This window comes from Rutilus rutilus, assembly GCF_951802725.1.
Source record: "Rutilus rutilus genome assembly, chromosome: 25".
NCBI lineage: Eukaryota > Metazoa > Chordata > Actinopteri > Cypriniformes > Leuciscidae > Rutilus > Rutilus rutilus.
Window position 1 is genome coordinate 6846478 of NC_140229.1, and position 72089 is coordinate 6918566.

General features: G+C 43.3%; 5 protein-coding genes and 1 pseudogene across 6 annotated transcripts in view; 4 read left to right on the forward strand and 2 right to left on the reverse strand.

The window, feature by feature from the left end:
* Positions 1–1475, forward strand: part of LOC311284765 (trace amine-associated receptor 13c-like) — a gene marked incomplete at both ends in the record, with an annotated part of 7909 nt that extends 6434 nt beyond the window's left edge. The window contains one exon of the mRNA XM_084399978.1: positions 597–1475. Coding sequence (XP_084256104.1) covers positions 597–1475 — 879 coding nt within the window. The remainder of the gene's footprint in view (positions 1–596) is intronic.
* A 15173-nt stretch (positions 1476–16648) lies between these two features.
* On the forward strand, positions 16649–17686 carry LOC311285561 (trace amine-associated receptor 13c-like; the record flags this gene model as incomplete). The annotated part of the gene is made up of 1 exon (XM_084401241.1): positions 16649–17686. The coding sequence occupies exon 1, from the start codon at positions 16682–16684 to the stop codon at positions 17684–17686; it is 1005 nt and encodes a 334-aa protein (XP_084257367.1). The 5' UTR covers positions 16649–16681.
* A 13220-nt stretch (positions 17687–30906) lies between these two features.
* On the forward strand, positions 30907–31965 carry LOC311285470 (trace amine-associated receptor 13c-like; annotated as a pseudogene). The gene has a single exon. The product of its transcript is annotated as a trace amine-associated receptor 13c-like (transcript).
* Positions 31966–57131: 25166 nt separating this feature from the next.
* LOC311284766 (trace amine-associated receptor 9-like) lies at positions 57132–61681 on the reverse strand (the record flags this gene model as incomplete). The annotated part of the gene is made up of 3 exons (XM_084399979.1): positions 57132–57745; positions 59009–59050; positions 61366–61681. The coding sequence occupies 3 exons, from the start codon at positions 61679–61681 to the stop codon at positions 57132–57134; spliced, it is 972 nt and encodes a 323-aa protein (XP_084256105.1).
* Positions 61682–62673: 992 nt separating this feature from the next.
* Positions 62674–63741, forward strand: LOC311285287 (trace amine-associated receptor 13c-like; the record flags this gene model as incomplete). Its single annotated transcript, XM_084400881.1, has 1 exon — positions 62674–63741. One exon carries the CDS (start codon positions 62674–62676, stop codon positions 63739–63741), a length of 1068 nt encoding a protein of 355 aa, XP_084257007.1.
* A 4061-nt stretch (positions 63742–67802) lies between these two features.
* On the reverse strand, positions 67803–68870 carry LOC311285288 (trace amine-associated receptor 13c-like; the record flags this gene model as incomplete). The annotated part of the gene is made up of 1 exon (XM_084400882.1): positions 67803–68870. The coding sequence occupies one exon, from the start codon at positions 68868–68870 to the stop codon at positions 67803–67805; it is 1068 nt and encodes a 355-aa protein (XP_084257008.1).
* Positions 68871–72089: the final 3219 nt, after the last annotated feature.

Here is a 72089-nt window from a genome sequence, read left to right on the forward strand (position 1 = left end):
TTTGTACAGTGTCTTTTTTGTGTTGTCTCTGTAAAGCTATGGAATGGACAGAGTCCAAAACAAATTTCCCTTCGGGGACAATAAAGTATATCTCATCTCATCATATTAAACTATCAAAATACAAAAATAAGCAGCTACAGTTTCCCTACAGAATTAGCTGTGAGCATACTATTCCACAGCTACAGGTTGCATAGCGATTATGCTATCGCCAGATACTTTTATAATATTATTTTACTTTATACTGACACCTATTGGTATGGATATAGCATTGTGTAAAAACAATTTCATGTCTCTCATTTGTCTCTTATGAACAGCAATTTTACTGCCAAAGTTAAGATTATATAAAAAAAGAATGATCTCATTATGCAGCATCAGAGTGGGCGGTAGAGGGTTAGTCGGCCTGATCCAGACACTGTATAAAGGAAAGGACAGTAAGGAGAGCAGCAGGAAGAATCTCACTCATGGCCAATGACACAGAAGATCATGAGACTCAATTCTGCTTTCCTGCCATCAACTCATCGTGTATCAAGGGAAAACGCTCTAAATATGAATACAATATCATGTATGTGTTTTTTTCATTCCTGTCAGCATGGACTGTGTTTCTGAACCTGCTGGTGATCATCTCCATCTCTCACTTCAAGAAGCTTCACACTCCAACCAACCTGATTATTCTCTCTCTGGCTGTGACCGACCTACTTATTGGACTTATTGTTATGCCTGTGGATGCCATCAAGCTAATTGAGATGTGTTGGTACTTTGGAGACACTTTTTGTGGACTGTTCACTATGACCCTCAGTGTGATTATCTCAGCATCTCTCAGTAATTTAGTTTTAATTGCTGTTGATCGATATGTGGCTGTGTGTCACCCTTTACTGTACCCACAGAAAATAAACACAACTAAAACTTTATTGAGCATCTGTCTGAGCTGGATTTTCTGCTTGAGTATCAATATGGCCTTTGTAATTAGTAGCAGATATTTTGACACTTCACAAAGAGCAAACTTGTGCTATGGAGAATGCTATTTTATAATTAATTTGACGTGGAGGGTCACTGATCTGTTCATTTCTTTAATTTGTCCTTGCACCATAATCATAACTTTATATTTGAGGATCTTTTTTGTTGTTCATCAGCAAGTGCAAGTTATAAACTCTCTTATGAAGGGTGGTAAATGTGTAATGGAAGGTTCAGTGAGGAGGAAATCTGAGAGTAAAGCTGCTCTGACATTAGGAATTATTGTGACAGTTTATTTGCTTTGTTGGATTCCATACTTTGTCATGTCTTTAACAAAGACTTCAGTGACCTCTTCTGCCACAATGACATTCCTAATATGGACTTTGTATGCCAACTCAGGACTGAATCCTCTTATCTATGCTTTGTTTTACCGCTGGTTTAAAATATCAGTTAAACACATCTTAACTCTTAGAATATTTCAGCCAGCATCCTCTCTTGTAGACATTTTTACAGATAATTCATAATTGTTGTTAGGTTTTCCATTTTTTTTCTTCTTTTTTTTTTTCTTTACTGATAATGGACAATCTGTTTAATCAGTTATAGCATAAACCAAACCTTGACTAGTCCTGTGTTTGTTTCTTTTCAAGGCTTTATTATGTAAACATTACCAAAAAAAACTAACACTTTATTTAAAAAAATATTTAGAAAATGGGACCAAATCCACCTTTGATCACGATGTTCCCTCTTAAGTGACTCTTATAGAACTCTCACCCTCATGTCACTCCATATATGACTTTCTTCAAAGGAACATTATCAGTGTATATGGTTTGTTTGCATACTGTTTATTTTGTATTTTGTGTATTTGTTTATTTTACAATAAAAAATACATTTTGCTCAAAGTCACGTTCAAGTTTGAATAGTTACTGATTCAGTCTCTTCCTCAATAAGCTTTGCTAATGTGGAGTATTTGGGATTCAGAGATGTTACTGTTTTCATAATCAGCTGTATGATCAAAGCCAATAATATCCAGTTGCAGATCTGCAGTGCCAGCAGTTTCAGACCAGCAGCGACAGGACGGAAGTGAGGAGTGGAACTTATACAGTTAATATAGTTGCGCTACCTATACACGTAATGTTCTTTTATTAAATACAAACTATTTTCAAATGGATTTTGATCGGATCGATATCTACAATATTAAACAATACATTTAAATAGTCACTATAGTCACTATCTTTTAATATTTTAAAACAGCCATTTAATTACATTTAATGTTAAAAGATATAAACAGTAGTTTATTGTTAGTTCTAGACCATTTAGTTTTTATTTTGAAAATATATTAATAAATGTTTAACATGTAAAATGTTTTCCATTTGACTGTATGGGCCCTATTTTAACGATCTGAAACGCAAGTATCAAGCGCGAAACGCAAGTAACTTTGTGGGCGGGTCTTGGGTGCTGTTGCTATTATTGTCACGGTTCATGAATTCACTGGTTCCTTCTTGTCTCGTGTACTTGTTGTTATGTGTGTGTGTGGGTGTGTGCGAGTGGGCGTTACCGCTCTGATCAGCGCATCAGCGATCCAGCTGATCTCACTCTCATCACCAGCTGCAGTCAATCCATTCACCTATAAAGTCTCACCGCACTTGTCTCTCTTTGTCAGATCGTTGTTTTGGTGTCTTCCGTGTGTGTGTATCCAGTCCCCGTCGGAGTTTCAGTTCCTGTCTTGATTTCCTGTTTGGTGTTCAACTGGTTTTCGTTCGTCATCTGGATTTCTTCACGATTCGTCATCACATCACTACACCACCGGATTGCTGACCATCTTGTCCCTGCGTCACCCAACCTGAGAGAGACTTGTTCATCTATTCCAGCCTGAGAGAGACTTGTTCATCTATTTTCCTCAATAAAGAGTTTTACTTGCATTATTGCTTCCGTCTCATTGAGCGTGACATAACGATCTGACCGTGTCAATGGAAGCAGCGAGTAATCCCTCAACTTTGGATGAGTTTGTAAACTCCAGCATTCAGCGGATGGACAGTCAGGAGAAGAATCTGAATGATACGGCCCGGGCTGTTCAAGCTTTGGTGACGCAGGTGTCCGAGCTCACCCAGCAAATTCAACATCTGCGAGCTCCCACTGCGCCACCCACACTGGCCGTTCCCCCCACACCATCAGCGAGCGCCTCCCAGTCGGAGCCCCGCCTACCTGTTCCGGAATCATACGCGGGTGAGCCCAACTTTTGTAGAGCTTTTCTGACACGTTGCTCGATGCATTTTGCCCTCCAGCCCAGAACCTTCTGCAACGAGAGTGCCAAAGTGGCATTTGTGCTGACCTTGTTGACTGGGAGGGCAGCTCTATGGGGGACGGCGGTGTGGGAGAATCAAGACCCTTGCTGCGCCTCGTTCCAGACACTCGCCGCCGAAATGAAACGAGTTTTCGACAGAGCGGTTGCCGGGAGAGAGGCGGCTCGGATGCTCGCGGAACTCAAACAAGGAGAGAGGTCAGTTTCAGATTACTCGATTGAATTCAAGACCTTGGCGGCTGAGTGTCAGTGGAACGAGGAGGCGCAGTGGGACATGTTCCTGCATGGGCTGGCTGACCGCGTCCAAAGAGAGATCTACGCCCTGGACCTTCCTACTTCCCTTGATGGACTGGTGGAATTGGCACTTCGAGTGGATGCACGACTGACTAGGGTCGAGCGACGGATGCTACCCAGCCGAGGATTAAGAGGAACTGAGAATCAGCGGTCCAGCGGCAGGGACGCGGTCAGCCTCGTCGACGATCACGAGCCCATGCAGGTCGGTCGAGCTCGGCTTTCCCGGGAGGAGAAGGAAAGGCGGAGATCCCAAGGCCTTTGCCTGTACTGTGGCGCCGCAGGACATTATGCTTACAACTGCCCGGTAAAAGGCCAAGCCCGGCAGTAAGTATGAGGCTACTGTCGGGTGGGATCTCCGCTGAGAAGACCTCATCAACATCTACGCTCCTCCCGGTAAGACTAAGATGGTCAGCCCACAATCACGACTGTCACGCACTGGTGGATTCAGGGGCCGAAGGTAATTTCATGGACCATTCATTTGCACTCAAGTTCCAAGTTCCCATCCAACCACTCACTCACAAGATCGCTGTTCATGCACTCAACGGCCAGGATTTACCCACCATTGCACTCATCACCGGACCCGTCACACTCATCACATCTGGCAATCACACTGAGACCCTTTCATTTTACATACTGGACTCACCTCTCGCACCTGTTGTTCTCGGACATCCTTGGCTCATCAATCACAACCCCAAAATAGACTGGCAGAAGAATTCAGTATTGGAATGGAGCAGTAAATGTCATGAGTCCTGTCTTGTGTCTGCCTGTTCGTCTGTTTCTGTTTCTGTGTTTCAGGAGGTGGCAGTGGATTTGTCTAACGTGCCCGCGGAGTACCAAGACCTGAAGGAGGTGTTCAGTAAGTCTCGTGCTGCTTCTCTTCCTCCGCATCGTCCCTATGACTGTGCCATAGAGTTATTGCCAGGTAAGTCTCCGCCTAAAGGCAAGTTATATTCGCTTTCTGTCCCAGAAAGGGAGGCTATGGAGAAATATATTTCTGATTCTCTAGCAACGGGGTTCATCCGCCATTCCTCTTCTCCAGCGGGGGCGGGGTTCTTTTTTGTGGGGAAGAAGGACGGATCTCTGCGACCTTGTATTGATTACCGGGGGCTGAACAGCATCACGGTAAAGAATACTTATCCTTTGCCGTTGATGTCTTCAGCTTTCGAGAGGTTACAGGGAGCATCCATCTTCACTAAATTGGACTTACGTAATGCTTATCATTTGGTCCGCATCAGGAAGGGGGATGAGTGGAAGACTGCTTTTAACACCCCCAGGGGGCACTTTGAATACTTGGTCATGCCTTTTGGGTTGTCCAACTCCCCAGCAGTCTTCCAGGCACTCGTCAATGACGTGCTGCGAGATATGGTCGATCAGTTCATATATGTCTACCTGGATGACATATTGATAGTTTCCTCTTCTCTCCAGGAACATGTGCAGCACGTTCGACGAGTGCTTCAGAGGTTGCTAGAGAATGGGCTTTTTGTCAAGGCGGAGAAATGCGTTTTTCATGCACAGTCTGTTCCTTTCCTAGGGTACATTGTGTCGTCTGAGGGAATACGTATGGATCCTGACAAGGTTAAGGCTGTGGTGGATTGGCCAAGTCCAGATTCCCGTAAGGCCCTACAGAGGTTTCTGGGGTTCGCTAATTTCTACCGGCGGTTTATTCGCAATTTCAGCCAACTAGCCTCACCTCTGACTGCCTTGACCTCCCCCAGAACTACGTTCAGGTGGTCAGACGCAGCTGAGGCTGCGTTTGCCAAACTGAAGGGCTGCTTTGTTTCAGCCCCCATCCTCATTGCCCCTGATCCAGCACGTCAGTTTGTGGTGGAGGTCGACGCGTCAGAGGTGGGGGTAGGTGCAGTGATTTCCCAACGCTCTCTCACAGACGACAGGATGCATCCGTGCGCGTTTTTTTCTCATCGTTTGTCCCCTGCCGAACGAAATTATGACATTGGTAACAGAGAGTTGTTGGCAGTCAAGTTAGCGTTGGAAGAATGGCGTCACTGGTTAGAAGGGTCGGGGGTGCCTTTTATCGTCTGGACCGACCATAAGAATCTGGAATACATTAAGACTGCCAAAAGATTGAACTCCAGGCAGGCTCGGTGGGCACTTTTTTTCGGACGTTTTGATTTTACTCTCTCGTACCGCCCGGGTTCTAAAAACATCAAACCCGATTCTTTATCGCGCATTTTTGATCGTTCCGAACGCCCGTCCACTCCCGAGTGCATTTTACCGGAGACTCTATTCATCTCCACACTCGTATGGGAGGTCGAATCGAAGGTCAAGAAGGCCTTAGAAGGGGTAACGCCTCCGCCCGATTGTCCACCAAACCGTTTATTTGTACCGGAGGGATTACGGTCTGACGTTATTCAGTGGGGGCATTGTTCCAACGTGGCTTGTCATCCAGGAGTTAGTCGTACCAAGTTTTTGGTCAAGCAACGATTCTGGTGGCCGCTTATGGCTCGTGATGTCCACAGTTTTGTTTTGTTTTGGCTTGCTCTGTTTGTGCCGTTGGTAAGACCTCCAATCGACCCCCAGATGGGTTACTTCAACCGTTGCCTGTCCCTTCGAGACCCTGGTCCCATATTGCGCTAGATTTTATTACCGCCCTCCCGCCCTCCCGAGGCTACACGGTAGTTTTGACCGTGGTGGACCGGTTCTCGAAGGCGGCCCATTTTATTCCCTTGCCCAAATTACCTTCAGCCAAGGAGACAGCGTTGATTGTCGTTGACCACGTCTTTCGCTTACATGGCCTCCCGACAGACGTGGTTTCCGACAGAGGACCCCAATTTGTGTCCAAATTTTGGCAAGAGTTTTGTAAATTATTGGGAGCGACTGTCAGTCTGTCCTCAGGGTTTCATCCCCAGAGCAATGGTCAAACTGAGAGAGCCAACCAAGATTTGGAGAGGTCGTTGCGATGTTTGGTCTCCAAGAATCCTTCCTCATGGAGCCAACAATTGTCAATGGTGGAGTACGCCCACAATACGTTACCAGTGTCGTCTACAGGCCTGTCTCCGTTTGAGTGTAGTGTAGGTTACCAGCCACCAGTTTTTTCTAGTCTGGAATCCGAAGTCGCGGTTCCCTCTGCTCACGCCTTCGTCCAGAGGTGTCACCGCACTTGGACTAGAGCCCGTGAGACTCTACTCCAGGTGGGGGCGCGCACCAAGGCCAAAGCCGACCGCCACCGGTCTAGGCCTCCCGTATACGTCGTTGGTCAAAAAGTGTGGCTTTCTACCAAGAACATTCCTCTCCGCTCCGTCTCTAATAAACTTGCTCCCAAATTTATCGGCCCGTTCACTGTCACCAAGATCATTAGCCCGGTGACAGTCCGCCTCAAACTCCCTCCAGTGTACAGGAGGATTCATCCCGCCTTTCATGTTTCCAAAATAAAGCCCGTGTTTCGTTCTCGTATTAATCCGCCTGTCCCGGTTCCCCCCCCCGCCGCGGCTCGTAGAAGGGGAACCTACATATTCGGTTAACCGTATTCTGGACTCAAGGCGGAGGGGACGCGGTTTCCAGTACTTGGTGGACTGGGAAGGTTACGGTGCGGAGGAGAGAAGTTGGGTACCTGCTAGAGACATCCTGGATCACTCCCTTATTGATGATTACAATCGACAGGTAAGGGAGTCTGGGGACGCCCGGAGGCGTTCCTAGGAGGGGGGGTACTGTCACGGTTCATGAATTCACTGGTTCCTTCTTGTCTCGTGTACTTGTTGTTATGTGTGTGTGTGTGTGTGTGCGAGTGGGCGTTACCGCTCTGATCAGCGCATCAGTGATCCAGCTGATCTCACTCTCATCACCAGCTGCAGTCAATCCATTCACCTATAAAGTCTCACCGCACTTGTCTCTCTTTGTCAGATCGTTGTTTTGGTGTCTTCCGTGTGTGTGTATCCAGTCCCCGTCGGAGTTTCAGTTCCTGTCTTGATTTCCTGTTTGGTGTTCAACTGGTTTTCGTTCGTCATCTGGATTTCTTCACGATTCGTCATCACATCACTACACCACCGGATTGCTGACCATCTTGTCCCTGCGTCACCCAACCTGAGAGAGACTTGTTCATCTATTCCAGCCTGAGAGAGACTTGTTCATCTATTTTCCTCAATAAAGAGTTTTACTTGCATTATTGCTTCCGTCTCATTGAGCGTGACAATTATACCGGCGGGATAAATGACTCTTGTGCCTGACGCAAATCTAAAATGGGTTGGTCTGAAGTAGCTTCATTATTCATAGGTGTGGTTTGGGTGTAACGTGAAATAAACCAATCAGAGCGACATCTCACATTCCCTTTAAGAGCAGGCGCTTTTTCCATGGCGGATGCTATTATAACGTCGGATTTGCCAGGCGCGCGCCAGGAGCGGTTCACAGCCGAGGAGAGCAACGTTCTTGTCACGGCCGTAAAAGACAGAGAAGTTACATTAGGGATTCATAAACCCCCCCAAATAGCTTTGGTTAAACAGGCGTATAATAATTTGGGTAAATGTGTAAGCTAGATTTATGCCTATTTTTTCACATCTTCATGGACACAACAATGATTCCCCTCGTGTGTTAATATTTTTCCTTGTAATATTGTATGGTTTTATAAAAATGAGAACTGCTGCGTCTGTGTGAAGATAAGATAAGCAAAGTGTATGCGCGTTGTGCACACGCAACATTGATTTTGGCCAAGCATGCGCCCTTAAAATAGCATATGAATAACATGCGCAACACAGAATTGTTTTCTAAACCTGCAAAATAGCACCAGGGAACATTTGCGCCGGAACACGCCTCCTCTTTGCGCTGAACCGCCCCCGGAAGCGCAAGTTCATTTCCTAACTCACCGTCGTGCGTCTGTGGAGGGAAAAGTCCGCTGTGCGCGGGTGCAAAATAGGAATGATACATGCGTCGGTGTACAAAGTCAATTGCGCTGGGTGCAAGATAGGGCCCTATATGTGGTTGTATTATTTCCTTCATGTTCATGTATTTACAAATAATATTTAGACACTGAGTATGTCATGCAGTCCTATTTAATGTCGAAAATACGAATTATTTGAAATTCAAAATAAACATTTAACACAAAGCCTTAAACAAGTGAAACGTGCATTTCTCTGTATGGAAACTATAAGACATTTAAACAATATGGCTATAATAATAATAAAAACAAACAAAAATATAAAAGGCTCATCATTTTAAAATAAACAAGCAAACAACTAATAATCAACTTAAAACACAAAAACTATTACGTATGAACAGGAAAGTGATTTTATTTAAAAGGATTGTTGTTTAATATTGTAGTTCCCTTTCAGTCGCTCACGTTCGACGTAACGTTGACGTGACGACGTAATTGGGATCACTTCAGGGAGCCCTATCATCTTCGAGTATCTACAGAATGAGCCAATGACTGTTGGCATGCGTGAATCGCGTCACTGCCCCCACCTGTCCGCCTTCGTCTGCTCGTCGCCGAAGTCGACCTCCTGCGGCGCCCTCTGCTCCCGCTAAGCCCCAGCAGCAGCAACCACCTAAGTCTCAGTGTGGAGCAAGCCGCAGGAAGTCGACCCCGCCCATCCAGGCCACTGCCAAACCAGGAGGCAAGCGCAGGTGCAAACGACCCTTAGACTGACAACCCAGAGGTGGATCAGACTGCTCTTGGCACCGCTCCTTCCCCCGGTGGAGGGCCGGGGAGGATAATCTTTTGTTTCCTTTTCCTTTTGTTTGTTGTGGTACCCAATAAAATTTCAATTAAAGAGCAGTTTCTGAAACCTCTTGGGTCCAAGAGGGCACACTTGGTGATAGACGAAGCTATTCCTTGTCATCCTCAGGCCCCTCTTTTATTGCCAGCGAACAGCAGTGGCTGTGTTCCGGATGCACTGTCGCCTCCGCACACTCACTCTGCCCTTCGACGGAAGCAGGTACGTGTTGCACCACACACTCAGACCCCACTTCGGGACACTATGCCGTCCGAGTCGGGTCCCTGCATTCCGCCACACTGCCCCACCCCGGGTACGTCTGTGGTCCCGTTGGTCCCGCTTGCATGGTGTCTGGGAGCCTGGCTAGTGCTTCCCAGCCCATCTCGCTGGATCATCCGTACCATCAGACTCAGCTATGCGAGCCAGACCCGCCATCACGTATGTTTGTTTAAAAGGCAGTGCCAGAGCACTTAGTGTTGATGCCTCTTCAACCGCAAGATAGTTCGCGAACCTCTCATCAATTGAGGCATCGACACATACCCATGTTCACGCATCCCCCTCAACATCAACATCAGCTGTCTCCCTCCACCCTCAAAGTGTTTGTTGCCTCTATTGCTGCACATCACGATGCAGTGGATGGGAAATCTGTGGGAAGGCACGACCTGGTCGTCAGGTACCTTAGGGGAGCGAGGAGCTTGAATCTGCCTCGCATCCCCTCCATTCCCTCTTGGGACTTATCTCTGGTGCTGACCGCACTTCAGAGGCTTCCTTTGAGCCTCTGCAGTCAGTCGAGTTAAAAATTATGTCGTTAAAGACAGTTCTCCTGCTTGCATTGGCCTCCATCAAGAGGGTAGGGGACCTGCAAGCATTTTCGGTCAACGAATTGTGCCTGGAATTCAGGCCGGCTAACTCTCACATTATTTTGAGACCCCGGCCTGGATATGTGCCCAAGGTTCCTACCACTCCCTTTTGGGACCAGGTGGTGAACCTGCAAGTGCTGCCCCTGGAGGAGGCAGACCCAGCCCTGGCTTTTCTCTGTCCCATCTGCTCCTTGCGGATATATGTGGATAGAACGCAAAGCCTAAGGACCTCAGATCAGCTCTTCATCTGTTACGGAGGCCAGCAGAAGGGAAAGGTTGTCTCCAAGCAGAGGTTGGCCCACTGGATAGTGGATGCCATCATCTTGGCGTATGAATCCCAAGATGAATCCCAAGATGCACCTTGTCCCCCGGGACTGCGAGCTCACTCCACATGAAGTGTTTTCCTGGGCGTTTGCACAAGGTGCTTCGCTGACAGATGTATGTAGAGCTGCGGGCTGGATATATATACATATATGAACAGCATATATAAGCACTTAGATAAACCAAAATCACATGCAAGGCTTCTGTTTGCAGATTTTTCATCAGCTTTTAATACAGTACAACCATATATTTTAATTAACAAGCTGTTAAGTGATTTCAACCTGCCTCATCAACTTGTTTCATGGATTTTAGATTTTTTAACCACCAGAGAACAGAGGGTAGCAGTAAATGGCAATCTATCAGATCCCTTACTGCTCTCTACTGGACTACCTCAAGGGTGTGTCCTTTCACCCCTTTTTTTATTATGTATACAAATGATTGTAGAAGTACCCAGGAGAACAGCTACCTGGTTAAATTTTCCGATGACACTGTGTTGCTGTCATTATTACAAAGTCCAGCATCGGATCATGGAATGCTCTAAATGAATTCATCTCATGGTGTGATAACCATTGTTTAGAACTAAATGTATCTAAAACTAAAGAAATAATTATTGACTTCAGGAGAAATCGAGATAGTGTTTTTGAGAGCACTATACATAATGCAAAGGTTGAAATTGTCTCTTCATATAAATACTTGGGCACTGTCTTTGATGAACATCTTAGATTTGATCTTAACAGCGCTACCATCGCAAAGAAAGGGCAACAGAGAATTCACCTTCTTCGTAAATTAAATACTTTCTCCGTCTCGCCGGTCATTCTGTGCAGATTTTATCAGTCTTTTATTGAGAGTCTTTAAAAAATTTCTTTTATCTGCTGGTTTCATAATTTGAGCATCAAAGACAGGAATAGCCTGAATAACATTGTAAAGATTTGCTCTAAAATCATCGGCGTAAAACAGAGAGACTTAAATGTCCTTTGTAACCAGCAAATACTGCGGAAGGCAAAGAGCATCCTGGCTGCTGCTGGTCATGCTTTGGCAGGTGAATTCTCTCTGCTGCCTTCTGGGCGTCGTTACGCGCTCCCGGTATGTAAGACGAATCGCCATTCTAAATCTTTCATTCCTTATGCGATTAAACTTTTAAATTCCGCATAGAGTTCCTGGAGAAGGGAAAAATTGCACATGCTGACGAATACTGTGTACTGCTGTACGTTATGTGTGTGTGTGTGTGTGTGTGATGGACTGATGGACTTTGTTACTTGTGTGAATAATGCGTGTGATTTGTATTATTTATTGTTATTTACATGCTGCTCTTAATCAATTGCCCCTTGTGGGATCAATAAAGTTGATTGAATTTAATTGGATGACACCTAACACGTTCGCTAGATTTTATAGCCTATGCGTTGAGCCAATTGACACAGTAAGCACGCTCGATGTGTCGGCTTGCTGCGCCATTCCCCTCCTATAGACTGGATACGTGCGCCATTCTTGCTCCAGTTGAGTTCTCCTTATTCGAACCCTTTGAGTTCCTTCACAACCCCTTTGGCATTGGATGTGGCAGAGCGTCCAATGCTAGGCCTACCACTTGTAAGCTTAGTGAACTTGTGCTAGGCTGGGTCCATATGTTGTATCCCTATGGGGATCCATATGTGTGTATCCACGATAGGGCTCCCTAAGTTCGAGCCCATGTATTTCCCTCGGCAGAGTTTGCCCTGCCATCTCTGACGGTTTGGTCTCCCTCCTGTTATGGCTGGAGCCACCTCAGTGACATTCCATATGTTGCACTGCCCGATAATTCGCCCAGTCCATATGTGTATTCTCCACTCCTTACTTGGAAAAAAAGCTAGGATACAATTTTCACTTAAATTATAATTTTATTTGTGCAGTTTTAATACCAATAATAAGTTGAATAAAACGATCTGAATATTACATTACCATACAACATTATACATAAAAATATAGTTTATGTCTGAATTGTTCATCAAAACCAGATATAACTAATAAGTTGAGAATAAAAAATAGAAAAACCTTCTAATTCTCTTGTCAAAAAAAGATACGTTAGATAAGGTAGCATTGCCATTACACGTACAGTACTGTAAAGTGAATTAGTATTGTATAGGGTGGTATTGTGTTTAGGGTTGTATTGGGTTTACTCAATTTACTTTGAATAATCTGTTTCATTTAAATGATGAGTCCTCAATCTGTAGATTACACTACATGTAACTACAACTGACACTACATCTGTAGACATTTTTGATGACAAAAACAAAAGTAAATATTACTTTGGAATATCCATTAATTTTACATATGTATTTGAACAAGTAACACATTCAGTTGAACGTGACATTTAGAAATACAAATACTGAAATAGTAAAATATACTCCAATAATATTTGTTTTATTTACAAGTTCAAACATATTATTTTACAGTTCATAAGAAATTCTTTGTGTAGCTACTTGCTGAATAAAAGTTCTACTTCTAAAATGCATCAAAACAAAACACGATTTAACTGACCCCTGAGTAATGAGCATCAGTGCATTCTCTGTGTGTGTTTACCCATGTTTGTGTTCACACCTTTAATTAATGGTTCATCTCTACATTCAGCACATTTGTTAATAGCACCCTCAGGTGTACATTTACTCAATAACAAACTAAAACAATTATTTGTTTAATGTAAATGATTTCTCAGGAGACTTATTAATTGAAATAAATAAGTAATAATACATTTGTTGTTACAAGACCGACAGAAACAAACATCAACAAACAATCTTAAGGTCAGTGTCACATTGTTCTAATTCTCAGTAGGCTACTGCTTTCCTGCCATCAACTCATCACTCTCTGATCAAAGTACGTATGTGTAATGGAAGGTTCAGTGTGTGAGGAAATCTGAGTGCAAAGCTGCTCTGACATTAGGAATCATTGTGACAGTTTATCTAGCCTATTGTTTATCTACTTCGTTGTGGCAAAGTCAATAATTACTTACTATTGAAATATGAGGTTTCAGTGATGGCCCAAACATTTTTGAGTTCATTCATTTTCGCTGGCACATGGCTCCTCACTGACAGATATCTGTAGAGCTGCGGGCTGGGCGACACCTAACACGTTCGCTAGGTTTTATAGCCTACGTGTTGAGCCGGTTTCTTCCCGTGTGCTCGCTTCAACTAGCCAGTAACACTGAAGTTCCCGCACTAGTGTCGGCTTGCTGCGCCACTCCCCTCCACATGGAGAGGATACGTGCCCTTTTTTCTCCAGTCGAGTTCCCCACTTAGGCGAACCCTGTAGAGTTCCTCCGCATCCCTTCGGCAGTCGGACGTTGCGGAGCGTCCGACGCCAGGCCTAGTGCTCCGCTTGTGTAACTTGTCTTAGGCTGGGTCCCATGTGTGGTGATCCCTGTGTAAGGGTGGATTCCTGCAGTGGTTCAAGCTGCAAGACTGCCGGATGACTAAAGAAACAATATTAGTAAGATGGTAGAAAACTGCACATTTCTTGTCTATTCCACCCACTGCCACTTATACCAACGACGGAAATAAGCGCAGTTACAATAGCTTTATATTTGTGGGAGAGCATTGCTATAGAGAGTGACGATATTGTATTGCAATTTGTAGCACTTCAAAGTCAATACCAAATCAAAACTAGTTAGCACATTAGTTGTAATTGAAAAGGTTTAATGACAAAATATGGTTATGGTTACACTTAAAATAGTTACAAAATAGATGTATGAGATGATGATAACTTATATCATTAATCTTACCCAGCATGTAAAATGTTACCTGAGAGAGAGAGAGAGAGAGAGAGAGAGAGAGAGACAAAGAAAAGAGGAGGCAAAAGGAGAGAGCCCCAAGAATAAGAAGAGAGCCCCAAGAAAGGGACCCAGAGAAGAAGAGAGCCAGAGCATCAAAAGAGACAGAGCAACAGTTTCAATCTTCTTTTATCCTTTCCTGACCATATGTGTATTCTTCCACGATCACCTCCCTGCGGTGAGCCCGTGTCTTTCCCTTGGCAGACTCCACTCTGCCGTCACTGTCCGGTGTAGTCTCCCCCTTCTCAGGCTGGAGCCACCCCAGTGACATTCCATATGTTGTACTGCCCCTAACCGGCCAGTCCATATGTGTATTCTCCACATGTTACCTCCCTTCGGGCAGGACGTGGCTTCCGCAACGTCCCTCTCCCCTAAAAAAGGCACGCTTTCCCAGTGTTATCCAAGAGTCCCACTGTGTGACTTGTAAAGGAACAACAGTTTGAACTCTCTCTACGCAGGCCTTCCGCCTCACTCAGTTGGGGGTCTGAGAGTCTTGCGTAGGGCGCTGGATGTGGCAGCAACCGTGGCGTTTTCCATAGGGATCCTGCTTAAGTCGGCACATCAACGTAACGTTGAACGTGACCGACCGAAAGGGAACGTCCTATCGCAACGGTTGCTGACCATCGCTGTACGGCCGTCACAATCTCAGCTCCTCAGCGAGGGTGCATGCGTCTGTGTCCATGTCCATGTTTATACCCACGCTGCGGAGCGGGGCATGTGACACAATTCACGCATGCCAACGTTCATTGGCTCGTTCTGTAGATACTCAAAGATGATAGAGCTCCCTGAAGTGATCCCAATTACGTCTGGACATCAACGTAACGTCTGCCATTCCGTCCTTCAGGGAACGAGGGTTACATATGTAACCCGAGACGTTTTACCATATGTGACCCGATCTGGCGAAATGAGTCGGAAGTCGCAGCGTTCCATTTTAAGATATGGGCCGATTATGTGGAAAAACAATGAAATAATATTTGTTATTTTATTTATTTTTTTGTGCTAAATTTCAAAGAACAGACATTCAAAAATAATCTCCTAAAGTTTCGTAGTCCAGATAATTGAGTAAAGGTATTTAAATGACTATTAAAGTTTACAAAGTTTTACTAAATTCGCTGGAAATGAATAATTGCTTTTCTCAACCCCACTCATCACCTCTGAGCATTTCCCGGGTATCCCCTGAAACGTCTCTGCTCTCCAAATATGGTGTTACACGTTGTATAGAACCAATCAAAAAGCTTAGAAATGTACACAAACGCTGATCATTTGTCAATGGGAAGCCTCATTTCGACTGACCGGCACGCGATTGGTCCAGCCATCCTCCTGTCAGACTCGTGGCGCTCTGTGTAAACAAGCTAGCAGATCTCGTCAGAAAGATTAAATATTATTAATTTGAGAAATGTCGCTGTCAAAAGAGAGCAAAGTCGCTAAAAAGTCGCCAAAAGCGTTGAACTCACTGGAGGCTTCTAACCTAAGCTCTGCTGCTGGTCATCAAGAGTGGCTAAGGCTAGTGATTGTTTTGAATCTGGAGACGTGTCATCCTCTGACAGCGACAGCCCTGTGGTATTTATCGTGTATGGATGTGAGTGAGTGCAATTATTCTGTGAGTGTATTTATCTACAAGGAGAATCCATTACAATGTGCAATGTGTTTGATTTATTTTAACCCAATATTTAACAGTTGGTATATCCATTATGAATATGTTACACTGTTATTGTCAACTAGCCTACACAAAGATATGATTGCGTAGGCTAACATTATTTGTTCTCTGTTTCCTTCTCTCTGCGTCTCACTTTCTCTCACTTTCTCTCTCTCTCTCTCTCTCTCTCTCTCTCTCTCTCTCTCTCTCTCTCTCTCTCACACACACACACACAGACACACACACACACCCTCTCTCAAGCAAAACTGTAGCACATCTGTTCAATCTTTCTGATTTTAGTAAATGTTTGTAAAAGTACCTTTTAAATTATTTATTCAAATAAAACCTTTAAAATAATTTGAGCTTCAGCCTGGCATAATAGCATTTATTAATGTCTTTGGTCAAATTAAGCTGTACAATAAATAGGTCATCCCTTTAAATGCAATGGTTTTTGAAAGATATCAACAAAAAACGGGCAAACAACTTTAAAAGCGATTTTCTCAGGTTTTCAATTGGAAAAAGAGGGCAAACGACCATAATTCAAATGTGTATATATTTACAACCATTCAAGGTATGACTTTGACTAGGATATCATTTGAAAGCTTATGGTCTCCTCTTTCCATTAATACCAAAAGCTCAGGTTTGAAATTTGGGTCACTGTGACTCATTTTGCTGGATCAGGTCACATATTATTGTGTGACTAAATATAATAATGCATACAATGAATAAATAATATAAAATTATGCAGCATCAGAGTGGGCGGTATCATGGGCAGGTTGGTCTGATCCAGACACTGTATAAATTAAACGACAATAGAGCAGAAGAGAAGAGCAGAACAAACTCCTAACAGGAGGAGACTCACTCATGGCCTATGAGACAGAGGATCATGAGACTCAATACTGCTTTCCTGCCATCAACTCATCATGTATCAAGGAAAAACGCCCCAGACATGAATACAATATCATATATGTGTTTGTAACATTGCTGTCAGCATGGACTGTGTTTCTGAACCTGCTGGTGATCATCTCCATCTCTCACTTCAAGAAGCTTCACACTCCAACCAACCTGATTATTCTCTCTCTGGCTGTGGCCGACCTGCTTATGGGACTTGTCATGCCCATAGAGGCCACCAGGCTGATTGAGACGTGTTGGTACTTTGGAGACACTTTATGTGGATTCTATTCAATATTTATTGATGTGCCTCTTTCAGCATCTCTCAGTAATTTATTTTTAGTTGCTGTTGATCGTTATGTGGCTGTGTGTCACCCTTTACTGTACCCACAGAAAATAACCACTACTAAAACTTTAATAAGCATCTGTCTGAGCTGGATTTGCTCTTCAGCTTATATTACTGCCTTTATAATTAATAGTGGATATTTTGACACTTCACACAGAACAGACATGTGTTATGGAGAGTGTTCTGTTATGATGAGTTTTGCTTGGAGAATCATTGATCTGTTCATGTCTTTTATTCTTCCTTGTATCCTGATCATAACTTTATATTTGAGGATTTTTTATGTAGTACATCAGCAAGTGAAAGTTATAAACTCTCTGATTAAGGGTGGTAAATGTGAAATGGAAGGTTCGGTTAGGAGAAAATCTGAGCGCAAAGCTGCTCTGACATTAGGAATCATTGTGACAGTTTATCTGCTGTGCTATATTCCATACTATATCTGTTCTATATCAGTAGTCTCTTCCACAACCATAAATGTTTTGACATGGGTCTTGTACACAAACTCAGGTCTGAATCCTCTGGTCTATGCTTTATTTTATCCCTGGTTTAAAAAGACAGTTAAACACATCCTAACTCTGAAACTATTTCAGCCAGCATCCTCTCTGGTTGATATTTTTACACAATATAAATTGTAATTAAATTGGTTAAACCTTCACTCTGAGAGCAATTTCACATAAACTGCATTAATGTTATACAGTAGGTAGATTAACAGTTTATCTTTGTAATTTACACTACATGCATCTCACACCAAATTAGAATTTAACAATTAACCAAACTTTTTACACGGTAGAACAAATTACAATGTTCATTTATTTTATTTGCTCATTAAGTAAATTGAGCAAGAAGCACAAATCTTCAGTCCACTGAAATAAATGATAAAAGTAGATATTATGTACTTTACGCTTCACTTTCATCAGTTATTTCATCAGTTTTATCATAAATCAAAAACACAATGACAAAAAGAGGACAGTCATATATAACTATGTGTAAGTCTCAAATGTGGTTTCTCACAAAGTGAATTATTAAAATGGGTTATAACAGGCCTCAGGGGTTAACATCTGAAACCGAGGAACTTCAAATTAATTTAAAGAGTGGAGTTACACAGAGTAAAAAACAGTGGAGCCTAACAATAAAGATATGCAATATCTTAATGTAACTTTTCAAGTAAGTTGATGTAATTTTTATATTATCTTGTTTCATAAAAAGTGATGCAAATAATTATATAAACATTTAAAACATTTTTTTTTTTTTTTTTTTTTTGTCAATTCCTTTAATTATCCAGTTGGCTTTGGAAGTTCATAAATTTTGGCAGGATCACTGACCCTGCAGGCCTAGTAAACAGCAGCAACTGTTGCATCAGTCTGTTGTGTGTATTTGTGTGTCTGTTTTTACAAATTAATTTGTACTTGTATTTTATACGGCCACTCAGATATACCAGCGGGTGGTTTTAATTCATCGGCTGTTGTAACAGAAATATGTACTCATTCAGTATCTCCCCTGCTACTATATGCCAAGCTTTTATTTATAAATAAAAACTAAATTCCCAGTACATATCCACAGTTACAGTATATTATCTATCTATCTATCTATCTATCTATCATTATATATATATATATATATATACCACTTCAGTCTAGGGGATCTGAAGAGGGAGTAACAAGGAAAAAAGATGTAACTAAAACCAATTAAATAAATAAACTTGAGAAATCTCCTTTTCCTCTATCCCAGCTCTAATTATATCTCACATTCATGTCCAAAAGGTTTACACACCGCCCTTTGGTAAACACCTGGTCACGAAAGGAAGCTGAAAATCAGCTGTATTTAAAGGCTTAACCAATATACAACCCCAATTCCAGAAAAGCTGGGACATTTAGTGAAATGCAATAAAATCAAGAATCTGTGATTTGTTAATTCTCTTAAACCTTTATTTAACTGACAAATGTACAAAGAAAATATTTCCAATGTTTTCACTGACCAACCTAATTTTATTTTGTAAATATAAACAAGTTTTGATTTTAATAGCTTCTAGCATTCCAAAAAAGTTGGGACAGAGGCATGTTTACCACTGTCTCACTTCACCTTTCCTTTTAATTAAACTTTTTAATCATTTGGGAGTTGAGGATACTAATTGTTGAAGTTTTGCAAGTTGAATATTTGCCCAATCTTGTCTGATACAAGACATCTGCTCAACAGTCTGTGGTCATCACTGTCTGATTCTCCTGTTCATGATGGATCATACATTTTCAATAAGAGAGAGATATGGACTGGAGGCAGGCATCAGGCGCATCCCTTCTTTGGTGCAGAGTGTCTAGAAACCACTCAGTTTTAGCATGTGCAGAATGAGGCCTGGCTTTGTCTTGGTTCCCAGGAAAGATGTCATCTTGATGGCAGTTTATGTCTCTGTACAATCCAAATATATACCTCCATGTCAATGGTACCTTCACACAAATGCAAGTTACCCATGCCATTTGCACTGATGCACCCCAATACCATACTCGTGCACGAGACCAGATAAAAGACTGTCCTTTTTTTTCAAGTTATTCAATGGTTCAGCAATTTTTGAGAAGCCAGGAACGAACCTGTGGTACCATCCAGACATTCCTAAAAATCTTTTAACCTCCTTGAGATTCTTCGGTACAGGATACTGCTGAATGGAGCGTACCTTCTCTGGATCTGCTGCAATACCATTGGTATTGACAATGTGTCCCAAAAATTGTATCTCTTCCAGACAGAATGTGCTTTTCTTCAAGTTGATGGTTAGTCCTGCTTGTTGGAGTTTGTCAAATACCATCTGAAGATCCAAAACATGCTGTGTCACAGAGGAAGAATAAATGATTATATCATCTAAGTACACCAGGCAACACTGACCACGTAAGTCTCCCAGGACCAACTCCATTAACCTCTGGAATGTGGCTGGTGCATTTTTAAACCCAAAAGGCATCACATTAAAATGGTAGAGGCCTGAGGGAGTTATGAAGGCAGTCATAAACTTACTCTCAGGTGCCATCTCCACTTGCCAGTATCCACTATTTAAGTCGATAGTGGAAAAAATGGTTGAACCAGAGAGGGACTCCAGAATCTCTGTGATGGATCACTTTCTGAAAGTGAATTGAGTTTCCTGTAATCCACACAAAATCTTTGTCCACCATCTTTTTTAGGCACCAGCACCGGGGAGGACCAACCAGAACGCGAGGGTTCGATGATACCTGCAGACAACATCTCTTCGAGTTGCTCTTTCACAATGGCCTGTTTTACAGAAGACATGCGGTAAGGTTTTTGTTTTATAGGAATTTGGGCAGTTATGTGATGTTGTAAAACATTGGTTCTACCAACTTCATGGGTACACACTTTAGGATTTGTTTGTAGGATGTCATACAATTGTTTTTTTTTTTTTTCGTATGTTTGTAGATTGGCAGACGACACAGCCTGATTTATGCAATCTTGAACACCAAGACGATCCACCGTCAACTGAAACCCTGGCGGAGGAATAGAACTGATAAGGCCAAGTTGATGTTTCGGGTTACCACTACCTTTGTTGTTCCTTAATTCTTGGGTTTTCCACCCAGACACTGAGGCACTGCCAGGTTGAAAAGGATAAGTAACTGAAGGAGTGTGTTTGAAACCATACACCTGGTCCCAACACAATTCCATAGGCCAGAGCTTTAGAAGGAATCACAGCCACCGATGAGTTTACCACATTACTCTGTATTTCAATGTCCAAAGCTGTCCATTCTAGAGGTGTTTCCGCTTCTCCATTGGCAAGATACAAGGGACCATGGCACCAAGGCTTAAGATTTTCTTTTGAGCTATTCAATTCAGCCCAGAGATTCTCATGCATCAATATGTAGCTGGTTCCTGTGTCCATGATAGCCTTGCCATACCAATTCTTAATACGTATGGGCACGACTAGCTGTTGTGGAATGGCTTTTGGATTCAAAGGGGAGGGTTGTTTCATAGTTGACAAAGAATCTTTAGACCGGAAGGAGTCAACCTTAAAAGACTGTTTAGAAGTCACAGTTGATGCAGTGGAGTTGCTGGGGTATCCACTGGTTTTGGACTTAGCTGATTTTTGTTGGTTATATTGACTACTCATTTGAGTGAACGGAGAAGAATTGTACTGAGGGCATGACCCAAGGGAATGTGTGCCTCTGCAACGCCAACACAATGGGGTTTTGTCTTTCCGAGGAACGTTAGGAGGATGATGCCATCCCTTCTGTATGGGACCCGCTCTTTTGACATGAATGTTATGCTCGTATGCCAGTTGTAGTTCATGGTCCTTTTCCATCTGATGACCCAGATGCACAAGCTCATCCACGTCCTCCACTCTTCCACGGAGTTGGCTGGCAAGATATGGTTTTATATGTTTCAATATAAGCTTAACAATGTCCTTTTCAGTGAGGTCTGGATTCCATCTTATACAGAGAGCTCGGTAAGGATATGCAAAGTCTCTGATGGGTTCATGTTCACCCTGTTTTTTAGTTCTGACCCGTTTTGCAAGCTCGTCTTCATAGTCTTCAGCTAAAAAGGCGGATAAAAAGGAAGCTCTGAACTCCACCCAAGATGCAATTTTGGAACGTGTTGTTTCCCACCAATCTCGAGCGGTGCCATGAAGAACAGTACGAAAAGTAGCAAGAAGATCAGTGTCAGATAATGGGTGCAAAGCAAGAAAATCTTGACACTTTGATAAGTACAATAGTGGATCAGGATCATCTCCTGGCCTCCCATAGGTAGGAAAGACTAATTTAATATGATCAGTTTTGGGAACAGAGGTAAGAACAGAAGTAGTCATCAAGGGTGAAGTCTCCGGTAAGAGGGAGGAAGCTGAATGGGCTGATTGCCTTTCTTCATCCACCATTTTACTGGTGTGAACCACTGAGAGTATGTCAAGTTTTCCACCCATTTCATCCACTTTTGTAGACAAACTCTTCAATGCTGAGGAGTACTCAGAAATATGGTTTACTAGCTCAGTGTTTTTTTCTTGCACAGCTTTCTGCATATCTTTAAAGTCTCGCTGAACCTCAATTTGCAACTGATCCACCATAAATCCAAGTTCAGACACCAGAGAAACTTGCATTCTGTCCATTTCCTTTGACACTTGTTTTGATTGCTTTCATTATTGTATCCATTTCACTGTCGTTTTTGTCCTTATTTGAAGATCCCGACCAGACTCTCCTTCCACTTCTCTACTTCCCCTTTTCTACTTCCTCTTTCTCTTTTCTTTTCGCCCTCTGTCACCCAAAACCACACCTCTTTTTCTCTTTTTGTTACCATTTTTAGTTTTCGTTCGTACAAATTCTAATGACTATAATGAAATTGTGTAGATTTATTTTTTGTGTGTTATTTAATATGATTATTAATTAAATATTTGTCCCTTTTGACTTAATTTGTAGCGGTTCGCTACATCTGCCCTTCTTGACACCAGGTCGTTGTCCAAAAGTCTTGGCCTCGCTGTGTGTGCAGATGCACTTACACCCACCTGCTGCCAATATTGAGCAGTTCTGCACTGGCGGTGACACGATTCTCTTGCTAATTCGTCCTAAAGCCTTCTTCACTGCAGCCGAACCTCTATTCTTGAAGCTCTTGATGATCTGGTAAATGGTTCTGTCAGGTGCAAAATTCTTTGCAGTTATTTCCTTACATGTGAGTCCATTTTGATGCAAAGATGATGGCTGCACATCTTTCTTTGGAGGAAACGTACTCGGTTACTAACGTAACCTCGGTTCTCTCTAGAAGAGGGAACGAGTACTGCGTTTTTGTAAAAACGCTACGGGAAAAGTCTCTTTTCACGAAATACTGAAGCAAAAAATTATCCTTAATTTTCATAAATGTAAAACGCGTTGCGGCAGTGCTTAGCTATGGCGAGACGGCTTGCTCGCTCATTGGCTGCTCTGCAGCAACTGCATAAGCCTATCGAGCGAGGCCTGAGGTGACGTCAGGCCAATGAGGACGCTTCGCGCCCTCCTAGCCATTTCCCGCCGAGACGGGTGTGGCTAACCTCTATATAAGGAGCTCGAGAAGGCTTATTCACTTGATTTTCATCGCCGAAGCGAACCAGAGTGAACCGTACGCACGGCAGAGAACGCAGTACTCGTTCCCTCTTCTAGAGAGAACCGAGGTTACGTTAGTAACCGAGTACGTTCTCTTACGAGAGTCCTCTCGTACTGCGTTTTTGTAAAAACGCTACGGGAACCCCTTGTAAAACGCCGTGCGTGCTGGGATAAAGACACCGATCACTGGAAGCTAACCAGGTGTACAGTGCATAATCACCAGATAGACTCAAAGAGCCTGGGATTAAGGGAGGGGAACCTTAATTCCTTATATTGTAACGTCCGCAGACGTAAAACATGACCTCACAGAGAGAGTCTAGAGACAAGAGGGGATTCCTCTGTCCTTATATGGTTGCGTCAGCAGACGCGAATATGACATCACATAGACAGGGTGGGGGAACCTGAACTAAATGTGGGAAATGTGGGTCTTACACAGTTCTGCCCATAAGACAGTCGGCAGCGCGTTGCGCATGCGATTTCAGTGTTCTAGTTAGACAGCTGAATCGGCTATACCGATAGTAGCTTAGCCTGTAAGGCGGGAACCTCTAGGTTGTAAAACCTGATAAATGTAGACGGCGAGGCCCAGCCCGCCGCCGTACATATATCCTGTAAGGAAATCCCGCTGGACCAAGCCCACGAGGAGGCAACGCCCCTCGTGGAGTGCGCTCTAACTCCCAACGGGCACTGGAGGCCCTTGGCAGTATAAGCCAGCGCTATGGCGTCAACTATCCATCTGGATAAGCTCTGTTTCGACACAGCCATTCCCTTGGAACGTCCACTGAACGAGACAAAGAGCTGCTCAGTCTGTCTGAAGACAGCCGAGCGGGACACGTAAGCTCTTAGAGCCCGAATGGGGCAAAGAAAACTTGAGTCCCCTTCCTCACTTGATCCCGGCAGGGCAGACAGGGAGATAACCTGAGCCCGAAACGGTGTGTTGAGGGACTTTGGCACATAGCCATGCTTAGGTTTGAGTATGACTTTAGAGTCGTTAGGTCCAAACTCCAAGCACGCTGGGCTCACAGAGAGCGCGTGCAGGTCGCCTATGCGCTTCACCGAAGCGAGAGCCATCAAGAACACTGTTTTGAAAGACAAATGTTTGAGGCTAATAGATTGGATAGGCTCGAAAGGGGCACCTTTCATGGCCGCCAAAACCGTAGAAAGGTCCCACATAGGAACTGAAGGAGGTCTGGGTGGATTCAGTCTCCTAGCTCCCCTGAGGAAGCGGATGACTAAATCATTCCTTCCCAGTGACTGACCCAGCGTTGAACCGGAGAACGCTGAAATAGCCGCCACATACACTTTGAGCGTGGAAGGGGATCTGCCCTTATCCAACAGCTCCTGTAGGAAGGAGAGAACCTCCGTCACCTCACAATCGAGAGGTGATAGGCTCCGAGCTGTACACCAGCCGGAGAAAACCGACCACTTCGAGGCATAAAGCCGCCGAGTTGACGGCGCCCTGGCCTGAGTGATGGTGTTTATCACTCCCTCTGCGAGGTCAACGGATAACCGTTGAGCGCCCACACGTGAAGGGACCACAGCTCCGGGTGTGGGTGCCAAATTGAGCCCCTGGCCTGCGAGAGGAGATCTCTCCTCAATGGCACTGGCCATGGAGCGATGTCTGCTAGCTGCATCAGGACTGGGAACCATGCTTGGTTCTTCCAGAGCGGTGCTACAAGCAGCACTGAGCATTTCGTTTCCTTGACCCGCTCTAACACCTGTGGCAGGAGGGAGACGGGGGGAAAGGCATAAAGCGGGCAGCGCGGCCACACGTGGGACAGCGCGCTGTCGTTTCTGGAAAAGAACACGGGGCAATGAGCGTTTTCGCGGGACGCGAATAGGTCCACTTCCGCTCTGCCGAATCTTTCCCACAACAGCAGGACTGTTTGCGGGTGTAGAGACCATTCGCCCAGGGGAATGTTGTTCCTGGACAGTCTGTCTGGGCCCACATTCTGGAGCCCAGGCACATGCACTGCTCTCAGCGAGCGCAAATTGTGCTGAGCCCATATTAGGAGGCGTTTCGCCAGCCTGTATAGGGCTGTGGATCTCAGACCGCCCTGGCGATTTATATAGGACACCACGGCCGTGTTGTCCGAACGGACTACGACGTGTTGGTCCTTGATTTGGGGACAAAAACGCGTCAGCGCATTGTGCACTGCCAGCATCTCCAGGCAGTTGATGTGTTGGAGCTTTTCTCGTTTCGACCACAGGCCGAAGAACGGTCTGCCCTCGAGCAGCGCTCCCCATCCCGAGGTGGATGCGTCTGTCGACACCATCCTCACTCCCGAGGAAGTCCCCAGGCTTACACCTGATCGGTACCAGTCGCCCGCCAACCAAGGTATTAGGGCTGCCACACAGCTCTGATTGACCTTGAGACGTAACCGGCCGGACACCCACGCTCCGCGCGGAACTCGCGCTTTCAGCCAGAACTGCAGAGGGCGCATGCGGAGCAAGCCCAGCTGAAGAACCGGTGATGCTGAGGCCATGAGACCTAGCATCCTCTGAAACGTCCTGAGCGGGGTAGTCGCGCCGCAGCGGAAAGATCTCGCTGCGCGCTGAATGTGCAGCACGCGCTGTGGCGACAGCCGTGCTGTCATAGACTGTGAGTCCAGAATGGTACCCAGAAACGAAATCGTTTGACTGGGGTTCAGTGAACTCTTCGTCCAATTGACTGTGATACCAAGATTCTCGAGGTGATCGAGTAAAATGGCTCTGTGCTCCACGAGCTGTGATCGTGATTGAGCTAGGATCAGCCAGTCGTCCAAATAGTTCAGCACTCGCATGCCTCTGAGTCTGAGAGGAGCGAGCGCTGCGTCCATGCACTTCGTAAATGTACGAGGTGCCAGGGACAAGCCGAACGGCAGGACTGTATACTGGTATGTCTGACCCTCGAAGGCGAATCTCAAGTATTGCCTGTGATGTGACGCTATTTGTATTTGAAAATACGCGTCCTTCAGATCTATCGACATGAACCAGTCTCCTCGGCGAACATGCGCGAGGATTTTCCTGGTCGTGAGCATTTTGAAACTGCGTTTCACTAATGCTTTGTTCAGCCGTCTTAGATCCAGTATGGATCTGATACCACCGTCCTTTTTGGGGACTAGAAAGTATCTGCTGTATAGCCCCCCTTTGCTTTGAGCTAGGGGTACGTGCTCTATCGCCCCTTTGCTTATCAGTTTTGATATTTCGGCGCGAAGTAGGTGTGCTACTTCTAAATTCACCGAAGTTTCGACGCGCGCTGTGAAGCGGGGGGGGCGTCGACAAAACTGTAGCGAGAAGCCTCTCTTTATAATGCCTAGCACCCAGTCCGAAACCCCTGGGAGCGCTGCCCATGCTACTGCATGGCTGGCTAAGGGCTGGATGCGAAGCACGCTCTGTTCGTGTGACAGAGGTGCTTCGGGGTGCGATAACATAGGCGTTATGCCTGTGGCATTCGAGGCGGGGGGCGCGCTTATTACAGCGGGCAGAGCGCTCGTCCTCGACCTTACTACAGTGCTTAACTGAGTGAGGGAGGGCTGAGCGAGTTTCGCGGGACTCATGTCTGCGGGTAAATGTGGGCGGGACGCGGGCACATTCACTGCTTTGGACGCGCTGTCTGCCTGAGCAGAGCGAGCGCACACAGGTCTCGTTTTTACAGAGAGCCTGTGGTCCGTGAGACATAGTGTATGTGGGCACTGGGAAGTGGGCACTTTCACTATATTTGAAGCGCAATCGATCTGAGTCGATTTTATGTGCGCGAGCCCTAAGTGTAGGGCTGTGCTTATGTGTAGGGATGGGCACTGAGGAGTGGGCATCGACACTACATTTATAGCACCATCGGCCGTGGCCGGGACTGTGATCGACCCGAGTCGAATATATGAGCGCGGGCCCTGTGTGAAGGGCTGTGCTAGTGTGTAGGGATGGGCACTAGCAGTGGGCATCTTCTCTACACATATAGCATCATCGGCCGTGCTCGTGGGCAGCAAAAAACACGTCTGCAGTTGCCTCTCGGGGAACAAACAGAGTGATTTGCATTCGGCGGCATAAATATTTTCTGCCGGCCGGCCTGGGGTTCGAACCTCCGATCGCCCGCGCGCAAGTCTAAGAATCTACCACTGGACCACAGTGAAGATACATTGACAAAGTCAGCGCGAGTATTATCCGCACTGGCGTTTGCTTGTCAGGCATGTACCACGTGCTTGTGGGCAGCAAAAAAAACACATCTGCAGTTGCCTCTCGGGGAACAAACAGAGTGATTTGCATTCGGCGGCATATATATTTTCTGCCGGCCGGCCTGGGGTTCGAACCTCCAATCGCCCGCGTGCAAGTCTAAGAATCTACCACTGGACCACAGTGAAGATACATAGACGGCATGTACCACGTGCTCGTGGCCAGCAAAAAACACGTCTGCAGTTGCCTCTCGGGGAACAAACAGAGTGATTTGCATTCGGCGGCATAAATATTTTCTGCCGGCCGGCCTGGGGTTCGAACCTCCGATCGCCCGCGCGCAAGTCTAACAATCTACCACTGGACCACAGTGAAGATACATAGACAAAGTCAGCGCGAGTATTATCCACACTGGCGTTTGCTTGCAGGCCTGTACCACGTACTCGTGGGCAGCAAAAAACACGTCTGCAGTTGCCTCTCGGGGAACAGACAGAGTGATTTGCATTTTCAGAACGCCTGCAAATGTGAGAAGAGTGGAAATCGCCCAGATTCAGCGGGGCTGAAAACACTCCATTCTCTTTCGCCAGTGACGCGCGGGAACCGTAGAAACGGTGTTCGGTTGCAGGCAAGCGGGTACTACGCGCTCGCTGGCTGCAAAATGCATCTCTGCAGTCGCCTTCAGGGGACTTACAGAGCAAAGCATTGGCGGCATAAATATATATGCCGCTAGACCGGGATCCGAACCTCGGTCTCCCGCATGGAGACACTATGATTCCACCACTGAGCCACAGGGGGATACAGGCTTTGAAAGCGGCGTCAACATGTATTCTTCGGCGTTTGCTGGCAGGCAAGCGTGTAACAGACTCACTTTCTGCAATAATATTTCCAGTCGCCGAACAGGGAACTGAGAAATGTGAGAGAAAAGAGTTCAGACCGACCAACGGTGGGACTAAGAACACTCTTTTCTCCTTCGCCGGTGAATGACGCGTGCAGAGGCAGGGTAGCTTTTCTTGTAACGTAAAGAAAAACTAATCCCGCCGTCCGCTTCCAGGAAGGGCAGCCTCGGAAAGGATGCCTGGCGAGTCCTCAGAGTCACCGTAGGCAATTGGCTCGGAGCGAGCGCGAGCGCTGCCTGAGAAGGCGTCTTGAAAAAGACGCAGCTCTTTTAGGGGTGAGTGTTGCAGCGAACACACACACACACACACAGAAAACAGAGCAATAACAATAAAGGATATAGGCGTCGGAAAGCGCAGCAGGTACGGCTGCCTGTAGAAGGCGGCGTTGGCCAGCGGCTTCGAGGGCTCGTCCCGCTGAAGTGCTTGCTTCGAACGACGCTTGCTTCCGTGATCCAGCGATGCGTGCGCTTCGCTGAAGAGATAAAAATCAAGTGAATAAGCCTTCTCGAGCTCCTTATATAGAGGTTAGCCACACCCGTCTCGGCGGGAAATGGCTAGGAGGGCGCGAAGCGTCCTCATTGGCCTGACGTCACCTCAGGCCTCGCTCGATAGGCTTATGCAGTTGCTGCAGAGCAGCCAATGAGCGAGCAAGCCGTCTCGCCATAGCTAAGCACTGCCGCAACGCGTTTTACATTTATGAAAATTAAGGATAATTTTTTGCTTCAGTATTTCGTGAAAAGAGACTTTTCCCGTAGCGTTTTTACAAAAACGCAGTACGAGAGGACTCTCGTAAGAGAACCATTGCTAACAGAATAACACAATGATTGGAAGCACTTATTCCTTCCTCTTATAGCAATCATGTGCTGATGATATGATTAGTAAAATTATGTTAGCCGGTCATTTGGTGCCAAGGACAAAAACAGTGAAATTTGGGGTTTTGTGATAAAAACTTTTTGCAAATATGTAAAATGCCTCTGATCACTCTGCACAATAATCTAGAAAAATGTGAATCAACATCATAACAACTGATGCAGCAAAATTTTCAAATTTGGCCACAGCTGTACCCTGTCATTCAAGTGGGAAGTGGGACCATAATAACGTTCCCTTTTTGGAAGGTGATTTATCTGCTAGACAACATGAGGGTCAACATTAGGAGTCTCATGCTCATCTGAGGAGGATGCCTTATAATCAGGGTCCTCTTCAACATTATCGTCTATCTCAGACACATCCTCTGTCACTGTCACTTTCAAAGAACTATGACAAAATCTAATTGACAGAAAACCTTTGCTTAGAGTTAATTTTCAATTGAGAAAGAGCATAAAGAGAAATGGTTTATAAGGCTTCTGTGGACTCTTATATATTTGCTCCTCCCCTATATTATGTTTTCCCCTCCCCCATGGCACAAAATATTGTTTTTGCAAGTTCTTGCAAGAATCATGTTTTCCCTTCACTGGAAATAAATAATTGGCACTGGAAATATCTATATTCTTGTGAGAATTATGATTCCCCCCTCCACTATATCGTATGAACTATCAGTGGTTCTCGCAATACTTCAGGTAGGCCTATATGGTAATGTTAGGTTAGGGCCCTAAAGCAGAGGGAAGTTTTTTGAAGATCATAAAATCTTAAGTTATAATTGTCACGGTGTGGTGCAGGCTGAAGAAGACAAAGGAGAATCAAGTTCCAATGCAAACTTTTACTCACAATATAAATAATACAGGTACATAGAAGACGGGCAGAAGGTTCACAATACAAACACAGATGAACACTGATTAACAGAACACAGATGATACAGATGATGATGATGATGATGATGAACTAAACACAGGTGATACAGATTAACTGATATGGATAGGGGGATCAGGAGGAGGACAAAGAGCAGGTGAAGGCAGACAGAAGGGAGGAGCGACCAGGGTTGAGCAGACAGTGCAGGCGACCAGGGCGGAGTAGGCTGTGCAGGCGGCCAGTGTGGAGACGACGGAGTGAGGAGCCATGGTGGAGGCAGGCTGGCGACTCCAGGGGGCTGACTGACGGGGGCGGAGCAGGTGGGAGAGGAGATCAGCGTGGAGCCAGAAAGCCGACGAGCTCAGGCGAGACATCCGGCGGGACATGGCGAAGCCGCTGGCTCTGGCAACTTAGGTGCAGGCAGGGACACAGAAGGGCACAGTGGAGACAGAGGGAGTGAGAACCAAGGAGGAACAGAAGGGATTGAGGAGTCCAATGGAGCCGGGGGGACGAAGGGACGGCGCGTAGGAGGCGAGGCAGCGGCCATCTTGGTTGAGGGCTCAAGCGGTGAGGCGGCGGCCAACTTGACTGAGGGCTCAGGCTGGTTAGGCATGACGTGAAGATCATGCTGGTCAGACATGACGTGAAAAAGCCTTGGGTCAACCCCAAGAGGGTATCTTAACTACACCAAGGGACCCCTCAGATAAGTTTTAGGAGCCGCTCAAAGGAAGGGTGATCTACAGTGGCTGATTATTACTGAATGAAGCAATAACCACTACACCTGTATTCAGTTCAGTTCCACCTGTGCATTGCTTTCATGTGGAAATACTAAACAATAACAAAACAGTGAAGAAATGAAGCAAAAAAAAAAAAAAAAAACACAAAATGTATTACCTTTTGAACAGTGTAATAGAATCCTAATCTGGACTGAAGAAATTAATTGCATTTCAAAGCTAATGTAAAAAAAAAAAAAAAAAAACATCCTAGTATGTTGCATCATCAGTGGGCAGTAGATGGGTGGGCTGTCTGATTCAGACTATATAAATGAAAGGACAGTAAGGAGAGCAGAACAAACTCCTAACAGGAGGAGACTCACTCATGGCCTATGAGACAGAGGATCATGAGACTCATTACTGCTTTCCTGCCATCAACTCATCATGTATCAAGGGAATGCGCTCTAAACATGAATACAGTATCATGTATGTGTTTGTATCATTGCTGTCAGCATGGACTGTGTTTCTGAACCTGCTGGTGATCATCTCCATCTCTCACTTCAAGAAGCTTCACACTCCAACAAACCTGATTATTCTCTCTCTGGCTGTGGCCGACCTGCTTATGGGACTTGTCATGCCCATAGATGCCACCAGACTTATTGAGACGTGTTGGTACTTTGGAGACACTTTCTGTAAACTGTTTATTATAATCCTTGGATTGGTCTTCTCATCATCTCTCAGTAATTTAGTATTAATTGCTTTTGATCGTTATGTGGCTGTGTGTCACCCTTTACAGTACCCACAGAAAATAACCACAACTAAAACCTTAATAAGCATCTGTCTGAGCTGGGTTTGTTTCTCAACTTATAATGCTACAATTGTAATTAATAATGGATTTTTAGACACTTCAGTCAGAACAGACATGTGTTATGGAGAGTGTTCTATTATGATGGGTTTTGCCTGGGGAGTTATTGATCTGTTCATGTCTTTTATTTTTCCTTGTACCTTCATCATAACTTTATATTTGAGGATTTTCTATGTTGCACATCAGCAAGTGAAAGTTATAAACGCTCTGATTAAGGGTGGTAAATGTGTAATGGAAGGATCAGTGAGGAGGAAATCTGAGAGTAAAGCTGCTCTGACATTAGGAATCATTGTGATAGTTTATCTGTTTTGCTTTATTCCATACTATATCTGTTCTATATCAGTAATCTCTTCCACAACCATAAATCTATTGACATGGGTTGTGTATACAAACTCAGGTCTGAATCCTCTGGTCTATGCTTTATTTTACCCCTGGTTTAAAAAGACAGTTAAACACATCTTAACTCTGAAAATATTTCAGCCAGCATCCTCTCTGGTCAATATTTTTACAGAGCATCAATTGTAATTAAACTGGTAAAGCTGTCCCTTATAAAGGATATGATTATCTTTGTATGATTTACATTTGTAATTTACACTACATGTATCTTAGTATGTAGCTTATTTCAGAGAGTATTTTTTCTGCATTTGATGTTCAAATTTAATAATTAAACTTATTTCCACACACATTGAAATTAAGTGACACAATGCTCATACATTTAATTAAATTAGCTTATTAAATAAACTAAGCAAGCAGCATAAATCCTCAATGTACTGGAATAAATGGTAAAGGTAGATATTATGCGCTTTATGCTTAATCACTTTCATCAGTCATGTTGCAACTGTGTTATTAAAGATCAAAAACATAATGACAAAAAAAGGACAGTAAACTAAACTCAGTAGAAAAGTGATGTCCTCTAACTTTCAGAAAGTGTCTTAATGTATAAACATTGGTATGAACAAGACATAAACTAAACAAGTTTCACAGACATTTGACGAACAGAAATGAAACAATGAGTCCCTGAACAGTATCAAAATTAGCAGTCATATCTGGTGTAGCCAGAAGCTGCTTTAAGGACCACAGAGCATACCCTACTCTTCCACCAAGGCTCTCAAAGTTCTCAAACGTGGTTCCAGGATTAGAAATCACAGTTTGTGTGTGTGTGTCCTGATAAACCAAAACGCCCCCTCAAAGATAGTAATATCAGAAATGTTTGACCTTGTGGAGATATTTTTTTATGGTCCCCATGAAGAAAACATGTTATAAATTATGCTAAATAATGTTTTTTGAAAATGTAAAAAGGGGATATAGTTTGTACAATATAAAAATCATGACGTCTACCCTAGTTAAAAAAAAAGTATACTTTATTGTATTTGAAAAATATTCCCTTTATCAACAGTACATTGCAAATATACTAACAAAAATTGTACTATCTTTAAATATATTAAAAGTATATTATTATATTATTAAAAGTATATATTATATTATCATGCTTTTCACAATACAACTTTAAAATAATTGTACTATAGTATATTTTCTAAAAATATTTTTTTAAAGTGTATTTATTTGCACTTTATTAAAAATATATTTTAGGTATTTTAACTGTGTGCTGGAAATGATCATTGTAACAATGCATTGAAATTATACTTTAAAAATACATTATAGTTACAATAGTATTTTGTACAAAGTATAGCTAAGTTTTATTTGTCTAATAATGTACTGATCCCCTCCCTTCCCTGATCTCTCTCTCTCTCTCTCTCTCTCTCTCTCTCTCTCTCTCTCTCTCTCTCTCTCTCTCTCTCTCTCTCTCTCTCTCTCTCTCTCTCACCTCACTTCCTGTCTAGCAACTGTCCTATCTTAATAAAAGGCGAAAATGCCAAATATATATATATATATATATATATATATATATATATATATATATATATATATATATATATATATATATATATATATATATTTATATAAAAATAAAAACTATATATAAATACACTTATGGTATATTGCCTTTATGTTTCGAAGACACTCATAATGACTTTGTAATGTACTTGTAACACAAATAAAGTACACTTTAATATCACCAATTAAGCATGTAATTAGTCCCTACACAGGCATATACTACTTGAAGTTGGTCCAATTTAGTATACAAAAGTACACTAAAAACACTTAAAGTTATGCTTTACTACAATTTAATTACAACTAAAATATACTTAGTACAAAATTAGTTGTTTCGAAATAGCACACTTCAAGTTCACTAATCATTAACACACTTGAAGTATACTGATAATTAGTCTGGCTGCAAGTATACTCAGCATATTTTATTTTCACCTGGGTATATCCCCATAAAACATGGACACCCAACATGTGTGGTGCGTGTGTATATACAGTATTCATTCATTTACACACACACACACACACACACACACACACACACACACTCAGGTGTGTGTTCACTCTTCACTCTGTTCATGTCTGCTTATTGCTGATTTTTTTTTTTTTTTTTTGTGCACATTTATTTGGCATTATTGCAATTAAACAAGACACTTCAAAAGACCTCAAACAACAACAACAAAAATTAAACTTTGGCAAAAATGCTATTTTAATGTATTTTAAAATGTTTAGTATATACATTCACAAAATATACATCACAAAAGCTGTTATAAGAGCAGTTAGCCACATCCAGAAAATGAATGGATCTCTATGGGCCTTTGATGGATTTATATGGTGAATTAGATGAGAAGAATTAAAGTTAAGGAAAGCGAAAGTGAGAATTCAGAAACCAGAAATGGGGTTAAAGGAAAATGGTTTAGATCACTTCACACTGCATACACACAAGCTGTAGTTAAAGGCTTCATGCAAATTAAGCTAACAGCTAACTGTTGAAGTTATTAGTTAGCTTAGCCTAAGCTGAAGGGCTGCTAGGTTGGGTTAGCTAAGCCACCTAGGCTGGTTTGTTTACAAAATGGCGTTGGAAGGTAACACTTGTGCCAACTAGAGTTAGCACTTCCTGTGACAAGTCGTTGTAATGGGAACCAATGCACTTCAGATTTTCAGCGAGTGAAACACAGTTTTGAAAATATGCTTAAATGTGTTAAGACTCTTTCAATTATAGAAGAGATGTCAATTCAAGCCATCATTTATCTGCATTTAAACAAGCCAGCAACTATCGACCTTAATGCGGTATCGCATGTTGTGTCCTATTCTGACCGGAATTATCAAATGCACACTTTTAGGTTGATAGTGGTTTAAGCTCATAACCTTTGTTTAATCATGCCTGCATTCTCCACCAATATGTAGCAAATGAACTCTATGAAATATTAAAGGGCCCCTATTATGGATTTTTGAAAATGACCTTTCATGTAGTGTGTAACATAGCTCTAAGTGAATGAAAACATCCTGCAAAGTTTTAAATCTGAAAGTGCACCATATAAAGTGATTGTCTTTCAAAAGTAAGAGTCGACTCTGAGTCAATTAAATGAATCGGTTTTCAAACGAGTCATAAGCCATTTCGTTGTGACGTCAAGACGAAACATTAGCATATTGCGCGCGCAGACACCAGGAAAAATTGAACGCCCTCAAACCTGCAGCTGATTCCTGTGGATACTGGATAGCATCATGTTGAGGAGAAGCTGTGCTCTACAATGTGAAGGTAAAGCCAGTTTTTTTTTTTTTTTTCACTGCCCAAGGATGAGCATGTGAAGAATCAGTGGTTAAAATGAATCTTTACCACGATACCACAGCAGTATAATCCTAAACTTTTGCTGTGTTCCCTTTATTTTACTGACGTCTCAAATCTTCTCAAATCTCGGAGTTCAATGCAGGATTCGCAAACCGCTTGCTCTTGAAAGATGGTGTTCAAAATGCTTAGTTTTGAGTTTTATATTTTGTAGGTCTCCTGCTTCTGGCTAACTAACATTATTACTGTCTTACTGAAATACTTATGCTGATCAGTTGTGGGCCACTATCATGGATGGCAGTATTTCAGATACATGTAATTAAAAATACGTATTTGAAATACAACATTTTTTGTATTTTGTATTTTAAAGCCTTTGGAAAAAATCAAATGTAATTTGTATTTAAATACATTTAAGATGAGTATTTTTGTATTTTCAAAATACATAAAATACTTTTTGCCAGTCAACCTCTTTATCAGGGTATTGATTTTGTGCATCACCTAGTTCAGACATTCACTAGCTCAGCATTGGATCAGTGATTTTTTTTTTTTATAAGGTGAGAATGTCATGATCAATTCTACTTGTTGATTAAAGTAAAAATAGTGCATTATTCACTTCAGTTAACATGAAAGAATAAAAGAGCACAGACAAGTGGGAAAATAGCATTAGCCAATCAGTCTTGACCGGTTGTTTAAACTAGTACTGTACTTTACAGTACTAGTAAGAGCAAGTAGTCTAATCTATGATTAGAGACTCCGGTATGAGCTTGAGACACGGACAACTTTACGTGTGACATGAACAAGACTTTATTAACTAGACTAAACACTTAAACTACTCTAACATACATATACATACATGCATACAGTTTACCAAGGGAAAGAGAGCTGAAGCAGAATGCATTCGGATATTTCGAGGTCGGATTCAGGCCTCATTCATATGTGGAATCGGATATGTGCCAATGCGACTGTCATGTAAACAGGCAGATTGGATTTTCGGAGGCATTAGGCAACGTCTCCGCGGTTTTATGACGAGAGAAACCCCGACGTGCATCTGCAAAGGGACGGATGGCCGACGAAACGTTGTGTTGTCGTAGAAGAGGAATGTGAAAAACTGTTGACACAACATATTGTTGTACACAACAAAATTTCGGACCCACTGCTCCTTGTTAAAGCCAATATTTAAACACAATATGCTCCCACCAGTCCTGAGATCTCTCTCACACACAATAACTGAAGCATATGTGCAATGATGGCACTTTTCGTCCTCCTTCGCCTCAAAATCATGGTGATGTTTGGCGAATTTCGCATATATCGCAGAGCTAGCATCAAGCATATTTCGCGTCCGCCCATCTGTGCAAGAGAATTTAACCCTTTAAGCATGCGCGATGTTTCAGATAGTACGGCAAGTGTAAACACATGAATCGGACATGGGTCACAGTTGAAAGAACGTGTAAACGGACGGTCAAAAAAATCAGTTCTGCTCAGGAAGCAGGTCAGACGACAGGGTCCAGAAGCCGGGAGTGCAACCACAGTGCTGAGAGAGAGAGAGAGAGAGAGAGAGAGAGAGAGAGAGAGAGAGAGAGATCAAACAGCTTATTAAAGCAAGGCGCCAGCTCCGTTGGAACTGGAGGAAGGCTGCATCTCAGGAGAAGGAAGGCCTGAAGGTCCTGTGGGACGAGGTCAGACAAAACCTCGCCAGGCTGAGGAGAGTGGAGAGGATTAGAAGGAGGAGGAAGAGAAGAGAGAAAGAGAGAACCAACTTTTTCAGAGATCCCTTCAAGTATGGCAAGTTGAACGTCAGTAAGGAGGAGCTGGAGCAATACATCAAGAGCCAGTACAGTGACGACAAACGAACATCACAGCTTGGTTCTCCAGGGTATGTACCACGGCCAGCCCCCCCAACTTTACCGTTCGACAGTTCTCCACCTAAGTTGCGAGAAGTGGAGGAGGTAATCAAGAAGGCAAGGTCAGCATCAGCCCCAGGGCTGAATGGGCTTCCCTACAGGCTTCCCTACAAGAACTGCCCGCAGGTAGTCAAGGCACTGTGGAAGCTAATGAAAACAGCTTGGAGGAAGCAGCAAGTCCCAGCAGAGTGGCAGCAAGCCGTCTGTGTATTTATTCCCAAGGAGCAGAGCATCAGCCAGTTCAGAAGCGTTGCCTTGTTGAATGTAGAGGGAAAGGTTTTCTTCTCCGTTCTGGCAAAGAGAATGACCAACTTTCTCATGGCAAATGGGTACATCAATACAGGCTGCCAAAAGGCTGGAATCCCCGGCTTTCAAGGATGCATTGAGCACTCTTCTCTGATTTGGGATCAGATCCAGCGCGCCAGGAGAGAGAAGAGTGATGTGCATGTGGTTTGGTTGGACCTGGCCAATGCATATGGCTCAGTTCCACACAGGTTGATTGACTTCGCAAATTCTTCCATGTCTTGGGTTGTGTAAAGAACATCATCGCCAGATACTTCAGCAACCTGCACATGTGTTTCACACTAGAGGGCTACACGACAGGATGGCAGCAGTTAGAACGTGGAATTGCGATGGGATGCGCCATCTCCCCATCCTGTTTGTGATGGCTTTCAAGGTAATCCTCATAGGGGTCATGCAGGTAGTAGGAGGTATCAAATTACCATCGGTCATGAGGCTACCACCCCTGAGGAGCTACATGGACGATGTGACAAGCATCCTTTAAACGGCTCCTTGTACAAACAGGCTGCTCAGGCGCTTTGATGAACTTCTCACATGGGCGAGGATGAAGGTCAAGGCGGAAAAATCAAGAAGCCTGTCGATAAGGAAAGGCATAGTGCAAGTCCAGGAAAGCTTCGTCGCAGGAGGGGAGCCCATTCCACGGCTGGACGAAAAACCACTGCGAAGCCTGGGGAGGCTGTACACGGCAGACCTGTCAGACAGGCAGATGGGAAAAATAACCAAACATCAACTCGCAGAAGGTCTGGCAAAGATTGAGCAGAGTCAACTGCCTGGGAAGCACAAGGTGTGGTGCTATCAGCACATCCTGTACCAATGTATTCTGTGGCCCCTTAAGGTCTGCGAAATCGCTTCATCACATGTCAGCAGAATGGATAGCCTAGCCAACAACTACATCCGCAAGTGGCTAGGCTTGCCCCGATGCTTTTCAGACGCAGGGCTCTTCGGTCGGAGCATGCTGGAGCTCCCTATCAAATCCATCAGCCTAGGATATAAGCAGGAAAAGGCTCACCTTGTGCTGGAACTAAAGAACTCAGCAGACCCGCTCATAAGGAGTGCGAATGTCCCCATCCGCACAGGCCGCAAATGGAAGGCGCAAGCAGAGGTGGAGTGCGCCATCGCCAGTCTGCAACACCGAGAAGTGATGGGGGCTGTCCAGACCAGTCGTGCTGGGCTGGGCTGGGGAGCAGCGCAGCAATTCTGGTCCAAAGCCACCAAGAGACAGCAGAAGACCATGGTGGTGGACGAAATCACCAGACTGGAGAAGGAGCGCTTCCATCTGAAGGCAATATCCCAGGGCACGCAAGGAGCCTGGACGAGATGGGATGCTACCATCAACAGGCGTATTACCTGGGCGGATATCTGGAGGACGCCTCAATCCAGGCTCAGTTTCCTGTTGAGGGCGACCTACGACACCCTTCCATGCCCTAGGAACCTCACACTGTGGTATGGTGATGAAGTGGGCTGTCATCTGTGCGGGAGCACCAAGGCAAGTCTCCGACACACTTTGTCAGGATGCAGAGTGGCACTGACCCAGGGACGCAGATGGTCTTTCCAAGAGAGATCATGGCTACCACTCTCCGACCAGACATAGTTATGTGGTCCACAGTGGCGAAGCGAGCCCTCCTCATCGAGTTAACCATCCCCTGGGAGGAGAATATGGCAGCAGCCCACAAAAGGAAGCACCAGAAGTACGCCGAGTTAGCAGCGGAATGCAAAGATGCTGGCTGGAAAGCAACTGTTCACCCTGTGGAGATCGGCTGTCGAGGCTTCGTGGGCAAAGCAGCAGTCCAGCTGCTACATGGAGTGGGCATAACAGGCTCAAGGCTGAGGAAAGCCAGGGAGCTGGGAGAGGAAGCGGAGAAAGGGAGCTACTGGCTTTGGTTGAGGAGGAAAGAAATGGGGTGGGGATCATCACCCCAGTGAAGGCAGCTGCAGGGGGTGGCGGGGAGACGTCCCCAGCATGCCACCGGCCCCCCCGCCTGGAGATGTACTGGTCATGGGGGCGAAACATCTATGAACGGCAGTGTCCAGCTGATGACCCTGCAGCTGTCCCAACGGCACCAGAGGAGGTGCGACAGGCTGGAAAGCCAGAGCAGGTAATGCCACCTCACCTGTACAACAAACTGAATAATACTAATGCGTTACAAAGTTAGCAAAATGTAATGTAAATTAACAAATGGGGGACGAATATTGGAGTTTATAGAGACTAAACATGCCACACATATGATTTTGGTTAAACATATTATGCAACAAAGTCTGAAACATTAATCCAAAAGAGTTTAGAAGAGCAAATGAAGACATAGGCCAAACCACATAAAAGGAAAATTATGAGATGGGAAAATTAGATATATGTTAATACATTTCTCACGTGGATATATATAGAATTATAGGATTAAAATGGTTTATTTCTTCTTCTCAGCAAGAATTTAGTGAGAGTCTCAATTCCCTGCAAATTCCTTTTGGGGTCGTAAAATTCTTATCAGTCTCAATGTGTCCTGTAACAGGACACCAGGTTCTGCCAGTGTGTTAGCTTCATTTTGGATGTTAGTTTTTGGGGGAAGTTTCATAGACCTTTGTTGAGTGAGTGAGTTTGCTGGATTATTCATTAAATATAATGAAATATTTGTGTGTGTCTGATTGGTCCAGATGTTACACAGGCTACAAATGAGGATGTACTGAACTGTGAAAATGTTTGACTCGAGGATTCTGGAGGACAACAGGCAAAAAATACTGTATTGCTATACAGACAGCAATTTGTCATGTTTCAAAGATATCAAACCTTAAGTGGAGTACGTTATTTTGTATTTTTTTTTTTTTTTTTTTTGCATCAGTGTTCACTGTGTTTCTGAACCTGCTGGTGATCATCTCCATCTCTCACTTCAATAAACTTCACACTCCAACCAACCTGCTCATTCTCTCTCTGGCTGTGGCTGACCTGATTGTGGGACTGATTGTTATACCTTTAATGGGCATCAGATTCATAGAATCATGCTGGTACTTTGGAGAGACATTTTGTTCTCTATTTTTATTTATTGCTTTTGTGGTTGTTTCTGTCACGGTTTATGAATTCACTGACTCTTCCTGTGTGTATGTGTGGGTGTGATCGGGTTGTCCTTTGAATGTCCCTGCGCCACCCAGATTGACTGTTACCTTCACCATATATATTCTGACTTGTTATCTCACTTTGCGGTTAATAAACCTACTGTTTATTCGCAATTGCATCTCCTGCTTATTTCCATTGTGACAGAATGATCTGACCATCAACATGGATACAGCGAATCCAACAAATCTGAGTGAGTTTTTGTCCCGGAGCGTAGTACAAGCTCTGGTGGCGCAGGTGTCCGAGCTCACCAAACAGATTCAACAACTTCAGAGTCCCGCTGCGCCACCCACACCGCCTGTTTAACTCATTCCTCCGGAGCCCAGTCGTCAGCATGAGCCACGTTTGCCCACCCCAGAGGTGTATTCAGGAGAGCCAAACTTCTATAGAGCATTTCTTACAAAATGCTCAATGTTTTTTTCACTGCAACCTCACACATTCAACAATGAACAGTCTAAGGTGGCCTTTGTTCTTACTCTGCTGACTGGACGAGCGGCTCTGTGAGGAACGGCGGTGTGGGAGAATCAAGACCTCTGCTGCTCCTCATTCCAGGCACTCTCGGAGGACATGAAGAGGGTCTTCGACTGTGCGGTGGCGGGGCGAGAGGTGGCTAGGCTACTCGCCGATCTCAACCAAGGAGACAGATGATTAATACATAGAGTTTTGCACGCTGGCCTTAGAGTGCCATTGGAACGAGGAGGCGCAGTGGGACATGTTCCTGCATGGGCTGGCTGACCGCATCCAAAAGAGATCTACGCGCTGGACATCCCTCAAGGTTTAAATGGACTTATTGAGTTTGCTTTAAGGGTTGATGCTAGCCTAAATCGGGTGGAACGACGTACACGTCCGGCCAGACTCCCTGGGAACTCCGAAGGACCACAAGCCAGCGGCGGGGATGCGGTCAGCCCCGTTTTCGATCACGAGCTAAAATGCAGGTAGGTAGAGCTCGGCTTTCCCGGGAGGAGAGAGAGAGATGGAGATCCAAGGGCCTATGTTTATACTGTGGAGGAGCTGGACACTTCTTGTATTCCTGCCCAGTAAAAGATCGGGCCCAATAGTAAGAATGGGGCTACTATCGGGTGGGATCTCCGCAGAAAAGACCTCATCCTCCCCTCTCCTCCCGGTAAGATTTCAATGGGCAACCCAGTCTCACAGCTGCCAAGCCTTGCTGGACTCAGGAGCGGAAGGTAACTTCATGGACTTAACCTTCGCTCATAAGCTTCAGATCCCCACTACATCACTCACTCACAAGATTTCCGTCAACGCTCTCAATGGCCAAGAACTTCCTAGCATTTCACTCACCACTGAACCCATAACCTTTATCACTTCAGGAAACCACACTGAGAAACTGTCATTTCTACTCCTGGACTCTCCTCTGACACCCATAGTCCTCGGTCATCCCTGGCCGGTGCAGCACAATCCCAGGGTTGACTGGGGACACAATTCTGTGTCAGCTTGGAGTAATTAGTGTTATGCCTCTTGTCTCGTGTCTGCATATTCGTCTGTGTCTGGTTCTGTGTTACAGGAGGAGTCGGTGAATTTATCAAATGTGCCCGTAGAGTGACTATAGATCTACTACCAGGTACGTCTCCGCCCAAAGGCAAGTTATATTCACTTTCTGGTCCAGAAAGGGAGGTCATGGAGAAATACATTTCTGATTCTCTAGCAGCCGGATTCATCCGCCCTTCCTCTTCTCCAGCGGGGGTGTGGTTCATTTTTGTGGGGAAAAAGGATGGCTCTCTGCGACCGTGTATTGATTACAGAGGGTTGAACAACATTACGGTATACTTATCCTTTGCCGTTGATGTCTTCAGCCTTCGAGCGGTTGCAGGGAGCATCCGTCTTCACAAAATTGGATTTACACAATGCTTATCATTTGGTTTGCATAAGGGAGGGGGATGAGTGGAAAACCGCGTTTAACAACCCCAGGGGCCATTTTGTATTTTTGGTCATGCCCTTCGGTCTGTCCAACTCCCCGGCGGTTTTCCAGGCACTCGTCAATGACGTGCTGAGAGACATGGTAGACCAGTTCATAAATGTCTACCTGGATGACATATTGATTTTTTCTTCATCTCTCCAGGAACACGTTCAGCACGTCAGACGAGTGCTTCATAGGTTGCTAGAGAATGGGCTTTTTGTCAAGGCGAAGAAATGCGCTTTTAATGCACAGTCTGTTCCTTACCTAGGTTACATCATCTCGTCTGAGGGAGTGCACATGGATCCCGACAAGATTAAGGCTGTGATTGATTGGCCAAGTCCAGATTCCCGTAAGGCCCTACAGAGGTTTCTGGGGTTTGCCAATTTCTATCGGCGTTTTATTCGCAATTTCAGCCAACTAGCCGCTCCTCTGACTGCCTTGACCTCTTCCAGAACGACATTCAGGTGGTCTGACGGCGCGTCAGAGGTGGGGGTAGGTGCGGTTTTTTCCAAACGCTCTTCCACAGACGACAAGATGCACCCTTGCGCGTTTTTCTCCCATCGTCTATCACCCGCCGAACGTAATTATGACATTGGTAACAGAGAGTTGTTGGCAGTCAAGTTAGCGTTAGAAGAGTGGCGTCATTGGTTAGAAGGGTCGGGGATACCTTTTATCGTTTGGACCATTCACAAGAACTTGGAATATATTAGATCTGCCAAAAGACTTAACTCCAGGCAGGCTCGGTGGGCACTTTTTTTCGGTCGTTTTGACTTTTCTCTCTCGTACCACCCAGGTTCCAAAAACATCAAACCCAATGCCTTATCGAGTATTTTTGATCGATCCGAACGCCCGTCTACTCCTGAGTGCATTTTACCATAGACTGTAAAAAAATATGGACGATGCCCCTTCGCTCTCTTCCATTGGTGAGAACTGAAGCCGTCAGTGTCCCGATATGGCGCTGACATCTTGGGGTTTGAGTCTGCGCAGTAGCGATTTCGGGACCAGACCGGCGCAGTAGTGAGCAGGAAGTAAAGCCGCGAAATCAAGGCCCCGCCCTCACTCTCGGTGTAAATTAATTAATTATAGAAATTTAGATATTAAATTTAAAGCTCCAATCTCCTCAGTCCTCAGAAGATCCGGAAAAAAAGTCTGTTGGTGCTTCAGTGACTACTTCGCTCAGATAACCTGTCAATCACAGCTGTCAATCATGACGTCACACCACCGTTTTTATAGCATCAAATAACTAACTAAAAACAAACTTATTTTAAAAACAAACACTTGAATTTACATCAGCGTGATAAAAACTACAGTAAATGACAGAAACCACCTTCGGAAAAAAGATATTTGAAGTGTAATTAAATTGTTTAGTTAGTCTCAAGTCCCGTTGAATAACACGGGGAGGCAGGGTTTATGACCTATACTAGGACCAGTCACCGGGAGGCGATCGAGACGTTTTGGCTTCACTTTTCAGGGCTTGTGCGGCACGCTTGGTCTCCACACTCACATGGGAGATCGAGTCAAGGGGTCAAGACGGCCCTAGAAGGGGTAATGCCTCCGCCCGGTTGCCCACCGAGTCGGTTATTTGTGCCGGAGGAATTACGGTCCGACGTCATTCGATGGGGTCATTGTTCCAACATAGCGTGCCATCCAGGAGTAAACCGTACCAGTTTTTTGGTAAAACAACGATTCTGCTGGCCATTAATGGCTCGTGACATTCGCAATTTTGTTTTGGCTTGCTCGGTTTGTGCCACTGGTAAGACTTCCAATCGACCCCCAGATAGGTTACTCCAACCGCTGTCTGTCCCTTCAAGACCCTGGTCCCACATAGCGCTAGATTTTATCACCGCCCTCCTGCCCTCTAAAGGCAAGACGGTCGTTTTGACCGTAGTGGACCGGTTCTCGAAGGCGGCACATTTTATTCCCTTGCCCAAATTGCCTTCAGCCAAGGAGACAGCGGTGATTGTCATAGATCACGTCTTTCATTTACATGGCCTCCCAATGGGATGTGGTTTCCGACAGGGGGCCCCAATTTGTGTCCAAATTTTGGCAAGAGTTTTGTCCAAACTGAGAGAGCCAACCAAGATCTGGAGAGAGTGTTGCGATGTTTGGTATCCAAGAATCCTTCCTCTTGGAGTCAGCAACTCTCATTGGTTGAGTACGCACATAACGCGTTACCAGTGTCATCCACGGGCCTCTCTCCATTTGAGTGTAGCTTAGGTTACCAGCCACCAATTTTTCCTAGCCTGGAATCCGAAGTCGCGGTCCCCTCCGCCCACGCTTTCGTCCAGAGGTGGCGCCACACATGGACCAGAGCCCGTGAGACTCTGCTCCAGGTGGGGGCGCGCACCAAGGTCAAGGCTGATCGCCACCGGTCGAAGCCTCCCGTATACGTCGTAGGTCAAAAGTGGATTTCTACCAAGAATATTCCGCTTCGGTCCATTTGTAATAGGTTAGCTCCCAAATTCATAGGCCCGTTCACTGTCACCAAAGTCCTTAGTCCGGTGGCAGTCCGACTCAAGCTCCCTCCTGCGTACAGGAGAATTCACCCCGTCTTTCATGTTTTAAATTAAAACCCGTGTTTCATTCACACATTAACCCGCTGATTTTATGTAACATGCTGGATTCTGTACATGAATTCTTGTATGAATCCACTTATCTATGCACTGTTTTATAAATGGTTTAGAATATCAGCTAAACACATTGTGACTATAAAAATATTGAAACAATCATCAGAATATTTAGATCTTAATTTATACGTTTTTAAAGACTTTTTAAGAGTTTTCCTTGGAGAGTCACTGATCTGATATATTCCTTTTTGTTTTCTTGTACATTATTCATTACTTTGTATTTGAGGATAAGTCATGTTGTACATCAGCAGGTGAAAGTTATAAAGTCCCTGATGAAGGTTGGTTAATACATAAAATTCATAGAACTACTGCAAACACAAGTTGTTACTTTTTACATCAAGATTTTAAATGAAAATGTATTGATTTATATGAAGGAAAATGTGTATGGTGTGCATTTCTTTTCTTTTTAACCTCTTTGCAGTTCACTTACTCCTAAAAGGTGCCAAAATTGTGAAAGTTATTGTAGTATTAGTTCTGTCAGGATCACTATCGTTGAATACGAATGGCAATTAGCATACATTTGGACTATGATATAGTTCTGTTCTGGGCGAGAACTCCCTGCACATCCATGCAGCCTAGCATGGATAAGAGCAGGGAGAGCAGCAATAACCCCCCTTAGGGTAAACAGAACAGAACCAACATGAATGTATTGCAGATATCATTCATTCAAGATTTTTAAAGTACAACATGATTTGAGAATTTATTCTGATTTAAGGGGAATCAGAATGACAAATCCTGACTGAGCTGGGGATGGAGGAGGGTAATTAGCTCCTGAGAAACGCAATAGCTGCTAATAATACTGAAGGAGCTTATATATGTATACAGTGATGGGCGTCGTATCCCTATAGGTAGACATGGATCAGCTGAGAGTCACCTGATGCGAGCTTGACTAACGTGACCTGCCAGAACTGTTTGGATTGGCGGTATGGTTCTGTTCTGGGCAAGAACTCCCTGCGCATCCATGCAGCCTAGCATGGATGAGAGCAGGGAGAGCAGCAATAACCTCCCAAAACAAAACCATATGCCAATATCCCCCAAACTCAAACTGCAAATCTGGATTATATATATATTTTTTTTTTATACCTGAAAAGCTTGAGCAACATTATGTTACCAACAATACCGGAAAGCCTTAAGCAACAAGTATGTTGCCCTTACCTGGATGACCTAAACGAGTATGTTGCCAATACCCGCATAAGCCATAGCAACAAGCATGTTGTCAATAACCGAAATGCTTAGCAGTAAAAATGCATATTGCAATGAATGACATGCCGCCTAAAATTGAGATATCAAAATGAATCAGCTGCTTGCTTGTTGTATATCCACAGTCCAGTTCCAGTTTCCTTGAGTGAAGACTGTGAGCTAGAGATGAGAGATGGAGATTTCCTTTTCAATTATCTTTTTCATTGGAAATAAGTCACAATACTGAAGTAATGCTAGTGGAAACTTCCGGTTCACACAGAATTAGCAACATATGTCATTAATACATCTGGATGGTTTAATGCAACAAGCGTGATGCTGATACTTGGATATTTTTAGGCACAAATATGTAGATTTGAATAAATTCCATTCACTAGACAAGTGACAAGGATGTCATAACCTTGTTATACTTGGTTGTAGTTTATGTATGTAGAAACCAAGATTTTTTTTTGTTTTTTTACACACTACCCCCACCACGACTGAGGCTGATAGAATGGTTACATTCTGATGTTAGCGGCATATGTTGAGCACTATAGATCCAATCTTATGGGGGAAGCATCACCCCAAGCTGGAGCAAGCAAGGACACATTGCAACAAGCATGTAGCTGTAGCCAATTTAACAATTGTATGGGATCTATTGGGGAAAGCTTACACCCCTAGCGGCAGCAAAATCTGATACAACAAGCATGTTGTATAATTGTGGAACTATTGCTAAAACTAGTGTAGTTTGGAAGGGGAAGCATACACCCTACAGCAATAGCTCCGACTAGCAGCAATAAAACTTGTAGAAAGGGAACTGTATTGCACTAATTACTGTTACGATGCCAACCGTTTCAGAGGGTCGATTACCACATCTTGATGTCCAATGACTACGAGAGTAATGAAGAGCAGGCAGACTTAGTATGTTGTACTATTTTACTTTAAGAATGTTGAATAACAAATCAAATACAATGTGTACATATTCACAGTCAAAGGATCACATAAATGTAAAGAAAATGTACATATGAAGAGTGTATAGGCCTATACAAAATAATAAACAAATAAACAATGAATTATTTCAACAGATTTGAATTTCAAGGATACAGATGTTAGCTGGTCTTGTGATTCGGCAGTGAAAACAATGATTACAATAGTCCATGTTAGTCTCTTTGAAATGTAACTTATTAGTGATGTGACGCTGTCGTCTCAGACCCTCCGATGAAATGATGAATCCTCTGCGATAATAATGCAAGTAGACCTAGGATGTGTATTACTCGATGTATGACTCTCAAATGTGGTTCTACAATAAACAAATAATGTAATCAGTAACAGAAAACTGTATAGATATGCAATTAACATGGCAGAACTGCTGAGACGTTACAACTCTATAATGGTTGATTATGTATGCCACTATTAACATAATATCTCACACAATCAGGTAACCACACTCTCATATAACATAAAATATAATGTAGCAGCCGTACATCAAGCTAAACAGTGAATAAGTGACACAATAATAATATAATGAATACTCAAAATGTAACTCACAATCTTCAATGACGCACATTCAAGAATCGTCACCATGGAAACTTCAGCACTAAGTTTAATACCATCCGCTGCCAATGAAGACCACAAATATTCTTTCCTGCAGTTCACAAAGTGAAGGCAATGCAGAAAGAGATTTTAATCGATCTTATTTTACTGCCTTTCAGGGAAGATTGCAGGACTTCAACTTTCCCTCAGGATCCAAACCGAAACAATGATCCGCTCTCGCGCGCTCGCTCAGCTTAAGCCACGCCTCCTCACATTCAAATCAATGACCAACATAATAGCTGCACAGCCCTTATAATAAATGAACATAAACTGAACATGGGCTTTTTTACAAAACTGATACAACTGATGCAACCGCACTCCATAAGGTTGAATACCAGACCTCTGTGGTGATTGTACTGTGTTTTTTGCACAAGTATGTTACCGATAGCTTTAGCCACAAGCATGTGGTAACTTTAACACAGCATTTTGCAATAATCGGATAGAATAAAGAACAAGCATTTTTCCAATGCAACCAGATTAACATAAAACAACACTTGATTACTACAGCATTTTGCTGAGGACAGTATGCGCAAAAATACTAGAAGCTGAAGTAACAAACATATATTCGATAACATTAGCGACCACCATACAGTACTGATAACAATGTTGCTGAAATGACAGCATATTGCTGATACCTGATAAGCTTAGCACAGCATGTGACAATGACACCAGGGGTCCATTCTTCGTACGTCGCTTACTCACTTAGCTGGATTTGATTGTTGGTGATTTGGCATGATCTTGGATTGTTTGGTTCTTCGACACTTATCCTGGACTTGCTGTCATAGCAACAGGTCCGTAAGCTTAAACCTGCTCGCGAGCAGGCTTATTTCATGTTAACAGAATTAGATCCCGGCTTTATAAGCGGAGGTGATACGGGAAGTCTTTCGCAGCCATGTCTTGTCCGTTCCTGTTGCTGAAGGTGCAAGAATAATTCGCAGAGCTTTTCGGATGAATCACGTTTTGCGAGATAGACAGGATCCTTTAGCGCAGCGTGATAATCTACTTATTGAGAGATATCGTTTTTCTCGTGAGGGTGTCATATACATTATTAATTTGTTGGAACCACATGTTAAATGTTCGACTCGTCGGAGTTGGGCTTTAACAACGGCACAAACTGTTTGCATTGCATTGAGATTATTTGCGAGTGGCTCTTTCCTTTACACTATTGGAGATGTGGAAAACTTGGGGAAAAGTGCTGTCTGTCATGCCATTCGCAAAGTTTATCTGGCACTGTTTTTAGGGGGTTTTAGGGGTCACTTAAGACCACAGGTTGTGAAGCAGATTTTTTTTGCCATTGCAGGTACATTATAATTGTTAATGAAGATCATGCAACTATGACCATGCCAAAAAGTAGGATTTACAGTATTTGTTCCTCAGGCTTCCCTAACGTGATTGGTGCCATAGACTGCACCCATGTCCACATCAAGGCCCCACCAGGCCCCAATGAAGGGTTTTTTGTGAACTGAAAGGGATTTCACAGTGTAAATGTGCAGGTAAATTACTATTACGATTCTTAATATTCCAGATTAGTAATATATCAAATAATAAAAAAAGTAATGTAATCAAAAGGTATGCAGTTGACTGACTAAATATATCTTAGATGGTGTGTGACTCCATGTCCTACATCACAAATGTGGAAGCAAAATGGCCTGGTTCTGTGCATGATTCCAGGATTTTCAGAGAGTCACATTTATGCACATTATTTGAACGTGGTAAGGAAAAATGTAATATCAAGCTCACTGTATTACATAAATTTATTCTGAGCATAACAAAACTGTATTTTTCCATTAGGTGCTTACGACGGGATCCTGCTTGGTGACATGGACTATGCCTGCAGGCAGTAATTTATGACGCCATTCCCTGACCCAAACCCCGGACCACAAACCCGTTTCAATGCAGCTCTAGCCAGGACAAGGGCACGCATTGAAATTACCTTTGGGCAACTAAAGGGAAGATTTAAGTGTCTGAAAAGTCTGAGGGTTGCACCTGACAGGGCATGTGACATTATTGTTGCATGTGCCATACTCCACAATATTGCCACCATCAGAAAGGAGAGGACCCCTGTGGTGGAGGTGCAGCCTGATGATGACTTCCAGCCAGTGCACTTGGACCAACCTAGTGGCAGAGCTGCACAGGACAGAATTGTGGAACACCATATTTATTTATTTATTTATTTTAAACAAAAACCTTCATTAAATTAATAATAAAAGACAAGACAACATGCTTAGTATAAAAGTACCTGGATGGGAGACCTCCTGGGAAAAACCAGGTTGCTGCTGGAAGAGGTGTTAGTGAGGCCAGTAGGGGGCGCTCACCCTGTGGTCTGTGTGGGACCTAACGCCCCAGTGTAGTGATCGGGACACTATACTGTCAAAAGAGCACCGTCCTTCGGATGAGACGTTAAACCGAGGTCCTGACTCTCTGTGGTCATTAAAAATCCCAGGATGTCCTTCGAAAAAGAGTAGGGGTGTAACCCCGACATCCTGGCCAAATTTGCCCCTTGGCCTCTGTCCATCATGGCCTCCTAATCATCCCCATATACTGATTGGCTTCATCACTGTCTCCTCTCCACCAGTAAGCTGGTGTGTGGTGGGCGTTCTGGCGCAATATGGCTGCCGTCGCATCATCCAAGTGGATGCTGCACATTGGTGGTGGTTGAGGAGATTCCCCCTTCCTTGTAAAGCGCTTTGAGTGCCTAGAAAAGCGCTATATAAATGTAACGAATTATTAAAAGACAAGACAACATGCTTAGTTCCTTGAATTTTATTTCAATTATTCTTTGTCAAGAAAAGCCATTGATGGTTATCTTTTGCCTGCAATAAGAGATATTGTTATGCAAGGACAGCAATAGTACTCTGTGTGAAATAGTGTATTAGCACTTACTCTGAAGTTCCTTTTGAAGCAACTCAATCTCTAGTAACAGTTTTTTTTCTTCTTTAAGCTGTCAAGTTCTATTTCTCCCCTTAAGTATTTTTTTTCAGGTCAAAATGCTCAATTTTCTGTCGTAGACTCCGTTTATATAGGGTACGGATATCACCCTGTGCCATAAAAAGAATTACAATATATATATATATATATATATATATATATATATATTCAACACAAGCATGTTGCCAATACCCTGATAGCTTTTAGCAATGAGCATTAAAAAGGAACTTAGCTTCATTAAGACTTTCAGAGATGAATGGAGAGTGAATCACATCGAGTCCTGTGTCAATAATGCAGCGATGCAAGCAGCAATGCAGACTGAGGTCACTTCCAAATCAGGCAGCTTATAATCAATGCAGCGAATCTCATCAAGTTCACGAATTTGAATTAATCTGAGGTGAAATCCTTGTGGAGAACGAATTCCTCTCGCTAAATTCCCGATTGCATTATTCCTTGTGAGATGATGTAGTTTGCCTGCCAAATTTCGCCAATTAGCTCCTGAGAAACGCGATAGCTGCTAATAATACTTACGGAGCTTATATATGTATACAGTGATGGGCGTCTTATTCCTATAGGTAGACGAGGATCAGCTGAGAGCCACGCTGGATAATTATTGTACTATAGGCTATGTAGTGTCTCAATATGAAGTCATAGAACCTGCCTGTGCAATGACTAGACAAGAATAAAAAAAATGCTGTTTAAAATAGCTTTAGAAGTAGTATGTGACAGTGTTTGAAATTTCAACTATAATTGTGTAAAAATGTTTGTTTTGTTCAACGTTACGTCAATGTAATCAAACAGACTTGTGAAAAAGTGGAAACCATGAGTATGAAAAATTTTAAGAACACATCCAATTAAATCATTTAAATTGGGTCAATACATAGAAGCACAGAACCTCAACTGTATAAAGAATAAATAAATATAAATTGAAGTAAAAACTTTATATACAGGCTTGGCAGAGAAAGTTTCTGTACAGAAAACTTTGCACATTCTTTTGTCTTAACGTTGGCAGTGTGTCTGTAATGTTCTCGTGCAGTGTGTTGAAACTCTGACTAAACACCAAGTTAAACCGTGCAAATGAACACAGAGTCGAAGTAAGTTTGATACTTGACTGTCATGCTTCCTCATTTACATGAAGTGGTAAAAACTGTAGTAAAACAATACAGCAATATTCACAGTTGCAGTTGAATCGCAGTTTGAAACAGCATGTGTCAAACTGCCTTTGACACAGTTAACCACCAGATCCTCCTGTCAATCCTAAAGATGAAGGGCATCTCAGGAACCGCACTCCAGTGGTTCAAGTCTTACCGCTCAGGTAGGTCCTCTAGGGTGTCGTGGAGGGGTGTGGTGTCTAAGACCCAACATCGAGCTACTGGAGTGCCTCAGGGCTCAGTGCTTGGACCACTTCTCTTCTACATCTACATGACATCACTAGGATATGTGATTCAGAAACATAGCTTTTCCTATCACTGCTACGCTGATGACACACAACTCTACCTCTCATTCCAGCCTGATGATCCGACGGCAGCTGCTCGCATCTCAGCCTGCCTGACAGACATTTCTGGCTGGATGAAGGAGCACCACCTTCAACGAAACCTTGTGAAGACAGAGCTACTTGTGGTCCCGACCAACCCAAAACTTCATCACAACTTCACCATTCAGCTAGGCTCGTCATCCATAACTCCATCAAGGTCAGCCAGGAACCTTGGAGTTGTAATTGATGATCAATTGAACTTCACAGACCACATTGCTAGAACTGCCCGGTCATACAGATTTACCTTGTACAACATTAGGAGGATCAGACCCTTCCTATCAGAGCATGCTACACAACTACTTGCCCAAGTGTTTGTTCTATCCAGACTGGACTATTGTAATGCTCTCCTGGCTGGTCTTCCAGCTTGCTCTGTCAAACTTCTGCAACTGATCCAGAATGCTGCAGCCAGAGTGGCCTTTAACGAACCGAAGAGAGCACACGTCACTCCTCTCCTCACAAAATTGTACTGGTTGCCATTGCCGCTCGCATCAAATTCAAGTCACTGACGTTTGCCTACAGAACAACCACTGGCTCTGCTCCCTTTTACCTAAACTCATTACTTTAGACTTATGTGCCATCCAGACACTTGCGCTCTGCAAGTGAACGTTGTCTTGTGGTGCCATCTCAAAGAGGCACAAAATCTCTTTCTCTGACCTTTACCATGACTGTTCCCTGCTGGTCTGCCTAACTCAACCAGAGCTGCTGAGTCCGTTGCCATTTTCAAGAAACGGCTGAAGACGCATCTTTTTCGTCAGCACTTGATCCAGTAATACTAACACTTTCTCTTCATTTATAAAAAAAATCTATCAAAACAATCTTTTTAACAAAATCTCTACTAATTTATAATCACATATAAAGACATGTCTAATATCACATAAATGAACTTACCGCATTGCCTCTATGATGCTTTAAGGTGCATGCAAGTGGATTAACACCGAGAGCACACCATGTCTGTCTCATTGTTTTCATGCAGTACCAGGAAGGACAAACAGGAAGTGACTTAATAGGTTGTGACATCATCACATGACACAAATACGATTAATTTTTACAAACGAGGTAGATAAACAGAAAAGTAATGATAAACTACATTTTTACCTGAGAATGTATGTATATATACCAACAAATGAAACGTTTTTAAAAGTTAAATTCCTTTAAGAATAACACAGTGTCTGATATTCTAAACAAAAGGTTGAACCTAGGGCCAATCTTAAAAAGCCCACAGAGCTACTTTGTGAACATTTGGCACACTTATTTAAGTTAATTCAAACATTCATAGCACACGTTTTGACACTCAAATCCCAGCATGTCTTCGGGTAACTGCTCAGTTTCTTAACAGAATCCATATACGGGAGTTTCTCTGACTAGCCCACCAATATTTGTCTGGTCAACATTACACAATTTCCCCATATTGGTAGATGCTGTTACTCAAATTAATTATACAGCTGATATATAGCTTCAATAAATGTAGTTCAACTATTCCCTCGTGACTAAAATAGTACTTCTCAATTACAGTAAGTACATGGGCTATCCCTCTTTATTTTTATTTTTATTTAAAATGATTATTATGTATTATAATAATATTTATAATGCATTCATCATTATATTAAAGCTTTAAAATTATTATTCTCATATCTCACATCATAACTCCTCAGAATATTTAATCAACATTCTCTTTGATGGACATTTTCACAGACTTTTCTTGATGTTTGTGAGGAGTTGATTTATTTTTTAAACTCATGTAATACAACAATATGTGAAGCCTCTACCACATCAGTCAAAGCTCACATTTCTATGGTGTTTATGTTGCTACAATGAAGGCCCCAAAGATGGTGGCATAAAGATTTTTATTTCAAAACAAGTTAAATTATTTAAATGATAAAATGTCATCATCACACCCATGTTTTTTTATATTTTTTAGTTTTTAATTAAAACTTAGCCAGACATTGTCATCATAAATATGAAACAAATTAATCACAATTTTAATTGAGCAAAATAAAAACTAAAAGACACTTAAGCGCTTTTCCACCGTCGGACCAAACTGTTATCTTTGATTAACCACCGTTCTTTGGAATGTAATATAAATGCATCAGTCGTTGCCATCAACTGTTTACTGATGATGTGAGATGTAAATTGCGACCGCGTTATGGAGGATGATCAGATATTCCTTTTAATCTTATTATTCATTTGTGTTTGTAGTCGTGCTGTGTGTTACCAGGCTCAAGCGGAAACATAACTTTAACCGGTCTTAAACGTTCTTAGAACCGTTCGGTCCAACGGTTGAAAAGCGGCTTGCTTTGTTTTGACCTTTTATTTGTGTGAAGCCAGTGATGTTCAAGACTGGAGTGTTACTCAGTAAATGTCATTCTCTCAATGTACATACTGTAATGAGGTATGTTGTTATGGGAAGAAGGAGGCTGGAATCGGCGAACATTTAAAGGGATAGTTCGGCCAAAAATGATATTAAACCCATGATTTACTCACCCTCAAGCCGTTCGAGATGCATATGTCAATCATTTTTCAGACGAACACATTTTCGAGGGAACACAAACGAAAGCCTTCTGAGGGTAATCCGTGCGGTTTTGTCGTTTATTTTCGTTTATAAAGTTTTAAATATGTATATTTTTATGACAAAACCGCACGGATTACCCTCAGAAGGCTTTCGTTTATCCCCCTGGAGCCGGATGGATTACTTTTGTGAAGGATGCATGCACATTTTTGGGACTTGAAGGAGTGGACCCCATAACTTGACATTATAACCACTGAAAGATCTAAGACATTTTCAAAAATAACTGAAAATGTGTTCGTCTGAAAAATAATTGACATATGCATCTCGAACGGCTTGAGGGTGAGTAAATCATGGGTTTAATATCCTTTTTGGCCGAAAAAATGGCCGAACATTTTTGGCCGAACTTCTATAAAGACTATAGAAAGCCTATAGAAATAAACACAAAACGAAAGTAAAGGCGGCAGCCCCTCATGGACGACTGCCGCACACACATAAACAAAACATAACAATGTCCAGGCCTGGTCCTCTCTCGTCCTTCACTGTCGTCACTCCTCCTTTTATGCTTCTAGAAGCTCCTCCGTGAGAGGAGCGCAAAGGTGGCGCTCATCATCAATCATGCCACCAGCCTCGCGCCGGTCTCTCAATTAAGCATATATAAATTTATAGTTACCAATGCCTATTTAAGTCGAAACAGCGACTTTTTCCTGTGACGAACTCTCTGTCAAAAGAGCGTTAAAAATTAAACAGACTGAATGACTCTGAATGATTTTTTTTGTTTGTTTGATATTTCTGTGAATTTCCTGTATACATTTTGTTTGAATTTTCTGTCTTTAAAGATTTTCATGAAGATATCTATAAACAATGAAAATGTTCAACAAGGAGCCCAGCACCAAAGCTCTTACTGTATGTTGTTACGACCCCTAGGGGTCGGCCGTAACAGGAAAAGGAAGAGAGTCACACTACCAGAGAGATGATAAACAACATGAGCTTTATTTACCATGAAGGGTTAGTGTCAGGGGCAGACAAGGCCAAAATAACAAACAAAACAATCTTCTTTTAGAACCTAAATGACCTCAAACAAAAGATAAAGAAAACAAAAATACAGTTTAGCTTACCTCACTCCCTTAACCATAAACAAAGTGAAAAAGAGATCAAACTCTTTTTGAAAAGGCGTCAAACCCCCTACATCCCTTAATATGGTTAATTATTTACACACTTATTTACAAAGTCTAAGGTCGACAAGTTAGAATCGGAATCCAAGGCGTAGTCAAACAGGCAATTGTTAGATAAAGCAGAATATCAGAAGAAGGATTACAATCAACAAACACTTACAGTTTCACTAAACATTAACAATCTCTCTGGCACGACACTCTTACTCAATTAAACGATGGCAAAATGTACAAAGGTGATGAGAAGCACAATCAAATAGTACAAACTCAAAGCACAATGGCATAAAGCACAGTCAACAAGGCTCAAGGGCCTCCATTAAGTGTTTGGGCGGTCCTTATATCTGGGTCAGGTGTGAGAGAGAGAGAGAGAGAGAGAGAGAGAGAGAGAGAGAGAGAGAGAGAGAGAGAGAGAGAGAGAGAGAGAGAGAGAGAGAGAGAGAGAGAGAGAGAGAGAGAGAGAGAGAGAGAGAGAGAGAGAATATACACACAAGGACAGTTGATATAAACACAAAATATCTCAGTGTCCTAACATATGTGTTAGTTCTAATTCTTATGTTTCTTCTAATTTGCAGTCTATGGCAGTCCACAGAATGCTGTGTAAAACAAATTTTGGGCTCTCCCCAGCATGTCTCTTGGTATTAACAGCACCATCTAATAGAGCCTTTGCACTTCTCCAGCACTAATGAGCTTCATGTACAAGGCCACCAGTGTTTGTCTGAATTGCATAGCCAAGTTTCCCCCTGCTGTTAGATGCCATAAAAGTTCTTTCTCAATCAATGGCCAATTTGTATAGCCCTGCATGCTGGTAAAATAACTCTTTTTTTTGCAAACAACATAATAGTTAGCAAATGGTAATATTATAGTAGATATTTTCTGTTCCTTGGGTTTAATTGTGCATTGCTGAATTTTCTTTTTCTTAATATCCAAGTAATGTTGTCACAGTAAAGATGTTGAAAGGTCTGAATGCTGAACCTTTTTTTTTTTCTTTTTTTTTTTTGTGATTCAGAGGAAACCATATCATTGGGGGAAAAGGAGACACAAGTAATAATATTTTTTTTAAATAGTTGTTTATCTCTTAGTTATTTATTTTCTGACACAGAATTGTATCTACTGCAGGTTTACAGTGTATTGTTTTTAAAAGTGTTATCAAACAGCATAGATGTTGCAAATAAAGTCACAAAAAGTGGACTACCACAATATGGCCAACAAAATACATAATACAAATCCATTTGTTTTTCATTTTCATGCCTTTGACATTATAGATTATCACTGATCATTTACCTCAGGGAACAGACTTAAGTATTCTGATGATGGTTTGAATATTTTCAGAGACAGAATGTGTTTAATTGATATTCTAAACCATCTATAAAATAGTGCATAGATGAGGGGGTTCATACAAGAATTCATATACATAATCCAACACATAATGTTCATTACAGCTGATTCATTTGAATCATTTCCTGGAAAAAGAGAGGCTATGTAATACGGTATCCAACATAGAAGATAAATTGCTATAACAATCCCCAGTGTTTTTGCTGCCTTTTTTTCTGACCTGCTGACATTTGTGACAGAGTTTATGAGCCGAGCTTGATATTTTGCTACACAGAAGATCTTCCCATATAAAGATATTATTACTGAACAAGGGGCCACTAATGAAACAATGAGGTCTGTGAGAACATACTCAAACTTGACAGTAACAATACAGTCCCCATAACATGTAATTGGGTTCTCCGTATAGAAAATAGCATTGTACAACATGATAACCGAATATATGCTTGAACATAGCCAGTTTAAAATTATACAAAAAACAGCTTTGTTGGTGGTGACCCTTGTTGAATATTGCAGAGGATCTTTCACAGCAATGTAACCAGTGGTGTAGTCTAGTTTTTTGTAGTGAGTATACTCTAATATAATACCCCCCAGGTATACTCACCCATCCCAGAGCGTCACCCCATAAGCACCACCACACTCACTAATACATACTGTATGCATCGACATGTAATTGAGAGCATTATGAAATACTAAGTGTTATCAACTTATTTATTTAACTTATTCAACAATTTATTATAAGCAACACAAGACTTTAACAGCCAATGACATTTACAGCTGGGGAGACTGGACTTATTTTCTACTGTTTAGTGTTAATCACCATCTAACTCAGTCAGTTAAGAGCTACCTTTAGCCTTAGATGTTATATGAATATGGTCCCTGAAGCACAGGTTTTATCAGTTGACAATTATCAACAATTAAAAAAAAAAAAACATTATAGGCACAAATACAAATTTACTTTTAGAAATGGTGTTTTTGAAAAAAAATATATTTTAAAATAAATTTTACTGTGCAATTCCTTTCTAATTAATTTGAGTTAGACCGAACTTTTATTTTGGTGGGTTTTAGACATTTGAGTTTCTGTGTGTTTTAATAAACTATTATTATTATTATTATCATTATTATTATTATTAGGCCTGAAGTATACTCTGTGCAATAGTAATATATTTCTGTTATAATTTCTTCAAGTTATACAGAACTTTTATTTTGACAGGTTGTCGTAAAGACATAACAGTTTCTGTGTGTATATGAAACGAATGAATGACGATCAAATGAAATGGTGAAATTCTCATCAAGTGACTCTAATAGCAGCTCTGCGATGAAATGCACATGTGTAGCCTACATCATGTCTCAATACAGTGAAACGCTGAAAACACCACGAGCGTGAGTCACACGTGCTTCTGTGTGTGTGTGTGTGTAGTGGAGGAGCACACACTGAGCGCTCATTCCCAGAGACGCGTAGAACAATTGCAGTCTTTTTTAGCTTTAATATTCATAGACACTAGTCCATATCGAGATTTGATTCATTGTACAGCAGCTACTTTTGATTTATTCATTCAAAAATAGCCAAAATCCGTGACGTTCTGCTTTATATAGCAAGTTCCATTTGTGACTGGATTCCGCGATTCGATCCGTCGCTTCGCAAACACAGACGGGGTGAATTTATGAATGAAACTGTGAAAGTTCTGACACAAAACGAAGTTGATACGTATCCTCACGCTTTTTTTAAGTGGGTATACGCAAATCCTTGGCCTTTTCTAGTGGGTATACGGCGTATACCTGCGTATCACGTAGACTACACCACTGAATGTAACGATCTATAGATATAAAAACTAAATTACCAAGAGATGCCGAAACAACAGTGTAACGAGGTATGTTGTTACGGGAAGAAGGAGGCGGGAACCGGCGAACATTCAACATATTTTAATGATAAAAATAAACCAAATACAAAATGAAAGTAAAAGCCAGCAGCCCCTCACGGACGACTGCTGGCAAGACACAACATCAAATAAAACACAGGCCTGTTCCTCTCTCGCTCTTCACTGTCGTCGCTCCTCCTTTATGCTTCCGCTCCTCCGTGAGAGATGCGAGACCGGTGCGTCGCGCACGTGTCGCTCATTATCAATCACGCCACCGGCCTCGCGCCGTCCTCCCACGGCCCTCGACCTCGTCGTGCTCGCCACATACCCCCATCGCCCCTCGCAGGCCGGGGGGCACCCACGAGACTGCGCCTACTCCCCCTCCCCCCCTCCCCGGGGGGACCGATCACGGCGGCTGCGGTACCTGGGCTGGGGGTATGGATAGACGAGGTGAGGGAAAAGGAAACGGAAGCACGAGGAGCGACAGAGACGAGAGAGGGGAGAGAGAGAAAAAAAAAAAGTATAAACAAAAAAAAAATTCTTGTTCCGGTTCCCGGACACACTGCCGCTCGGTCCTCAACCAGCTGAGAGTCACTCGCGGTGCCATGCGATGGTACTGGACATCCGTTGGGGGACGGCTCGACGCTCCTCCGCCTCCTGGCGGACGGCGACGGCTCCTCCGGTTGAGGGCAGCCGGCAGCGAGTCTCCCGTTCCCTGCTCCGCCCCCATCATGGCCGACGGCAACAGGCTCCGGCCCACGGCGAACGGGACTCCTCCGCTCCCTCTCGGACGGCAGCCACCCCTCCTCGACCCAGGAGCACGGCAGCGAGCTCTCCGTCCCACCAGATCTTCCATCGCTCCAGCACCATCGCCTCGGGCAGCAATCGGCGGCCATCGCTCCCTCGTGCTGCCCGACCTCCTCAGCACCGCGATCCCCCCCAGCAGCGAGGGCTCTCCGACAGCGTGTCCCTCCTTCCTCCCGGGTTTCGGCACCAGTGTAACGAGGTATGTTGTTACGGGAAGAAGGAGGCGGGAACCGGCGAACATTCAACATATTTTAATGATAAAAATAAACCAAATAGAAAATGAAAGTAAAAGCCAGCAGCCCCTCACGGACGACTGCTGGCAAGACACAACATCAAATAAAACACAGGCCTGTTCCTCTCTCGCTCTTCACTGTCGTCGCTCCTCCTTTATGCTTCCGCTCCTCCGTGAGAGATGCGAGACCGGTGCGTCGCGCACGTGTCGCTCATTATCAATCACGCCACCGGCCTCGCGCCGTCCTCCCACGGCCCTCGACCTCGTCGTGCTCGCCACATACCCCCATCGCCCCTCGCAGGCCGGGGGGCACCCACGAGACTGCGCCTACTCCCCCTCCCCCCCTCCCCGGGGGGACCGATCACGGCGGCTGCGGTACCTGGGCTGGGGGTATGGATAGACGAGGTGAGGGAAAAGGAAACGGAAGCACGAGGAGCGACAGAGACGAGAGAGGGGAGAGAGAGAAAAAAAAAAAGTATAAACAAAAAAAAAATTCTTGTTCCGGTTCCCGGACACACTGCCGCTCGGTCCTCAACCAGCTGAGAGTCACTCGCGGTGCCATGCGATGGTACTGGACATCCGTTGGGGGACGGCTCGACGCTCCTCCGCCTCCTGGCGGACGGCGACGGCTCCTCCGGTTGAGGGCAGCCGGCAGCGAGTCTCCCGTTCCCTGCTCCGCCCCCATCATGGCCGACGGCAACAGGCTCCGGCCCACGGCGAACGGGACTCCTCCGCTCCCTCTCGGACGGCAGCCACCCCTCCTCGACCCAGGAGCACGGCAGCGAGCTCTCCGTCCCACCAGATCTTCCATCGCTCCAGCACCATCGCCTCGGGCAGCAATCGGCGGCCATCGCTCCCTCGTGCTGCCCGACCTCCTCAGCACCGCGATCCCCCCCAGCAGCGAGGGCTCTCCGACAGCGTGTCCCTCCTTCCTCCCGGGTTTCGGCACCAGTGTAACGAGGTATGTTGTTACGGGAAGAAGGAGGCGGGAACCGGCGAACATTCAACATATTTTAATGATAAAAATAAACCAAATACAAAATGAAAGTAAAAGCCAGCAGCCCCTCACGGACGACTGCTGGCAAGACACAACATCAAATAAAACACAGGCCTGTTCCTCTCTCGCTCTTCACTGTCGTCGCTCCTCCTTTATGCTTCCGCTCCTCCGTGAGAGATGCGAGACCGGTGCGTCGCGCACGTGTCGCTCATTATCAATCACGCCACCGGCCTCGCGCCGTCCTCCCACGGCCCTCGACCTCGTCGTGCTCGCCACAAACAGTATAAAGAATAAATGGAAAAAAAGAACAAAATATCTCTCCAAAGTACCAACATGTCTCAATATATCTGATGCCCATCAGTGGTATAACAATCAGTCCCACAAGCAGGTCGGCCACAGCCAGAGAGAGAATGAACAGGTTTGTTGGAGTGTGAAGCTGCTTGAAGTGAGAGATGGAGATGATCACCAGCAGGTTCAGAAACACAGTGAAAAAAGATGCTAAAGATATGAAAATGTACAAAGCAAAGTACTCTACTTGAGGTTTGATTTCTTTGATGCATGACAAATTGTTGTTTAAAAAGCAGTAGTCCATTTCTTGATTGTCTGCATCTGTTATTACCCTGTTAAGCATTTTAAAAATGTATTAGGAATATCACAAGTTTTAAAAATAAGACCCCTTCATAACAACATTTTGTAGCTGTGGGAAGATTTTCAAGCTTGTTGGTGTGGTGTCAGTTTTGTGGATTTATTTATAGTAAATGAAACCTGGCCACATCATTACACAGGAGGGTTGATGCTATGGTTTTAAACACCCATAAGTTAAATATTCATAAGCATGGGGATGATAATTCTATAGTTTATGGCCTAACAAAACTTAACTTTTACACTAATGCCCAAATGTCACATAGTAAGTGGCAAAAAAAAATCAATCAAAGTCGCCCATGGGTCATTTTTTTTTTATGCTCTCATACATATAAATGTCTATAACAAAATGAGATATTTTCAGCAAATTTGACACACATGTATGGGCTCACTCAGAACAAGGACATTGCCATTAATAACAATATAATATTGTAATTATAAAGCGTTGTACTAATCTTTCTTTCACTTGGATTAGAAATAAGTACATCTTGGTAATGTGATTAATTACACCTCTGATTACTTTGCTAGAACACCTTCTCTAGCATGATTTGTTAGCATAATTGTTGCTGCATCACAACCTAGATGACCAAGTCATGGACAGTGAGAGGATCCTAAATTATATTCATTCTTTTAGATAGTTAATCCAAAATAAATGCATTAATAATTCTGTCATAATTTGCTCACCCTCATGTGCTTCCAAACCAATATGCATTTCTTTCTTTTTCAAAAAAAGAAAATATTTTAGAAAATGTATTATTGTGTGTTTTTGTCAGTGCAATGACAGACCAATGACAGAAGTTGTGTCCAATGTTGTTTGGAGCCCACTGACTTTCACAATACTCCCTCATTGAGTTGAGACTTAGAATATAATAATTATATTATTATTATAACCACAATTAGAGTGGTTAATGGGTTGGTCTGTCGGATCCAGACACTATATAAATGAAAGGACAGAAAGGAGAGCAGAACAAACTCCTAACAGGAGGAGACTCACTCATGGCCTATGAGACAGAGGATCATGAGACTCAATACTGCTTTCCTGCCATCAACTCATCATGTATCAAGGAAAAACGCTCCAATCATGAATACAATATCATGTATGTGTTTTTCTCACTGCTGTCAGCATGGACTGTGTTTCTGAACCTGCTGGTGATCATCTCCATCTCTCACTTCAAGAAGCTTCACACTCCAACAAATCTGATTATTCTCTCTCTGGCTGTGGCCGACCTGTTTATTGGACTAATTGTGATGCCTCTGGATGCCATAAATCTGATTGAGACGTGTTGGTACTTTGGAGACACTTACTGTGGACTCTTCGTAATTACTCTCGGACTGCTTCTTTCTACATCTCTAAGTAATTTAGTATTAATTGCTGTTGATCGTTATGTGGCTGTGTGTCACCCTTTACTGTACCCACAGAAAATAACCATAACTAAAACTTTAATAAGCATCTGTCTCTGCTGGTTTTGCTGTTCAGTTTACAATATAGCCTTTGTAATTAGTAATGGATATTTTAATACCTTACACAGACCAGATGGTTGTTACGGTCAGTGTATTGTAATGATTACTCCTGCTTGGAGATTCACTGATTTAATCTTTTCCTTCCTATTTCCTTGTATCCTGATTATAACTTTATATCTGAGGATATTTTATGTCGCACAACAGCAAGTGAAAGTTATAAACTCTCTGAAGGGTGGTAAATGTGTAATGGAAGTTTCAGTTAGGAGAAAATCTGAGAGTAAAGCTGCAATGACATTAGGAATCATTGTGACAGTTTATCTATTTTGTGGCATTCCGTTCTATATCTGTTCTTTAACAGAAACCACTGCAATCTCTTCCACTACAATGACATTACTAACATGGACCTTGTATGTTAACTCAGGTCTGAATCCTCTTGTCTATGCTTTGTTTTATCGCTGGTTTAAAATGTCTGTTAAGCACATTCTCACACTTAGAATACTTCAGCCAGCATCCTCTCTGGTGGACATTTTTACGGATTGTCATTCATAATTGGTTATTTTTTTTACTTTGATCACTGAGATCAGTCACTGAATAATTGCAGAAATTGCAACGTTATAATGTGTTCCTGAGTTGTGATGCATACAGAGAGATGGAGTAAGATACTTACGCTAACCCTAATGAATTGCCTATAGAGGTCGCATTTTAATGCATCATTAGTGCAGTTCAAAAAGGTAAGCTACTCAATTATGCTGCCTCAAGACACCACATTTTATCAAGATTCTTAGGCAGCATAGTATGCATCCTTCAAGAAGAAGAAAAAAAGACATTTCCAGATTGTGACAGAAATCATGATCATAAATATGTGTACTGTGCTAGACTAACTGAGGCTTGTTACAGCGCTTTTATTCTGTTGCCCTCTTGTTGGTCTGATTGCTTCTATTGTTCTCATTTGAAAGCTGCTTTGGATAAAAGCATCTGCTAAATGATAAAATGTTAATGTAAAATGTAAATAAACCTTTCATTAAAAACTAAAAAGTATCAATACTAAATCGTTCAGTGTAATAAAAAACACTATTTTCTGCAATATTATGGTGTGTTGTTTATCTTTATGCTTAGAGTATTACTATACACTGTAAAAAATTTGCTGTAGTTTTGCAGCTGTTTGCCAGTAACTTACTGTAGATTTAAATCGATTTATCGCTTTGCATGAGGCTGTTATTTTAGTTTTATTCTGTAAAGATAAAGACTTGTTAATGTTTAATGTTCATTTAACTTTGAACAAACTGTTGCCAGTAAATAACATCAATTTAAATATACAGTAAGTTACTGGCAAGTAGCTGCCAATAATACTGTAATTTCTACAAATTTTTTTAACAGTGTAGCGTAGCACATGCTGGCATCATGCTCTGTTGAATTTTCAGCATCATTACTCCAGTCTTCAGTGTCACATGATCCTTCAGAAATCATTCTAATATGCCGATTTGCTGCTCAGGAAACATTTATTACCATTATCAACGTTGACAGCAGTTGTGTACAATTTCTTTTCAGGATTCTTTGATGAATAGAAAGTTTAAAAGAACAGCATTTATCTGAAATCTGAAATAATAATAATAAATGTTTCTTGAGCATCAAATCATCATAATAATTTCTGAAGGATCATGCACACTGCAGACTGGATTAATGATGCTGAAAATTCAGCTTTACCAACACAGAAATAAAATGCATTTGAAAATATATTCAAATAGCAAACAGTTATTTTAAATTGTAAAAATAATTCACAATATTACTTTTTTTTTTTTTGCTGTATTTTGGATCAAATAAATGAAGCCTTGGTGAGCAGAAGAGACTTATTTTAAAACATTAAAAAATCTTACCATTCTAATAATTTTGGCCACCACTGTATAGGTGTTTACATTTTCATATATATATTTTCAATTTCACATCAGCAGAAACAATTGTGACACATCACTACAAGAGTGGTGCAGGTATGACATCACTTTGTAGGCCAAAACGCGGAAGCGAGTTTCTTCTTTCAGTTCCATTGTCCCGAAGTCAATGGGTTTTTTGAATAGGGTTTTAGTTAAATGGCTGAAATAAGGTCTGTGGGGAACACAAGCTCAAGACACTTTCACGTTTAATTCTGCAACATAAAATACATCAATATTACCCCACTCGTATTTTTTTAAGCTGTTACATGTCTGGAAAAAGGCAGTTGCTAACAAGTGGCTAAATGGGACTACAGAGGCTGTCGAGGAGATTAAACTTCATCACGCCGAACAGGTAAACTCAGTCCGCTTTTGCAGGATCGTTATAGTTATGTGCTCTTACAAACTATTTTAACTCAAACGTTCTGGGAAAAAGTTTTTAGATAAACCTGAAAGAGTTGTTGGAAGCTTATTAGTGATGGTGACGTTGAATTCGTGGGACTGTGGTGTAGTTCGTTTATAGCCTACCTTTAACTTTTTTTCTTCTGGCGACTGCATTTGGCTTCAAAATTCATAAAAGTTTTTGATGAATTTGATGAACTCCCCACCATCATTCCTATTAGATTAACAGTGTTGTAAAACTTATCATGCAAATGAAATATTAAAATTCTCATAAATATGATCATTAACAAACTATAAATAATAGTGATTTAACAATCATAACTCAATTGTGTAATGCACTGCACACAGTCAAGCAAACTTTAATTTTTCGCTCGCTGAGAACGGTTTAAAAAGAAGAGAACAAGCAAAGATATTTCTTTAATTAGTGTTTAAGGAGTAAGGACATTCCCTGACATAACATTAGAAAGAAAAATGAAAGCTTGTTTGACGGGTACATGGTGGTCATAAAGGGATGGACATGGTCAGAAACAATGCTCACGTAGGCCGTGGCATTTAAACGATGCCCAATTGGCACTAAGGGGCCTAAAGTGTGTCAAGAAAACATCCCCCACACCATTACACCACCACCACCAGCCTGCACAGTGGTAACAAGGCATGATGGATCCATGTTCTCATTCTGTTTACGCCAAATTCTGACTCTACCATCTGAATGTCTCAACAGAAATCGAGACTCATCAGACCAGGCAACATTTTTCCAGTCTTCAACTGTCCAATTTTGGTGAGCTCGTGCAAATTGTAGCCTCTTTTTCCTATTTGTAGTGGAGATGAGTGGTACCCGGTGGGGTCTTCTGCTGTTGTAGCCCATCCGCCTCAAGGTTGTGCGTGTTGTGGCTTCACAAATGCTTTGCTGCATACCTCGGTTGTAACGAGTGGTTATTTCAGTCAAAGTGGGGGCGTGCGTGTGCGTCATACAATACTACAGTCATATAGATTATTTAATGAATAATGTCTATGTAGATTTTTATTCTACTCTTTAATCCTATAAATATAAATATTTTAGAAAATGTTTAGACATATTAAAAAACATTTGAACTTGAATTAAAACATTTATTTTTTTACCTCTGCTTCCAAACCATCATGGAACTTCTTAAGTGATTTGGAACACTACAGCTCTGCACACCACACAAATAGTGCTACTAATGCGGAGACCAAAGAAGTCTTGATTTATAAATCAAGCATCATGTTAGTTCAGGGAGGTCACATCAGTTATGCTTGCATCAGTTCACCCATGATTTGACAAGTACCTTGTTACAATGATCCTTTAAATTCACTCTATTCAGATGATAATGCTAGCTGCATTTAGACTCCCACCTCCATCTTCAGCTACAACTTAGGATGTCAATGATTCTAGGCTAGTGATGTAATCTTTTTTACGTCTTCTGTGTATTGTCATTTGTATTAAGCCATTTTTTCTGTCTTACAATTGTGTGCAACTATCAAATATGTGAACTACTGTAGCTGATTTATTTTAGCAGATGGGTAAAATATTGCTGATCTCCTCGCTTTGTCCAGGCATGGCTTCATCATGCTTCAGTCAGTTTGACCCAGAACAAAATTGTACAAACAAACATAACTGTTGCCATGTATAAATAAACTATTGATGAAAGTTGGCCTGATTGAATTAATTTCAAACAGAATTTGAGCTAATCGCAAGATATTTTAATAAGCATAAAAATCCACAGCATAGTGAGCACACACAATTATTACACATAACTATTTTATATTTCTGCATTTAACTACTGTATGAAATGAGTTTATATAAGTACTATCAACATTTCTAGTACATCGTCCACATTTTGGGTTTACGGTTTCAATTTTCACAAATTTCAGAAATAGGATTGCCTTATCTCTGTTAAGGATACATGTCATGCTGCCTTGGAACATAAAAAAAAGATACTAGGCAGTGTCTGACAACGTCAGTCATCATTCACTTTCATTTCATCCCTTTTTTTTTTTTTTTTCATACAATGAAATTGAAATGTGACAGAGGCAATCATTCTGCCTGACATCTCCCTCAGTGTTTAAAAACAGATTTGGAACAACCTGAGGTTGAGTAAATGATTATCATTTTTTAAGGTTTGGTTGAACTCTCTCTCTTCATTATTAGGTTAATGTTGAGCACTAAACTGTATGTGTCATTCTCGCTCCTGAACACCTAAATACATATGACATATTCTGTAATAGCGGTATTTGTGTATTTGTTCACCCCCCTCCTCCCTTCAATCATGAATGACAATCTGTAAAAATGTCCATCAGAGAGGATGCTGGCTGAAATATTCGAAGAGTTAAGATGTGTTTAACTGATATTTTAAACCAGCGGTAAAATAAAGCATAGACAATAGGATTCAGACCTGAGTTTATATGAAAGGTCCATACTAGTAATGTCATTGTAATGGATGTAATTGTTGTGGGTTTTGTTAGAGAACAGATATAGAATGGAATAAAGCAAAGCAGATAAGCCGTCACAATGATTCCTAATGTCAGAGCAGCTTTACTCTCAGATTTCCTCCTAACTGAAACTTCCATTACACATTTTACACCATTCATTTGAGAGTTAATAATCTTCACTTGCTGATGTGCAACATAAAATATCCTCAAATATGCAGTGATTATGACAGTACATGGAAATAAGAAGGAAAATATCAAATCAATGAATCTCCAAGCAGGAGTAATCAAAACAATACACTGGCCATAACACATTGTTTTGTCTGAGATGTTAAAATATCCATTACTAATTACAAACCAAATAATGTAAAATGAACAGCAAAACCAGCAGAGACAGATGCTTATTAAAGTTTTAGTTATGGTTATTTTCTGTGGGTACTGTAAAGAGTAACACACAGCCACATAACGATCAACAGCAATTAATACTAAATTACTAAGAGATATAGAAAGGAGCAACCTAATGATAATTACAAACAGTCCACAGTAAGTGTCTCCAAAGTACCAACATGTCTCAATTTGCTTGATGCCCTCTACGGGTATCACAATAAGTCCAATAAGCAGGTCAGCCACAGCCAGAGAGAGAATAAGCAGGTTGGTTGGAGTGTGAAGCTTCTTGAAGTGAGAGATGGAGATGATCACCAGCAGGTTCAGAAACACAGTCCATGCTGACAGCAATAATACAAACACAAACATGACATTGTATTCATATTTAGAGCGTTTTCCCTTGATACATGATGAGTTGATGGCAGGAAAGCAGTATTGAGTCTCATGATCCTCTGTCTCATAGGCCATGAGTGAGTCTCCTCCTGTTAGGAGTTTGTTCTGCTCTCCTTTCTGTCCTTTCATTTATACAGTGTCTAGCTCAGGCTGGCCCACCCATTTTCACCCACTCTGATACTGCATAATGAAAAAACTATTATGGTTATGTGCTCTTACAAACTATTTGAACTCAAACGTACTCGGTTACTAACGTAACCTCTGTTCTCTCTAGAGAGGGAACGAGTATTGCGTAAGCTAGCTTACGCTGCGGGAAAGTCTCCTTTCACGAGATACTGAAGCCAAAAATTATCCTAATTTTTTAAAACTTGTCAACGCAGTGCGGCAGCCTGCAGACCTAGGGCAAGCGAGTCGCGTGCCCATTGGCTGCTCTGCGGCAACTGCAGCAGCCTATGGCTGAGCCTTGCGCGTGACGTCACGTCCAATGAGCGCGCTTGGCGCGCTTAGTGCGTCACAGCCCGTCATTAGGGGTGTGGCTTAGCGTATATAAGCAAGGAACAGAGGCTGCTTCGCTGGTTTCTGTCGCATGAAGCGAAAATGAGCTCGTGGCGAGAGCACGGCGGGTTACGCAATACTCGTTCCCTCTCTAGAGAGAACAGAGGTTACGTTAGTAACCGAGTACGTTCTCTTACGAGAGGTTCTCTCGTATTGCGTAAGCTAGCTTACGCTGCGGGAACACCTTTGTCAACGCCGTGCGCGCGCCCAGCATCCTGAATGAATTCCCATGGGGAGCCCAGGGGACGCGAAGCGGAGCTGGGCGGCCAAGATACCACAGTACATAAGCACATAATATGGGGCAGGGAGCGGCACAGCCGGTCCAACTAACACTTCCATATAGTGTAGCTCAACCAGTAGAGCTAAATCAGCAGCGTAGCCCGCGCACAGACAGTGGGCTGGCTTACGCGAGACTTAGACTGATAGCACTTTGGCCTGCAAAGCGGGGACTTCCAGGTTGTAAAACCTAACAAATGTGGAGGGGGAGGCCCAGCCTGCCGCTGCACAAATGTCATGAATGGGAATCCCACTGGACCACGCCCACGATGAGGCCATGCCTCTGGTGGAGTGTGCCCGAATGCCCAAGGGGCACTGCAGGTTTTTAGATGCGTAAGCAGCTGCGATAGCATCGACTATCCATCTGGACAGGGTGTGTTTCGAGGCGGCGAGACCCTTGGTGCGCCCACCAAACGAAACAAAAAGCTGCTCTGAACGCCTGAAGGCGGCGGAGCGCGAAATATAGCTTCTCAGCGCCCTAACTGGGCAGAGGAGGTGACTATCTGCCTCGCAGCCAGTATTCGGCAGGGCTGAAAGGGAAATGACCTGCGCTCTGAAGGGAGTGCCCAAAATTTTTGGGACGTACCCATGCCTCGGTCTGAGAATAACTTTAGAGTCATTGGGTCCGAACTCGAGGCACGCAGCGTTAGTGGATAACGCGTGAAGGTCTCCCACACGTTTTACTGAAGACAGTGCTATCAGAAAAACGGTTTTGAGCGTGAGGTATTTCATATCCACAGTTTCTAAGGGTTCAAAGGGATGTGCTTTCAGTGCGTCTAAGACCAGTGAAAGATCCCACATAGGAACCGAAGGGGGTCGCGGGGGGTTCATCCTCCTCGCTCCTCTAAGGAAGCGGATGACAAACTCGTTCCTTCCTAATGCGCGGCCCGGCTCTGAAACAGAGAGCGCTGAAATGGCCGCGACATAAACTTTGAGCGTGGAGGGGGACCTGCCCGCGTCCAGTAGCTCTTGAAGGAAGCACAATACTTGCGAGACCCCACATGTCTGTGGATTGAGCCCTTTGGTAGTGCACCATTTGTTAAACACAGACCATTTAGACGTGTAGAGCCGCCTCGTGGAGGGGGCTCTAGATTGTATGATCGTGTTCATCACCCCTTCTGGTAGGTCAGCATGTAATTGTTGAGGCTCCACACATGCAGAGACCAGTGCTCTGGGTGGGGATGCCAAATCGAGCCGCGGGCTTGAGAGAGAAGGTCTCTCCGCACCGGAATCGGCCAAGGGGCTGAGTCTGCCAATTGTATGAGTTCCGGGAACCAGGCTTGGTTCTCCCAGAACGGGGCTATGAGGAGCACTGTGTGGCGCGCTTTCCTGACTCTCTCGATGACCTGAGGCAGCAGAGAGACTGGTGGAAACGCATATAGCGGGCCGCTGGGCCAAGACTGGGCCAGCGCGTCCTCGCTCTTCGAAAAGAACGCTGGGCAGTGTGCGTTGTCTTTTGACGCAAAGAGGTCGACTTTCGCTCTGCCAAAGCGGCGCCACAGCGACTGGACTGTTTGGGGGTGTAGAGACCACTCCCCAGGGGGAACGTTGTCCCTGGACAGTCTGTCGGGACCCTCGTTCAGATGGCCAGGCACATGCGATGCTCTCAGAGAGCGCAGAGAGTGCTGAGCCCATACGAGGAGGCGTTCCGTCAGGGCGCAGAGTTGCTTTGATCTGACACCGCCCTGGCGGTTCACATAGGCCACTACTGAAGTGTTGTCCGTGCGGACTAGAACATGGTGACCATGGAGGAAAGGGAGGAAGTGCATGAGCGCTTTCTCGACCGCGAGCATCTCTAGACAGTTTATGTGTAGGAGATTCTCCTGGTCTGACCAGTGGCCAAAGACCGGTCTGCCTTCGAAGAGCGCTCCCCAACCTAGGTTGGACGCGTCTGTTGAGACAACTTTCCGGTGTGAAACCACTCCCATATTCACTCCCGTGTGATACCATTCGGCTGCTAGCCAGGGCTGCAGGGCTGAGACACAGACCTGAGTCACTCTGATTAGCGAGCCGCCGGTCGCCCAGGCTCGATGGGATACGAGCGTTCTCAGCCAGCGTTGAAGCGGGCGCATGCGCAGTAAACCCAGCTGAAGCACTGCTGCAGCTGAGGCCATATGCCCCAGAATGCGCTGAAATGCCTTCAGGGGAACCCGGTCGCCTTCTTTGAAGGATGCAGCGAGGCGCTGGATGCGGCGCGCGCGCTGCTCCGACAATCTGGCCGTCATCGCCACCGAGTCCAGATCTATTCCGAGAAAGGAAATCGACTGCCGGGGCGAGAGCGAGCTCTTGGTCCAGTTGACCGCCAGGCCTAGACCCTCCAGGTGGTCGAGTAGCGCTGTTCTGTGAGACACAAGTTCTGTCTCTGACTGCGCTAGAACGAGCCAATCGTCCAAGTAGTTCAGAATTCGCATTCCCTGACTCCTCAGGGGAGCGAGAGCCGTGTCCATGCATTTCGTAAATGTACGGGGTGCTAAAGACAGGCCGAACGGCAGGACTGTGTATTGATAAGCTCGACCG